Below are 72,089 nucleotides of genomic sequence, written 5' to 3' on the forward strand. Positions count from 1 at the left end.
ATAAATTATAATAAAGTCAACAAACAATCCAAATATATAACAAAGACAATACAAACTCAAGAAAGACATAATAAGAACAAACACATATAATTAACACTCAATTACTAGTTTCTTTGAGTGTTATAATCATTCCACATAGTTGATGCAATCATTTCTCTTTTTGTTATCCACTCCTTATTCTCTTCCCTCTCCTCCTGTTGGTTTAAGCTGATTGTTCTTCTAATTGGCTCACTTTTCGTACATATTTCTTCCATAAGAAAGTCATGAAGATCAACTCCTATTATGTGATTATGAATAATACAGCATGCAATCACAACATTCACTTGTGTTTCATAAGACCAAAAAGGTTTTCCATCAATTAATCTAAAACAACTCTTTAAAATACCAAACTCTCGCTCAATAGCGGTTCGTAATGAAGAGTGTCGAAGATTAAATAACTCCTTTTTATTTTCCGGTGAATGTTCTGTAAACTCATTCAAGTGGTATCGAACTCCACGAAAAGGAGTAATGATTCCTTTTCGAATACCATAACCAGCATCACTAAGATAATATTTCCCTACAAATAAAAAATAAAACCTATTATTATCATTATCTAATTAGACAATTTACATGTTTACAGCATATTTGAAATATTTAATTTATACCTTCTGGAATTTTTAGTCCATTTGGTCTTGATAGTGCATCACCTAAAACCCAAGAATCGTGTGCACTTCCTTCCCATCCAGCTAAAACATATATAAACTTCAAATCAAAAGTTATAGCTGCTCAAATATTTTGTGTTGTTCTCTTTTTTCGACTTCGAAACTTTCCTTGAATTTCAACAGGAACATGGGTACCATCAATTGCTCCCACACAATCCTATATAAACATGATAAAAATAATTTATAACCTTTTCTTCTAGATGTAATTAATTAATGTATAAAAATATTGATATTGTTCTCATACCTTAAAATAAGGATAGAATCTGCGATTGTTCATTATCTCCGCAGGAACTGTATCCCCTGGGTCTTTGATAAGGTGTTTGTATAACTTAAGAACTGCTTTTAATACAATTCTAAAGTAACGATGGATAGTTTCAACAGACCTATAGTATATACCACTAATAAAACGAAATCTTTGGTTTCGACCTATAATTTGTAAGAACACAATTACTTGCTCCCTAATAGACACATTTTGAGTTGATCGTAATAGGTTACGACTTGTGAGAACATCACACAAATTATATAGCACAATTGGTTTCATACGAATTTGGTCGACGCAATGTCTATCACCTCGATTCAAAATGCTATCAATATAGAATTCTCGTTGACCAATTGTATTTATACGTGGTTCTCTTTGTATATAAATTCTACTTCTTTCTCATTCAATAATAGCTACTCCTGCAGCTATGACAGTTACAGCTGCTCTCATACATGTTGCATGATCAATCTTACTATCCATGATAAGAAAGTGAAGTTTTCTGATAATGAAACCTAAAAAGTATGGAGAAATAAACATTCAAAAAGCATATCAAATAATTACACAATCAATATAAGAAATTATGATCAAACTGACACAATCAATATATTTGGATAGCTAGAAATACTTGTAATTCTAAATGTTATGTTCTGTTCAATTATGTAGTTCAGATGTCATTGAAAATAAAAGCAGAAACAATTACCAGATAACAAGTTTTGAATCAAAATCTAACAATCATCAATACATGCATTCGTACATATGAACTGCTGCTCAGATATAAGTTAGGTTGATTACTGCTTTTTCCATAACTCAAGCAATGAATAAAGAATTACAAGTATTAACAGCCTAGCTATATACCATAAAGAATTCACCTCTTCTCATTTGCCAATATCATCGAAACGCCGCTCAAGAAACAACTTATCAGTAGTGGAAAATATTGTATTTCGGCAGAAAGAAAGAATAAATTCTGTAAAAAAACAAAACAGAGAAATAAAGGTTGAAGGCTTTGAGGTAATAATTTTTGAAGGATTGAGAGCAGCCAGCCTCTGACTCCCTGATGAAAATATTTTTAAAGAATTGGTATACTTACAGTGCAATTATCGTCCTGATGTAGATCAAGGGGCGGAGGATAAAGATAAACTCTAACTCCCTACTTCCTGTCTGTCTGCTGTGCTTCTTCTTTTTTAAATACATAAATAAATAAATTATTCTCTTCTCACTCTGTCTTTTTCTCCCCTGTCTGAACCAAATCAACAACAAAAACTCTCTCAATAATATCTCCTCAAAGCCTGATCGGCGCCTTCTCTAGTGATTCTTTTTTCCCTTTTCCTTCTCTTCACGTTAGCTTCCTCTCAATCCTTTCTCTCCATAAAACATTGAAGCCCCATGTCATGTCTCGTGACTTCAACAACTCTCCTCCTCTCAATCCCTACCTCAATTTCTCTGTGTCTCCCTTACAATCAACCCCTGACAACAACCTTATTCACCCTTTTCCTCTCTCATAACTTCTCCCCCCTTTAAAATATTAATGGTTCTCTGAGTAAGAAAATAGGCGCCTAGACCTATAAGCAGAACTAGATTGGTCGACTTTCAGTCTGGGCAAGACCTGGTTCAGCCAGGTAGCGATTAGAAGGCAATGAAGGAAAGCGTTTCAATTCTTTCGGAGTCCCACTCAAGGCGAAAAAGACCGAGGGAAAGGGAATCAATTGTTTCATTCTAACCGTCTTCACCATTCTAACTGCCAAGGCAATGGGTTCCCTCCACGTCACAACAATTTTCCTTCTCTAGGCAATAGTCATAACTCCCTCTACTACCTAGACTATACATATTGTCAATCAAGACAGTCTTGGGGCATGGAACAGAGATAGAAGCCACGCTATCTCTTCTCAAACCAATACCCAGAAAGAATGATGTCCTAAGTTATTGAGTTTTGAATTCTATTGACAGAAAGCTAAAGATTGAAAAAGTGTGGTAGAGCAGAAATGTGGCGATGAGATGAAAAGCTAAAGATTATCAACATGCACATTAAACAAGCAAGATCTGAGATCCTATACAAAAAAGAGCATGAAATTGTTCTGATTTTTTCTCAAGAATTAACAAACTCACAAGATTTATACCACAATCACAAAAAATCCAAATAAAGAACATGAAACAAAAAGACAGATAATATAGAAATATTTGAGAAAAATAATTACCTGAAGAAATAAAGGCCCCGTTTGAGAAAGATGACTTTTTGTACCAATAATGAGATCTGAGAAAAGGAGATTTACAGCCACACAGTAATTTTTGAAGAGATCAGTTGCAAAGCTTTGGAGCAGATTTGTTTCATTCGTAAGTGAGAAAGGAAAGGAAAGTGTTTTCCAAAAATAAAAAGGGGAAAGCACTTTCCGGTTGTTAAAGTTAATATTTTCCTTTGACCAGAATTTAATTTCCTTTGACTAACTTTCCATATAGTTGCCAAACATGAGAAAGTGAGGAAAATGGTTTCCAGGAAAATGAATTCCTGGAAACAAACGAGGCCTTAGTTTTTCATTGAAATCTAAGTATAATTAAAATAATTCTTAATTTTTTTATTGTTTTAAATAATATTTTTAGTTTTATGATAATATTAACAATTGCTTTTCTAATTATTATATACATGATATGCAAAAAAAAAAAAAATGCTCATCAATATTCAATACAAATAATTTTTTACATTATTTTTAATAGATTTTTGATAATTTTATCACATTAATTATTTAGTTTCCTTCAATCATGAACAAGATATTGAGATATTATTTTTAATTTTTTAATTGAAACTTACACTTGAGATCATTATAAGTTTTTATTTGAAAAATTGATACTTTTGATTTTTTTTTTTGTTAAAACAATTAAGAAATTTATTAATAAGAAAATAAAGTTTATATTAGAGAGATATATATTTTCCTGGGTATTTCAAGTGATTGAAATTTTTTAAAACCATTATTTTTATTTTCATTTTTTTTTATTCAGAAACCTTGGTACTGATAAAAATATTTTATTAAAACAAGAAAAAGTAATAATAAAAAAAGAATATTTAACATAATAAAATATTTTTTTGTTCAAAATTTAAATCATTGTCAGATGCGCACATATCTATTTTCATTGTAAAATTTAAGTGTTGATATTTTTTTAAATTTCTTGCGAATTCAAGATGTTTAATGAATTTGCAAAATTTAAGATATAAAAAATAATTAAAAAAGGGACCAAATTAAAAACCAAATAGAACAAATGGGTCCATTTTCATCTTCACATGAAAAGGTTCGTTTGTTTCTTAAAAGTCTCCATTTATGCATACTTTCCTTCTATTTTAGGATCTTACTTTTATATCGTAAACGTCCTTTTCTTTTTCCTTTTTTTTTTTAAAAAAAACTTTTCAAATACTTGGTTTTGAGAACTAAGAGAGAAAATAATTAACAAAAAAAAAAAAGAGAAAGAGGTTTATATATTTTAGTTAAAAAAGAGAGAGTTAATATTGGTATTAATATAAGTGTATTTTATTGAAAGGTATCTTGTTAAGATATATATATTTTTTAATTTTATCATTCTAGGAAAAAAAAGATTGAGACTATAATTTTTTATTCAATTTAATTTTTAAAAATATATTTAATTAGGTTTTTAATATATTTATTTTGTGTTTTAAGGTAAAATAATAATTGAAAATATGTTTTGGGTTCTAAAAATACAAACTTGGACTTGCCAGCAATCTTTAATGGCTAGAATATGTGTTATATGCTTTAATTTTTTTTAAAAATAAAATAAATAATATTTTTTTTATTAAAATAATAAAAGAAGAAAGCCAAGCACGTGAGCATGGCCTTCCACACATGTTTGTGTTTAAGCTTTTTTATATTGAGCTAATCCTTTTGACTCATCCTTCAAGGCCTATAAGCTTGATATTTTTTTATATTGCCTTTTAGCTTCTTCTTTTTCTTGGATTTTAAATTTTAAATTTAATTTTTTATTATAAACTTTTTGCATAATTCTCTTAGATTAATTATTCTTTAATTCCCCTTCAATTTCATATAAAATATATAGAAATAATTTTTAATTTTTAATTGAAACTTGCTTTCATGTTTTTAATAAGTTTTTACATAAAAACCAATGCTTCTCATGAAAAAATACATGTTGTTTTGTAAAAATAAAAAATGTTCATGAATAAGAAAATTAAGTTTTTGATTAAAAATTTATATTATCTCTTCAAATCATAATAGTTTTTGTGAATTGTTTTCATGATTGCTATTACTTTTAGAATCACAATTCACAGAACTGACTTGTTTGCTGGGAAAAAAAAGAAAAAAAATGAAAAACTTCAATTAGTTCTATCGAAATTTTCTCATTAAATTCCAAAGAACAGTATGATCTTGAACTGTTTGCGCATCATCAATCTTATTCATGCCACGAAATAATAAGCAAAGGAAAAGGAGATCATAAGAGCGCTCCCCTCTAAACTCTTCCATGTCATTCCTGTAAATCCTTCATAATTGATGTCTTGCTCTTGCATCTTTTTACTTATTTTTCACACTGTCTGTCCTCGAGCGAGTTCAGAAAAAAAAGCTGCTGGGATTGAATCATGACCTTGTAGGCTGGCTGGATCTTCTCCGTATACAACTTCACTCCCTGGCAACATCATCTCCTTGCTCAAAAACGAAAACCTCGGCCTCATTATGTTGACTCAGAGGCACCTCCTCAGTTGGTAACCCTACTTCAGAAGCTTCATCGACAGTCTCTGAAAACAGAAGGTGTGGTAAGATGGTTTCCTGATCGAAATGAAATCTATCATAAGCTGCATTTCCAGATTCAACATCTTCCATGTTTCCAAAAACATCGGTCAGGCATGCTGTACCGTTATTAATAGGACAACCCTCGTCTTTCGAGAGATCTGGGGACTGTCCAGCATGGTTCAACTCTCCATTCAAATTCGCGTTTCCCTTGCCAATGGAGACTTCTGATGCGCCTGTGGTCGCTGCATTCTCCTCCAACATTAGAGAATCCTCTGAAAAATGTGTGCCATCATCATTTACAGTTTCACTTGCATGCTCAGAATGGTTTTCAGGTGGTTCCTGTACAGGGATCCCTACAAGCTCATCATCTGAAGGTGATTCTGTTTCCTCAATCTTCACCAGCCTTTCAATCGCTTCAATTGCCGCTTTCATAATCCATCCATCATCAGCATCTCTGCAGAACAGTTGTTTAATTTTATACTCAGGGAAGCTGACAAATTTCAAGTTGCAGAGATATATGTGGGCCTACTGGTAGTTGCCATTAACGAGAACTATGGTTACAAATTACTCCTCCACACGGTAAAGCTTCTTCCCATCATGCTAAACAAGTAATATGAAATTTGAAGATTTTTGAAAAAACTTGTAGCCAAGCATGTCCTTGTTTTAGGGTCTTTCAAACTGCTAGGACACATTTGTAAACACACATATGGTAGGATGCCTAATTGAATCATGATGTGACGTCTAGAATTGCCTGAGAGATACTAACCTTTTCATTTTATTTTTATGAATGACCTTACAGATGGAACTAACCTTCCTTTATGAACCAAAATCTAATAATTCTGCAATATTAAAAAAAATAGCAGGCCTGTTTTCTTCTTTCTTTCTTTCTTTTCATATCATTTGATAAAATGGGCCAAGAGATTTCTTGCTTCTATGAAACAGTAGACAGAAAAATTATCACTCTTTCAGATGCGGCCATTAGATTTTCTCCAGTATTTTTTCAATGCATCCTACACGGCAGCTTACTGTTTTGTTTTGTTTTTTAACACTTCTACCATTACTGTTATCACTTATTTTTCCGTGCAAGTGATGTGAAATGGCGATCAGAGCATCCATTCTTATAACATGGAATCTAGAAGAGGTAAATTCTTAAATTACTAGATGCAAGACCTGAGAGGCTTAGCTCATACATATCCAGAGCACAATATCATCGGACTTCTTTTTTTGGATAAACAGTATTGTAATGATTCTAGAACAAAACAAGGAGAAACTGTTGATTTAGTTTGTAAATAAGGAAAGAAATAAAAGATGTACATCCTACATGGAAAAGAAATACTCCCTCCTAATGTTTATAAGTATAGATTTCTATTGTGTAGTAAATTAAACCATAATGGAAGGATTTTTCTAGTGGGTATCCTAATGCTATTATATAGATATTTATAATATCAAAATATGGCACTTGACACTTGAAATTTAATATGTTAGTGAGATTAATTTGTGACTGTTGAGATAAAACTGAATAACAGTCATACTGTTTCATCAATAATCATATTAATTGATCAACAATTATATTGTTTCATTGTTATGTTTCAAGTCTATAAAAATATGTTACTACACAGAAAATTATACACAATAAAAAAACATATATTCTTTTCTTGGTCTTATCTTCTCATTTTTTTAGAGGTTTAAAGGGCTTAATTGTATCCTGGAGGTGTTGTTTTTGTGTGAGACAAATAAACACCTTAAAGATAGTGTTTTTACGCCTCCAAACCAACTCCATATTTGTTTCTATCCTAAATATTTCTAACAATTTTAAGGTCATGTTATTATGTCATCAATTTAAAGAAGCATAGGGTTTGTTTCCATTATAGAAATAAAAGGCACTACATAAAAAAGTGCAGATTCAATAATTTCAACAAGAAAGGTGGTTCTTTCAAAGTGAATATAGTTGAAAAAGATGAAGTCGGGGAGTTGGTTGCCATGATTTCAAACATTTAAATTGAAATGATTACCGAATTAAATATGACAACTAATGTTACAAAAACTTCGGATTGGTAGCTGGATTCTGGTGCAACAATTCATGTTTGCAACAACAAAACATGGTTCAAGACTTATGATGATTTGAAAAAACCTGAAGAGGTCTTGATGGACCATAATCCTGTCAAAGTTTTGAGAAAATGAACTATTAAGTTGTACTTTACTTCTGGATAAAAAAATGTCTTCAGTCAATGTGTTTCATGTTCCTGAGATTAGGAAAAACTTTGTATCTGCTAGTCTCTTGAGCAAGAAAGGGTTTAAGATTGTTTTGGAGTCTGAAAAGGTTATTGTAACTAAGAGTGATATGTTTGTAGGAAAGGGTTATTCTTGTTATGGCATATTTAAGTTCAATATTAATGAAATCAATGTTATTTCTGTTTATATGGTTGAATCTACTTCTCTTATTTGGCATGCCAAATTAGGACATCTAAATTATAGATATTTGAAATATATGTGTAAGCTTGATTATATTTCATTTCAGCATAATAATAATAACAAATGTGAAGTATGTATTCAAGTATGTATTCAAGTAAAGATGACAAAGAAGCATTTTCTTAAAGTAGAAAGGAATTCTCAATTACTTAAGTTGGTTTATTCTGATACATGTGAAATAAATGGTATGTTAATAAGGGGTGGGAAAGGATATTTCATAACTTTCATTGATGATTATTCTCGTTTTATCTATGTTTACTTGTTAAGAACTAAATATGAAGCCTTTGAAAAATTCAAGGAATTCAAGAAAATGATAAAAAAATAAAAAAGAAAGGCAAATTAAAATTCTTAGAAGTGATAGAGGTGGGGAATACTTTTCTAAGGAGTTTTCTATATTTTGTAAGGAAAATGGAATAATCCATCAAATGACAACACCTTATACACCACAACATAATGGACTTGTTGAAAGGTAAAATAGGACCTTAGTGGATATGGTTAATGTCATGCTTTTGAATGCTAATTTACCAAATAATTTATGGGGTGAAGCCTTACTTACCGCATGTCACATTCATAATAGAGTACTATCTAAAAAATCAAATGTTTCCCCCTATGAAGCATGGAATGATAGAAAACCAAATCTGAATTATTTTAAAGTGTAGGGGTGTGTAGCTTTTTATAAAGTTTCTGATCATCAAAGAATAAAATTAGGACCAAAAGGTCTTAAGAGTGTTTTAATTGGTTATGCATAAAATTCAAAGGCTTATAGACTTTTAGATTTATAAACTAAATGATTGTTGAATATTTACATGAATTTATCAAAAATAAATTCATAAGTGATTCAAATTTGCAAGAATCAAATCTAAAAGTAATGACTCATAGCTCAACATTAAGTGAAAAACATAAAAAACTAGAAGTAATAGGTTCAAGTGAACTTAGAAGAAATCAAAAAGTTAGAAAGGAAAAACATATAGATACAGATTTATTTCTACTGATTCTATTGCATTTTTAGTGGAAGGTGATGAAAATACAGTATTGAAAAGGACATCTATGATCCTTAATAAAGAAGATGATCCAAAGACATTGAGTCAAGCAATATCTTCTAGGGATGTTGCTTTTTAGAAAGAAGCGGTAAATGATGAAATGGATTCAATATTGTGTAACAATACTTAGGTCCTAGTAGATTTACCTTCAGGTTCTAAGCCAATAAGATGTAAATGAGTGTTTAAAAGAAAATACAATAGTGATGGTTTTATACAAACCTTCAAGGCAAGATTAGTTGCCAAAAGTTTTACTCAAAATGAGGGTGTTGATTATTTTAACACTTATTCTCTAGTGGCAAGAATTACATCAATTAGAGTTTTATTTGCATTAACATCAATTTATAAATTATATGTTCATCAAATGGATATAAAGATGACTTTCCTAAATGGAGATTTAAAGGAGAAAATATATATGGAGCAACCTGAGGGTTTTATATTTCCTAGAAATGAAAAAAAAGTTTGTAAACTGATAAAGTTTTTATATGGTTTAAAACAAACTCCGAAACAATGACATAAAAAGTTTGGCAAAGCAATTTTGTTAAATGGTTTTCGTCACAATGATGTTGATAAGTGTATGTATTCCACATTTACAAAAGATTTTAGTGTGATTATTTGTCTTTACATAGATGACATGTTAATATTTAGCACCAATATAATTGAAATAGTTGAAACCAAAAGGTATCTCACTTCTATATTTAAAATGAAAGATCTTGGTGAAGTAGATACAATTTTAGGTATCAAAGTTAAGAAACATAGTGACTATGCACTTAATCAATCACATTATATTGAGAAAATGTTTGATATGTTTAAGCATCTCAATATAAAGAAAGCTAATACCCCATTGGACTCTAGCATGAAGTTAAATGATTATTGTGAAAAAGCGATAACACAACTAGAATATACTAGTTCCATTGGAAGTCTTATGTATGTTATGCGTTGTACAAGATCAGATATAGCTTTTTCTATATATAAGTTATCAAGATATACAAGCAAGCCGAATACAGATCATTGGAAGGCTATTGCAAGAGTCTTTGGTTACATAAAAAGAACGATCGCTTTGGGCTTGTATTATTTTGATTTTCCAGCTGTGATGGAAGGATATAGTGATGTAAGTTGGATGACTAGTTCAAGTATTAATAAGTCCACATCAGGATGGATTTTCTCACTTGGAGGAGGTGAAATTTCTTGGGCATCTAAGAAACAAACATGCATCTCTCATTCTACTTAGAATCTGAATTTATTGTTATGACTGTTGCAGGTAAAGAAGCAGAATAACTAAGAAATATGTTGTTTGATATTAAGTTGTAGTCACAACCTATGTCAACTATTTCTTTATACTGCGATAGTGAAGCAACTATGTCTCGAGCTTATAGTAACATTTGCAATGATAAGTCAAGACATATAAGCATTCGACATGGATATATTCGAGAGTTGATTACAAATGGGGTAATCACCATTGTCTATATAAAGTCTATGAATAAATTAGTGAATCCACTCACAAAAGGATTATCTAGAGACATGGTACAAAAAAAAACTAATGGAATGGGATTGAAACCCGTTATTAAAGATACCGGTAATAGGAACCCAACTTCGGATCAACAATAAGCTTATCTCTAAGTTTAATGGGTAATAACAAGTTACTGTTTAGTATCTCTGGGACACTGATAGTTAATTTTAAACCTTATTCTGATAGTATTTTATGTGTTCTATTACGTAAAGGAGGATGAACATAGGCTCTTAATAGAATTTAAAGTTCGTGTTTAATATAATAGAGACATGTATAATTCCACCTATATGAATATAAAAATGGTGTTGCTTTTAAGAAGACTTGGGATTTTCTCTTGTGAATATTCATGAAAATAAAATATTAACATATGGCCATAATAGTGCTAAATAATTGTAAATCTCTTTAAGAGTTTGGATAGTATTATTTATGTAGTATCTTTTATTATATAACAAAAGTTTTGGTTTAATCTGCGAACACCAATAACTTTAGTATGATTCAAGTTCTAACACTAATTGAAGGTTTAAATTGCAAAATATTTTCTTGTAAGTATAATTCTATCAAGTGAAAAGACATTCATTACAAACTAGTAGGGGATTGTTGGTATAGTTTGTAAATGAGTAAAGAAAAAAAAATTATATATCCTACAATGAAAAGAAACACTCCCTCCTAATGTTTATAAGTGAGGGTTTCTATTGTACAGTAAATTAAGCCATGGTGGAAGGACTTTTCTAGTGAGCATCTTAATGTTATTTTATAAATATTTATAATATCAAAAGATGGCATTTGACACTTGAAACTTAATATGTCGATGAGATTAATTTATGACTGTTGAGATAAAACCGAATGATAATTATTCAGTTTAATTTAAAATATATTGTTTGATTAATAATTATATTATTTCATCAACAACTATATTAATTGATTAACATCATACTATATTCTTTTCTTGTTCTTATCTTCTCATTCTTATCTTCTCATTATTTTAGAAGTTTAAAAGACTTAGTTATATTCTGAAGGTGTTGTTTCTGTATAAAACAAATAAATAATTTAAAGATAATATTTTCACGCCTCTAAACTAACTTCCTATTTATTTTTTTCCTAAATATTTATAAAAGAAACATGGAAGCTAAAAATTGTTTTAGTACGTGCGCGTGTATTATAAACACAGTAATGATGGTTTTCCAGGATCGATAACTAGAATATCAACTCAAAGAATTACCTTGTAGGATCCAGTCCTGCTGAATCGAATACTGATTTCATGAGAGTTGCAGGAACCAAGGGATTGGTGGAGTAGTCTCCAAACCTTATGATTTCCGCCAGAAAATGCATGTCCAGAACGAACTGTTTCAGAGACATTGGACATAAATGGAAAGCATTGAGTTAATGCTTAAGAATCACAATAACAAATGACAGATTAACAAAGCTGTGTGTGCATGCACTAATAAATCACAATAACAAATCTGTTTTGCAGGAGTAAAGTGACAAGACAACTAAGTTAATAGGGGGTAGGAAAACCATAGAGGCAAAGGATACATTTTGAGACAAGATGATCAGCTGCAGCAAGGATTTATAGCTTTAATAGGGTTAAATGACCATAGAGGACTGTTTTGTTATGACAGACAATTGGGAACCATATCACAGGCAGAAATTAGTGAGTAGCATGAGATTTATCCGAGTAGATATGCAAAACGGACAGCAATAATGCAAGTTGATGAAGCTGGTCAGCAGTCTATAGAGAAAAGAAAGTCAGGTGGTCAACTCACAGCAAAACTCGATAATGAACAGCAAAATTTGAGCAGATACAAGAACAAACTAGCAATAAGCAGTTCTCCAAGCATAAAACAATAGCACATACCTGATTCCGAATGTCAGGATGTTCCAGATTCAAATTTTCTTCAATATTCCCCCATATCTCTTTGTTGTTTGAAATCCAAACAAATATGGCCTCAATCAATTCCCTCGTTAGCTCCATCAACCAATCCATTTCAAAAACATCCTCGTCTGTAAGTTTACCTAGTTTTCTCAGTTCAAGAAACAGCACCTGGTTGGTGCACACCAAAATGAGAACAGTATGAGTAGAATTTTGTCAACACACAACATAAAGAAATTGTCTGATGAATACAAGCCTTTAGACCTTTTTATTTCTTACCCTCTCCTACCTAATGCATAACAAAAAAACGGGGCCACCTATAACACAAGTTTCCCTCCTTTCTTTATTTTTCCTTCTTCCTCCCTTTCCCTTTCCCTTTTTCTCTTTTAACTGGGACTACAATGGCATTTAGTGAATGCTTTATAAATGCAAGGTCATCAAGTTCCTCTCTAAAGGAAGAAAATATACCTGAAAGGCAACAGAGGGCACCAAATCATGAACCAGGCCAGGATCAACCTCACTGTCCATGCACTTTCGGGGGGTCAGTTTACAGCCAATTTCAGGAGACATCATTCTGCATACAAATTGCTGGAAGAAATGAGCTTTTAGCCTAGCAGATGCATCTTGAACGAATAGTACACGACTTTCAAGTTCCTGCTGATGAAAACCAACTGACTGGTTTTTCATTAGCCTAGAATCAATTGGATTGTTGCTTCCAAAAACACTTAAAATAGTGCTAGAGAATAGATTTTCAAGTGTTGATAGATTTGCCAGAATAGAAACTTGTTGAGGCACTGTCTCTGATAAAATTATGCCTGAATCATTTGTTTTAGAGGTGATGGCTCTTTCAAGGATAGCTATGTACTCTGAGAAGAGGTTCATGAGTCCTCTGAGGATAGAATCTTCCAATTGAAGTGCAATCAAAGGGGTAACATCTCCAGTGATAGCCTGAACCAAAAACCAAAAAAAGATATTAGCAGAATTGCAAACACTATGAGCATGCTTCGTAATCTTTGTTTCTTTCCTACTTTTGTCAGTTCCGAAGAATAAAATTGTGTCATGACACCAAAAGGAGATAAAGAAAGGGTATTTGAGTTCTTAAATTTACTAAATCTGCCTCCAGAAATCCAACAGGTTCCCTGCTAATATTGGCTACTGTGCCTTGTGAGTTTTTCCAAAATAAAGACAGCAGAAAAAATGGATGTAACATTAGGAGCTCTCATTGTTGCCCGCAGTATACTGGTTTAATCAACGCGAACATGTTGGCATTTTCTAAGAATATATATATATATATATATATATATATATATATATATATGCTGTAAAATCCATGGCAGTCTCTAAGAGTTCCAAGAAGTTAGCTTAGATGAGATTTAAAGCTGCTGAATTGAAAAAAAAAAAAAACGTTTCTGTATATCCAGTTGATTAGTAAATTTAGCGCAGAAAACAATTCAATATGCAGCTGACATCTCACTTATGATACTTTTTACTGTAAATAAGCAAGCAAACCTGCAACACAGTTACGAACTTCCTGCCGCTACTGGTGAGAAGGCAATATTCTGGTCGTTCCCCAATAACATTAGAAGAGCAGCTTTCATTTAAAATTCCAGACCGAAGATATCTACCTAAAACCCAAGCATCAGTTGCAGTGAAGATGCCGATGACTTTCTTAAAATGGTCTACATGTATCAGAAGAACATCTTCCATACAAGGGCGAACATGCTCAATCAAACATGGCCTCAACACCAATCTCTGAGATTCTAACAAAGAGCAATATGATAACGCAAATTGCACAGATTCTACAGCTGTGGACAGTCTGCTGCTTACCTCTGAGACAGATATAACATATCGAGCAAAAGAAACAGCAAAGACTTCAATTTCTTCATAGACCCACTGAATAAATTCTGAAGAAAAAGGAGAAGTTTCTCCATACAGCTTCATAAAGCTCCTCGCAGCTTGAGAGATCATAGAAAAAACAAACCTCGAAAGTTCCCTGATGTACACCCCATGTAAAAACACTTTTGAATTCTGCAAATCATGTATTTCACGAGCAATACGCGAATGATAATACCTCAGCAATAACTGAGTTGCAAGATGACTTTCACCTAGTCTGCAGATTCCAACCAGCGCCTTTTGAAGTTCAGGGGCACTTATTCTTGAATTTTCAGCTACCAGAGTTGAATCCAACGTAAGCATTGCTTTCCTCTCAGAAATCACAGACTTGTATAGCATCAAAACATCCGATGGCACATCGCCTAATTCAACCTCCACTCTTTTAAAATTCTCTTCCTCCGTTTCTAAAATGGCTATTGCTTCATCTATCCTGTTTTCTGACAGCAGAGTGTCCAGAATTTCTAAAATGTCATCGATGTGAACCTCCAACTGATTTGAGGGAGGTGGCTCGTCCATTTCAGATTCTTCCATGATTGATTCTATTGTTTCCTCTGATAACAACTTCAAGTACACGCCGTCAATCAATTCTTTTACTAGCCCTTTTTGTGTAGAAACTTGCGTTTTAAGTTTTATCAGCTCCTTTTCCATGTCCTTTACTTCCTCAAATACTCTACAAATTCAGAAAATATATAGATAGATAAAGGATAGATCATTTTACACTAAAATGAGGAACAAGAAGATGAATTTTTACCCGAGAAACGCAGAATAATTAGAGAAGATGTTTCGATGAAAATCATCATCCGATAATGCCTGTATCTCCAATAATTCCGCACAAAGGCGCTTTATTCCCTACAAAATCAAAGAAGATAAAAACAAAAGAAAATCAAATTCTTTTTGTTATATATCAGTCCCAAACCTGTATACATGTACTCAATTGCATCCTTTCGTCAATTTCTTTTAATAGTTTAAGTTATATATTCTTTATGTGATAAGAATAAAATTTGAAAAAACAAAATATATACTTCAAACTTTATAATTACCTTTCCGGCCATGGAATGGAGATTGGAGCCGTGGTCGCCGTTGTCAGAGTAAATGGAAGAGCTGCTGGAGTCGGAGTCGTTTGAATTCTCGGATTCTCTGAATCGGAATCTAGTAGCCGTTGAAGATGATTCCATTGGAATCGATTTTCCATCAAGTAGCGAACAAAGGTAAAAATGGATTTTGATTCACGAATTCATAAGAAGAAGAAGAAGAAGGTATGCTTGAACTTTGGAGGTCTCTGGTGTCCTTTTCTGCAGCTTTGGTTCCTTCGTTTAAACAGGGCACCCTTTTGTCTTTCTCCATTCGTGAACTTCGAGCCTTCAGTCCTCCAATCTCGATTCTCTCCTCTTTTCATTGGTTACAAATTAAAATACTAATTAATTGGCGCCAATTAAGACGACGATGACCAAAACCGGTGCGTTTTATCTTCATGTCAAGCTGTTGGTTGCAAAAAAAAAAAAAAAAACCAAAAACCAAAAACAAATTAAGAATATTGATTTATAAAGTATTTGACATGAAGATGTATTTATTCGATTATTATAATTAATCTCTTCAACTTATTATTAGGGTTTTGATATTATGATAACTTTTTTAAAAAATCAAAATTAATTAATCATATATAAACCAAAACAAAATATATAAATCAAAATAAAATACGTAATAAAAACTAATTCAAAATATATTTCAAAAAAATATTGAGACAACAATATATTGAACTGATTTTTATTTCGTGACTTGACCTGCTAAACTCATGACTTGGATCATAGATTCCATTGGGTTATAAAATTTTATTTTTTTAATTTATTTTTTACCTAAATATATGATGAAAAATAGATATATGTTTTTTAAATTAAAAGATAAAATTGAAAGACAAAAAAAAAAGAAACAATAACATATTAGATTGACTCAGGTTTCCTGGTATAATCCGTCAAACCCGCTACCCGGGTCATGAATCTCATTGGATTTAATAATTTTATTTTAAAAAATTAATTTTTTAACTAAATATATGATAACAAAAATAGAAGAGTTTTTTTAAAAAAAAAGTTAAAGGAAGTAATTAAAAAAAAATTAAAAAACAAGAGAGACTATAGTTGCTCACTGTGACTTTTAAGAAAGTTAAATGAAAAAAATAAAACAAACAAAAAACTAAAAAGTGAAATTATATTTTTGAATTCTTGAACTAATATTGAAAAAATAAAAAGAGATAAAGTTGCATTTGAAATGTTAAAGATATTGTATGTGTTAAAATAAAATTTATCAAAACAAAGTTGAATGAAATTAAATAATACTCTAAAACATGTGAGGAAAAAGTACTTTAACTTTTCCTATATTTTTTTTGTTTTCTTTTTTTTTTTCATTTTTTGTTTTTTTTTGTTTTACATTTTTTTTCTTCTCCAAGATTGTTTTCTTCTTTCTTTCTTTTTTTCCCATATTCTTTTTTTTTCCTTTTTTTTGTTTTTACATGTTTTTTTTTCTCTTTTTTCCAAGATTGTCTTCTTCTTTTTTTCTTTTTTTTTGTTTTTTTTTAAATTATCTTTGTTGATTTTTTTTAAATATTGAACTGGTTGAGAATTTAATTTTATAGTTTTTTTTCTCTAAAACATTATGGATTGCTACAATGTTTCCCTACATGTTTTTCTTTTTTCTTTTTACGAATTTTTTTTTTCAAAATAGTCTTTGTCGATTTTATTTTTTTCATATTGAGCTGGTTAAGAATTTTGCTTCGTAATTTTTTTCTTTAAAACATTGTGGATTGCTACAATGTTTTCACACATAGTTTTGGTTTTGCTACAGTATTTCCCCACATGTTTTTTTTTTCAAAATTATCTTTATCGAAATTTTTTTTTTTAATATTGAATTTGTTGAAAATTTAGCTTTAACTTTCCCCCCATGTTTTTTTTTCATGTTTGTTTATGCTTTTTTTTCCCAAAATTATCTTTTTTTTTTCATTTTTTTGGAATTTTTTTTGTCGATTTTATTTTTTTAATATTAAACCGGTTGAGAATTTAGATTTGTAGTTTTTTCTTTAAAACACTGTGGATTATTACAGTGTTTTCCCACATAGTTTTTTTTATGATTTTTTTTTCAAAATTGTCTTTGTCGATTTTATTTTTTTCGTATTGAACTGGTTGAGAATTTAGCTTCGTAGTTTTTTTCTTTAAAACACTGTGGATTGCTACAGTGTTCCCCCATATAATATTTTTTTGTTATGATTTTTTTTGTTATTTTTAAAATTATCTTAATTTTTAATATTGGGTTCACAAGATGGTTGATGATGATATAATAATATTTGAAAGAGTATTTTAGGTATTTAAAGCTTCAATTCAGGGTTTTCAATCTTGTTTTACTCTCATAATAATTATTGATGACACTCACTTGTATAGGAAGTATAAGGCAAGAACCTTAACTGGAGTATGACGTGAATAACAAGATTTTTCTATTGTGTGATGCTTTGGTTGAATAAGAAATGAAAAGTAACTGGATATGGTTCTTAGATTTGCTTCGCTGACTTGTCATAGATGGACATACTAGATTATATATAATTTTAGTTAGACATGCAACAATTACGAATTTACTGGGATGGATATGGCCTAAGCCAAATAGGTATCTTCGTTATTGTTTGCAATACTTTGTAAATAATTTCAATAAAAGATTTGAAGATGTGCAAAGAACATGTGAGAAGGAATTTTGATAATAAATATGATGATATAATTGACAGGGATAATCAAATCAAATAATGGCTTGAAGTTTGATAATGGTGGTCATCATAGAAATATGACCACAAATTTGTCCAAGGTTTTCAACAATGTCTTGAAAGGTGTTTGTGGCTTGCTTGTAATGACTAAAATGTAAATGATCTTCTATAGGTCTAATAAATGTTTTATTGAGCAAAGAGTTAGAGTTAAGGATTTTATTAGAAGTGGTGTGTTGTGGCCGCTGCAAGTATTGACTGAACTACTTGTTGATACGACAAAATCAAAAGCATATTTCATGGGTATATTTAATCTTATAAATGACGTGTTTCAAGTTGAGACCTCCTAGAACAGGTAGTCAAAGAGAAATTTGACACACAATTTGCTTTACCTTTTAATAAATGAAAACTTTACCATCAATCATGCTCACACCTCATTATATGTTGTATATTACGAAACATTGACTTTGAATAATTTCTTGACCCTTTATTTTCTAACACCATTTACAGAGATTCATATCATTCTTATTTTGAACCCTTACTTGACCTATCATTGTGGCCTGATTATACTAAGCCGCTAGTTGAATATCCAACTAGATAGATGGTTGAAAAGGTCGATGTAGATCCACTTGTTTGTATAACAAGATGGATTATAGAGAGGGGCATACACGAAATAAATATGGATTTTGTAATGAAAGAGGTCATAATAGGAAAACATGTTAAAATGGACAACATAAGTAAAACTTTATAATTGATTTATCTATGAATACTGTGTATTTTTATCCTTTAATCACAATACAAACTAGAAGAGGTGGATCTTCTTTAGGACATCGCGGTTTACAAGAGAACAAGTTATCATTGATTTATCTAGGTCTTGATGATTTCTTGATATGGCAATTATAGTATAAGCATCATTTCGAGGATACATATAGGCTAGACAAGTAAGTTAACTTGTATTTCTTATATAACATATTTACATACAATGACATAATCATTTTAATAATTATGTGTAAGCTTGATTGAATAATTTTTAAGGTGGTCCAATTAAACCTCGACATCATGCATTGATGACTTAGATGAACACTTTCATCCTTATATAATTGAGGCTGGATTTTACAAAATCAATTTACTTAAAGGCATAAATATCGATCATAGTTTAATTACAACATTAGTAAAGAGGTTAAGGCACGATACTCATATGTTTCATTTTAATAATTATGTTTAAAATTGACTGGATAATTTTCAGGGTGGTCTAGTTAAACCTCGACATCATACTTTAATAGACTTAGATAAGCATTTTCGTTCTTATATCATCAAGGCTAGATTTTATGAAACAATTTACTCAAAGGCATAAATATCGATCTCAGTTTGATTGCAGCATTAGTAGAGAGGTGAAGGCACGATACTCACATGTTTCATTTTAATAATTATACTTAGACTTGATTGAATAGTTTTTAGGGTGGTCTAGTTAAACCTTGGCATAGACTTATATGAGTGTTTTTGTCCTTATATCTTGGGGTTGAATTTTATAAAATTAGTTTACTCAAAGGCATAAACATCGATCACGGTTTGATTTCAATAATAGTAGATAGGTAGAGGCGTGATACCCACACGTCCTTCAAAAATATTGGAAAAAAATCATTTTGCATGTTTTTGCATTGTACAAAAAAAAAAACTTTTATGTTTTTAGCATTTTATATATATATATATTTTCGTTGCATGCATTTTAGGGTTTCATAACAAGTTTATAAAACCCATTGGGATTTGGCTCAAATTAAAAAGCTCATTAGGCTTACATACCTGAAATTCTAAAAAAAGCCCAATTTGTTTTTCAATTTATTTGCTATTCACTTTTAATGTGTAAGGTAAATGAACTCATAAAGAGTCGTCACCTTGGGTATTAAGATTATTAGTATTTTTTTTTCTCTGAATAGGCCTAGACACTGCTCCTCCCTTCCTCATAAACTGGTTGAACTGTCCATTACCCTTTTTAGAAAGGGAAGGTCTACTTGAGGAAAAATCGATATCCTTCCTTTTACTCACCTCTGCCTGACTTTGTTACCCTTCAACTATACATGCCTCAAGATCTTGTGCTGCCTCTATAAGTTCTCTGGTTGTCCCAAATCTAAGTGTTATTAAGCAGTGTCTTAAATACTGGTGTAATTCATCCCGCAGTTTGTCAATCATGTATTATTCGGTAGGAATAAACTGTGGAGCAAACATGGAGAGAGATCATGAAATCTCCTTTCATACCCAAGTACTGTCATACCTTCCTGTCTCAAAGTTAGAAACTCCTGCTCCTTCATCTTTCGATGTTATGATGAGTAAAACTGGTTTTCAAACTGAACTCTAAATTTAGCCCATGTCCAAGACCCAGCGAGCCTTCTAGACCGCATTGTATCCTGCCAAGATCATGCCCTATCTAATAGTAAATGAGTGGCACATTTTACTCATAAATCCTCTGTCACTCGAATCTGCTCCATAATGTCCTCTACTGTACGTAGTCATCTACCTGCTATCTTAGCATCAGGCTTCCCTGAAAATGACTCACATCCCAACTCTCGCATACTCTTCATTATCCGAACCAGTGTAACCACATTGTCCATTGGTGTATGGGCAACTTGTGGTACCTATGTTGCTAGTGCCACTAGGGGTGTCGGTACTGGTACTTGAGGCATCATCTCTATTACAACTCTCACAATCTGAGCTATAAATACTGGATGAGAATATGGTGTAGGGGTTGTTGCTAGCACTGCTGTTGTTGGAGGAGGCGCTTCTCTTAGATGAGGTGTTGCAGGTATGTGAGAGGCTAAATCCTCCAAAGAATTCTCTCTCTCTCTCTCTCTCTCTCTCTCTCTCTCTCTCTATATATATATATATATATATATATATATATATATATATAATCTAGGATCTTGACCTCGTTCCCATGCAGGAGAACGATCCGCCATCTCACCTTGTCTTATGTGCACTACCTTGAACCAATTTAATACTTATCAGATTCCAATTCAATTCATGAACCCAAACCAGAGCTCTGATACCAACTATAATAACCCTAAAATTTGTGTTAAAAAACAAAGAGTAAGGAAATAATAATTTAGTTAAGATTAGGGTAATTTTTTTTTCCTTGCAATCAATCAAAAATCTGGCAGAGTTTCTTTGTATTTTAGGTACCAAGTTATCGACTCTTCTTCTATAATTCTCAATTATCAAATTTTCTACTCGTCCTATCATCCAGGACTTCCTCCTCTCATTACTTTACAATTTCTCAATAATCAAATTCACATATGTTTAAACAAATCAATATCACACATTTACATAGATGCAATTCAATGAATTATTCTACAAATTATAACTGAAGTACATTACATAATTTAAAAATTTACAAATAAGGACCATTAACGAAATTATAATAAAAATGAGTGCAAAATTAAAGAATAAATTCATAATTAAAATTATACTAAAAAAAAGCTTTTGATAAACTATTGACGCATTAAATTCTGAAATTTATATTACATAACAAAATAATAAACTCATTCATTACAAAATGGTACCCAACAAAATATAATGAAACTAATCTACTGTTCGGTCCGATAGGGGAATGTACCTAAAAGTTGATTTAATACAATAATTCGATTATACAGATAAAATAAAATATAAATAAATTATTTCCTACTTTCTTCCTTTCTTTTTGAAAATTTACTCATAAGATCATTAAATTAATTTGCTAATCTAGTATTATATATTTCAATTAAATTTAAGAATAATCTTTAATTTTGTTTTTTGAACATCAACCAAAAATATAATTATTCCTATCGCCTATTAACTCAGGCATTAATTCTACTAATAGGTGATTAATTTCTCACTTGTCCATTCAACAAGCACTAATTCCATCAATTAAGAAAATTAGTTCAATGATTCACCCATTCATCACGGTCTAATCCCATTAACCAAAGAATTAATTTCTCATCGCGTCCATTTGCCAGGGCACTAATTCCATTAAACTAGGAATAAGTTCAACTATTTGTCCATTTACCAGGGTACTAATCCCATTAATCAGGAAATTAATTCCTTAACACGCCCATTCATCAGGGTACTAATTCCATTAATCCAAGAATTAGTTCAACAATTTGCCCGTTCACTAGGATACTAATCCCATTAATCAGGAAATTAATTTCTTATTACGCCCATTCACTAGGGCACCTAATTCTATTAATTCAGAAATTAGTTCATCACATCACATATCTTATTTCCTCAAGTAAACAATATAACAATTACTAATCTATCAACCAAAATTAATCAGATAAAAATACACATTGACTAGTGATAAATTCGGGCACCATGTAATTACCTGACGACTGAGCTCGAGCTAAAGTTCTATGTTGCAGTGTTGGCCTGACAACTTTTGCTGGATTGACAAGTATATCACATCATTTCTTTTCACATCTACAAAATATATATATAACCAAAGAAAAACATAAAAATTTCATGTTCTATTCTCTCTTTAACATTAATTCCATCTATTTTCTATATAATCCCATCATCTTATCAAAATTCTTAAATTGTTATTATTATTATTTTATCAAAAATCCCTACTTCAAGAACACCTAAAATTTTGCTTCAATTACCGTAATTTCTTACTTTCTCTACTTACTTCAATAATCTTAACACAATTTTATAATCAATTGCAACTTTTTTCCAAAATTTATCAAGAACCCTTACTTTTAATTCCACAAAATTCAATCAATTTAAAGTATAAATTCTTTAAGAATCTTATTTAAAAGTGTTAAGGCAAGAAATATCCAAAGCTTTAACACTTTTAAATTGAGGACTTTCCCCTAGCTTTGATTTCTTCCCTCTCTTTGACCGAATGCTTCTCTTTCTCTTTTGAAAAGTAAGGTTTTTTTTTCCCTTCTGCGCGCGTGCGTACGCGCATATACATGCACACACACATATAACCTTTTTTTATAAATTTCTTCTATGTCCCTCGATAGTTACTTTTATGATTTTCGGGTAAAATTTCCCGAATCTTGATGCCTGTTTACACCAAATTTTACTTGAGTTATTTCGAATATCACTAAGTTACTCGTTGGTACTTTCAGTTCCGTGAAATTCACTTCCATAAAAATTTTATTCGCATTTCTTTGTTTATTTATTTATTTTTATAATAGATTAAATTATTTTAGATACTCGAATCTATTATCATTCTTATAATTTAATCTATCATTTTCCCTTATTTTTTGTAATCTTCACTTTTATTATTATTAATGATATTACCCGGGTTTTACAATTACAAAATGATGATACATTCTTTTGTTATATATTAGGTGAATTCTTTAATACGTGAGGGTCAAAGAGCTGCAACTGCGATTCGTGATGCTATTAACAATGTTGTGTATGACACATTCAATACTTGGTTCTCATCGTGCTATTTTTCACGTGACAAGGTTAAAGAGCATGATCGTTTGAACATTGCAATACAAGAGGATACGATTGTTTATTGTGCATCACAACGACATGCTTGTGGTTTTAATAGTGCGCAGACACATTGACGGGTTAATTTATTAGATGTTGTTACATGATGCAGATGAATTGAGATTGTTTATTGTAGTGAATTGTTTTATCTAAGAATTGAGCTTCTTTAATTATGAAATGATTTGATATGAAATTGTGATTTGTGTTGACGACAACTTGTTGGGTTAAGTTGCTGCCTTTGAAATTGTGTATTAATTGGCAAGGGGCTGAACAGGATGGGAAATCCAGGGGGGCCTGATTGGCGCTGGCTGCGGACATATATTACATGCGCGTGTAACAACCACATGCACTGCATGCGTCTATTGATAGGTTGTGCATATGGTATCTGCGTGACTTTTCCAAAAATCAAGAATATTATGATCGAAAAAAAAAATCAAGTTAATCCAAAAATGAAGTTTTCAAATCAGAGGCCGTCTGTCTTTCTGACGACGTCGTGACGAGTTCAAAAAGGCTTGCATGAGAAATCGATGGAGTGACGTGTCGTCTAGTGGTTTTGTCAAAACAGTCAGCAAACATCGTGTGAAATTGTGAATATTCGTTCGAGCCCCTACGTTTCCATTCCAAAAACCAATCAATCAAAACACCTGCAAATCTCTCAACTGCAAAGCCAAAAAAAATAAGGAAAGGAAAAAACGAGTGAGATGAAAGATGAGAGTAAACCTCCACATTGCCACCATTTTGGTGGTTCTACTTATACACGCAGCGCTGCATAGTACCCCCGTTGACGGCGGAGAGTTCATCGGAGACTACTCCAAGTTATCCGGAATTATAATTCCAGGATTCGCATCTACTCAGCTTAGAGCGTGGTCTTTCCTTGATTGTCCTTACTCTCCTCTCAACTTCAACCCTCTCGACTTGGTCTGGCTTGACACTACCAAAGTAAGTACAAATAATCATGCTCTTTTTTCTTTCAGCTAAAGGAATTTCTATATGAAGTTCTGTTTGATTTCAGTGAAAAATTAGGCCAATCTAGAAAATAATACAATGAATAGTATATTTTTTTGTTGAACACGAGAGATTTTATCCAATAATAGACGTCTTTTTATTGTCCTGGTTAAATCAGGAATTTATTCCAAACTTTTTGGCTTTTCGTTCTGTTTGATTTCCGTGAAAAATTAGGCCAATCTAGAAAATAATATAATGAATAATATTTTTTTTTGTTGAACACGAGAGATTTTATCCAATAATGGACGTCTTTTTATTGTCCTGGTTAAATCAGGAATTTATTCCAAACTCCCTGGCTTTTTTTTTACAAATAGTAGTTTTTTTTCCCGTATGTTAGCAGCTAGTGGCCGATGAATTATTGATTAATAGTGAAGGAGCTGATGTTGATTTGTAATGCAATATGCAGCTACTTTCTGCTGTGAACTGTTGGCTTAAGTGCATGTTACTTGACCCTTACAATCAAACAGACCATCCTGAATGCAAATCGCGCCCCGATAGTGGTCTTTCTGCTATTACGGAACTTGATCCTGGTTATATCACAGGTTTTTTTCCCTGTTTTTGTATTACATTTTATTTAATTATTTGAATTTAATGGCTTCTAGTATATTCAGTTTGCGCTGAAGGAATATATATGTTGATGGATTTATTGGGATATGATCTTCAGGTCCTCTTTCTTCAGTGTGGAAAGATTGGGTTAAGTGGTGCATAGAGTTTGGCATCGAGGCGAATTCAATCATTGCTGTGCCATATGACTGGAGATTGTCACCATCAATGCTTGAGGAGCGAGACCTTTATTTTCACAGGCTCAAGTTTGTACATTTCTTAATGGCATACTAACGTTAATACTTTAATAGCCAAAGTAATCATTTCTGATAGATCACTTGTTTCATATAATATCAACTTAGGATGCTTCTTCGCTACTCTGTACATCAGCTGAAAATAGCCACTATCACATTGTATGATGGGCTCAGTTTGACTACATTTTCTTCATCACAATCTATATGAGCATAGAACTTCACAAATAAGTAACAGCTAATTATATGTCGGTCAACTAAAAACAAACTACTGAGAATCAAGATTTTGGAAACTTGGGAAAGATTGTTTTTAATAGTACTCTTAATTTGAATCCAAGATTTCATGCATTTTGTTTTTATGGAAGTGCTTAACATGAATTTCTCAGGATGTGTAGTTGTTGGACCAATAAATAAATGCAAAGGGATTTGAAAATGCCTAATCATCTGAATTCTCTGTCCCAAAAGTGAAGTGTGAGAATGAAGTTCATCTTGTGATTGATCCAAAGGACCTTATATTTTTTTTTTCCTTATTTGCAGGTTAACATTTGAAACTGCCCTTAAACTTCGAGGAGGACCCTCAATAGTATTTGCCCATTCTTTGGGTAACAATGTCTTCCGCTACTTTCTGGAATGGTTAAAACTGGAAATTGCACCTAAACATTATAACCAGTGGCTTGATGAACACATTCATGCCTATTTTGCAGTTGGTATGGTTTTTTTGCATCATATCCATTTGCCTAGATGGTGGAGTCTCTTGAATTGGTTAAATTGCATTCATTTATCTTGACTTTGTTGCTTGGTTCCAGGAGCTCCTCTTCTTGGTGCAATTGAGACAGTGAAAGCAACATTTTTCGGGAACACATTTGGTCTTCCAGTTTCTGAGGTTACCCATTCATTTGTTGAAACGTTCTTTAGTTGACACTTATGTTTATCGATTAATATATCCTCATTTTTACAGTCATCTTTCTTGTTATAGAGCAGTCATTTGCCCCCTCAATATCTCTCACCTTTTTTCTTGCACTGATTACTTAAATCAGTTATATAGTAAACATACCTCAAAACTTTCCACGATTAGAATTAGTAAGTAGTGTTTGTAAAAGCATACGAGTTTGTATAGTCATCTGTTATGAGTTCACTCAAGTAAACTTTGAAATACTCTTTCACCTTTCTATACCTTGTCAGAACTGGTTTGACAGCCGTGACTTTCAGCAGTTTGTTAGAAGTTTTTGGACGTCTATCATATTATCTTGTGTTATTGGATCTGGATGCCTATTCTAACACATGCTTGTCATGTATTTTGGCAAGGTACCAGGGAACAGCTCGATTGATGTTCAATTCTTTTGCTTCTTCATTATGGATGATGCCATTTTCTAAGTATTGTAGAACCGATAATTCTTACTGTAGGCATTTTGCCGGGGGATTCAGGAAGGGCCATCACACATATCAATGTGAGGAGCAGGAATTTCACTTGAACTATTCTGGATGGCCAACAAATATAGTCAACATAGAAATTCCTTCTGTTCGTGGTAAGACTTTTCAGTTTCATCCCATGATGACATTATTATTATTTTGCTCCTATGCTTCACGCAAATTTAATTTGCAGGCTTTGATGCCTATCCGTCAGTTACCGAATTAGCTCAAACCAACTTGTCTAGCATGGAATGCGGGCTTCCTACTCAGTTATCCTTTTCGGCTCGTGAAATATCAGATGGGACCCTTTTCAAAGCAATAGAAGATTATGAACCAGATAGCAAGAGGCTTTTATACCAATTAAAGAAGTAGGCATCTTCTTAATAAATGCTGACACTGAACTTTAGCTGTTTTATGCTTGCTTTGAAAGGTTTTCCAAGTAAAATGCTAAAATTTCCCTTGTAGGTGTAACATTCATTGACTTGTTGTGGCAAACCTAATTGACCTTCTTGATCAACCCTATTTTTCTTCATCAATTGCTGTGATTTTTTGTGTCATTATACCCAGGCACCTTCTATTCATGTCGCCTGCTTTGTAATTCACTATTAACTGTGAATAATGCGTGTTGAAAAAACATACCTCATCTCACATGATGTGTGCATCTAATCTGAAATGATGTATTTTTTAGGTCATATCATGATGATCCTGTTTTGAATCCACTAACACCTTGGGACAGACCACCTATAAAAAATGTTTTCTGCATCTATGGAATAGATTCAAGGACTGAGGTATAATTTTCCTCTCAGAGTATATGAAATATCTGTTATTTGTCATGACAGCACCAGACAGAGAATATAATTGCTTTCTCCAATGAACTTTTTTTTCCTAATTGTGCCATTTAGATGCAAGGGGAATCCCTTTGTATCTACTGCGACATTGGTTATAAACTCTTTTTTTCATTGAGAAATACGGACTATTCTTATTCATGTGATGGCTATTATCTTTCCATGCATGGAAAATGTTGTGTAAAATCTAATATTGTATTTATATTCATAATCTTAAAGCATGTATCCAACCGGTTTCTTTTCTTTCTCAAACTGAAAGAGTCACCCGTTTTTTATTGCATGTGTAGTTCTCTATTAGTCTTAACTGTGATAATCAGTTAATTTCTCACCATCCTTTATTAAGGATATTTCCAATCCGTTTGTAGGATAGCTGATAGGTATTAGGTTATTTTCACTCTAAGATGGTTGCTTCTTAAGACTAGGGGATGATGGTTTTGATGTCTTGTAAATGAGAAAACAGGTTGGTTACTATTTTGCACCGAGTGGCAAGCCTTACCCTGATAATTGGATCACAACCGATGTCATTTATGAGCTTGAAGGGTCTCTGTACTCCAGGTAACTGTCATCCCCACTGCTGCTGTTATGTGTGTGTTCATGGAATATGGATATGTTGTTGGGTGTTTTTCAAGAAATATGTAATGCTATCTTTCATTGCTAAGATTATCAATTTGTCCACCCACTGCTGTCTGTGCTTTAAATGAAAAAAGAAAAAACTCAAGTTGTAGGCTAGCCAGTCGAGTCAGGAACAATATGCATTTGTACATGCCTATCTGTGTTTTTTGAGTGCCATAGGATGATTGTAAAACATATGGATGCTAAATGTTGTGCACATGGCTATTGTGAAATACTTCTTTCCCCTTTTTTCGGGATCTGTAACATATGATGATGTACTCTTATTGTTATTGTAGGTCAGGGAACTTGGTCGAAGGTAATCCTGGAGCTGCAAGTGGGGATGATACGGTAAGCTTACGAAATTAGATAGGCAATTGATTATTACAATCCTACAGCCTTTTCAGACTTCCAGGTTAATGTAATGCAATTCATAATTTACTATTATTTTCATATAATATAGGATATCTGATACAGGTACCATACAATTCTCTCTCCTTTTGTAAGAATTGGCTTGGACCAAAAGTGAACATAACAAGGGCTCCTCAGGTACTCGTAGTTTATGTGGTAAAATAGAGCGCGCGAGCGCGCGTCGTAGAAGTAGTTGCATGCTCAATATTAACAAAAGCTAATGAAGAAATGAATTATGCTCAATATTAACAAAAGTTAATTGAGAAGGGGAATTCACTGTTCCCCTCCTCACAGATCACACTCACTGGAATAGTGATATGTTTTTTCTTTTCTTTGTTTTTTTTTTTTATTTTTTTTTCAAATTTCAATTCATACTTTAACACGGTTTATTTAGGATTGAACTTTATAATTTATTTTGATTTGTATTTTATCAAGTTATCCAAGTATTAAGATCGGGTCACAGGTTTAATCGGTTAATCTGGTGAACTCAAGTTTTTTTTTGTTTTTTTTTTAATTTATTTTTTTCTCATTTCATCCTTCAATGTTGTTGATTGAGAATTGAGATTCATAATTTGTTTTAGTTTTCTTTTTATGAGTTAATTCCAGTCTTATAACTCGGATAACAGATTTGGTGAGTTAACCTGGTTAACTTGGGTAATTTTTAGGTCATTTTTTATCTGTTTTTTTTTGTATTTTTTAATCATTTTATTTATTAATTTCATCCTTCAATATTGAGTTAAGTGGGAATTAAGCTTTATAATTTGTTTTAATTTACTTTCTATGAGGTTATCCTGGTTTTATTACCTAGGTCAAAGGTTTGAATGGTTAACCCGAGTTGACTGAGACTGTTTTTTTTTGTATTTTTTAATCATTTTATTTATTAATTTCATCATTCAATATTGAGTTAAGTGGGAATTAAGCTTTATAATTTGTTTTAATTTACTTTCTATGAGGTTATCCTGGTCTTATTACCTAGGTCAAAGGTTTGAATGGTTAACCCGAGTTGACTGAGGCTGTTTTTTTTGTATTTTTTAATCATTTTTTTTTAAATTTCATCTATTAATATTGGGTTAATTGAGAATTGAAGTTCATAATTTGGTTCAATTCACTTTCTATAAGACTATTCTGGTTTCATGACCTGAGTTGCAGATTTGACAGGTTAATCCAGGTTACCCGGATCAATACAATAAGTTGTCAGTCTTCATATCTTTTAAAAAAGATATCTTCTTCAATTATTTTTAGTCAAACTACAATTTTATCAATCATCCAGATTGTTTTTTGATCCGCAAAGTTGATCGGGTCACATCGGATTAACCCCACACCATATTTTTTTTTTTTTAAATCTACTACAAAACACGTTAGCAATGCCTGAATATTTTTTTATGAAACAAATTCTGATCTGACCTGTAGTGTATTGTGAGTCATTAATCTAATAAAAAACTAAACAACAAGAAGCTATTAGAGTACTATGCTTGATGCAGAAACAATAAAAATTGCGGCAAGTATGCATCTACTGGTATAATTGTTCATTGTACTCTCTTATTGCTACAAGCAATCTTCTAGCTTAATTTGCATTGTTTAAGTGTAGTATTTATGTAGAATGATGGCTTTACTTATGATGGATAAGCACCGATTCATTTCTCTACATAGAGTTTGATATGTTTCCAAATTAAGTTGCACTGCAATTCTTGCCGATCAATCAAATCCAATCACTTGTTGGGATTTGTAGCTTTTGTAGTTATTGACCAAACAAAATGAAAGAAAAAAGATTTCAGACTTTAGATCAAACCTAGATCTTTGTTTAATGATTAAAAATAACTCTTCCATTAATCTTGAATAGTTAAGTATGCCCGAACCCTATGGTATATCTGGTATAGCTAGATGTCCTAGGAGCAGCTCCCACTGAGCTTCCTTACCAGTGAAGTGAACTTTTCTCTGAGAATTTGGCTTGCCTGGTTTGTTTTCATGAAAATTGCAGTCAGAGCATGATGGATCCGATGTTCAAGTGGATTTGAATGTAGAACATCAGCAAGAAGAGGATATAGTTCCCAACATGACAAGGTCTCCAAGAGTAAAGTACATCACCTATTATGAAGATTCTGAAAGTATTCCAGGAAGAAGAACAGCAGTTTGGGAGCTCGATAAAGGTGCAATACATTCTTTGTAGTACATATAACTGAAAAGTACAGTTACTAAAGAACTTCTACTTCAAATTACTGATGTACGTGACTGTAGCCAATCTGATATAGCTAAGGATCACGGGCTTTACAAATGATGTGATTGTGGATCGAATGCAACGAATGGTTTCTGTTGACTTAGTATGATCTTCAAGTAGATTATTTATTTTGGCTAGCTTTGAAATAATTTGGAACTTTTGAAAGGAATTCAATTTGAGAACATATCTTAGGCTACCACAAACTTTTAAAAAACAGAAACATAAGATCTTTATCTTGCTTTTTCCCCCCCTGGAATCTTGCTTTTACAAAAATCCTGGAAGTCCCATAATGGAGGTATTTTAAGTGATGCAACAGTAAGAAGGAATTTTCTCTCTTTTGCAACTTTATTTGCTGAGAAGTTGATGTTTAGGCTGCAAATTGGGGTTGCCTTACACTGAAATTATGTTTTTATCTCGTGTAATTAGAGCATTAGACAAATTTGGTTTCTTATAGATCAAATTTAACTGAAGCCATCTCTCCATGTAGCAAGTCACAGGAACATTGTTAGATCCCCAGCTCTAATGAGAGAGTTGTGGCTTCAGATGTGGCACGATATCCATCCCGGTGCAAAATCAAAATTTGTTACCAAAGGTGAATCTTGACTTGCACGTTCTCTCTGTTTTCAAGGCTTATGTTGAATATGTTCACTGATGTGTTTTTTATAATAGCTAAGCGTGGACCTTTAAGAGATGAAGATTGTTACTGGGACTATGGGAAAGCTCGATGTTCGTGGCCTGAGTACTGTGAATATAGGTTTTTTCATTCTCTACAAATCTTGTTTCTGATAACTATTCTGTTCTATATTTATTTTTTAAAATTATTTCTTTTCTATTTGATTAATGGTGAGCGCAGATATCTTTTTGGGGATGTTCACTTGGGACAGAGCTGTCGGTTGAAGAATTCTTCAGCTGATGCACTCTTGAATTACCTATAGAATAGAAGGTACCCGATTTCGTATCCTCTAGTGAAACAGTTTGAATCAGAAATTTGAACTGTCGTAGAATTAGAAAAAGGCGTAAAACGTCTGCTTTAGCACTTCATATGATTATGTATTTTTCGGCCAACTGTTCACCTGGGGAACTCTTAGAATACAATATGAAACCTTCAGTGAATTGCTCGCTCCCTTGACTACCCTTTGGTTTTCCATCTGTGGTTCCCTGTATCACTCACCTGCATACAATTTTCCGACTTCAATGCCCTGAAAGAGTTTGTTTTGTGCTCTCTTTTCCTTTTTCTTTTAAAGTAATCTTTCTTCTTCGTTTCCCCAGTTGCCTCCCACATTGCCTTGCTGGAATTTGTGCTGTTCAGATGCGCTTCATGCAGAGTAGAGTGGGGCGTGTAGTTCCAGAATTGCTAGCAGTCTTCATCTCTGCTGCATTCAAAGTGGGCATCTAAACAATGTTTCCTAACCCGAAGTAGATTCCTGTCTTCATCATGTGTTGGTGAGGTCATCGGATGCTAAACAAGGTGTGAACTTTCCACCATAATAATACAAGAGAGCAGCCTATCCTCTGCAGAGAACCATGGAGTTCAACCTTGGGCCCCACAAACCTTGATACACGGTCTGGTAGACTTATTACTAATGATGATAAACTGAACAAGGAGATAGATGCATTGATTGTCCGTACTAAAGCTTTCAGGTTCCAAGCATATTGGAGTGGATGTTTGATTTGACAACCGATGTATTGCTCAGAGACAAACATCTGTGCACTTTGTAAGCCAAAAAAAGAAAAAGAAAAAGAAAAAGAAAAACAGAAATAGTTGAGCTCTACATGGCATCTTCTGTCGTCATCTACAAACAGAAACCAAGAAAGTAAATAGAGTCTTTAAAGAAAAATCCCACAAAATGATTTCAGATGCTTTAAGCTCAATTTGACTCTCTTCTGAATCTTGAAACTTGTAGGTATTGATTAACCATGCATGCTCATGCAGTTGGATTTACCTCAAGCTTTGCAGAATAAATTCCCCTTGCCGGAACACACAGTGGAATTTGACTTCAGGAAGCAATCACTGTGCCTTCTCTCTCAAAGTAACACCACAGGGTTTATGTGCTAGGAATTGCTAATACTAGTATTTTTTTTTTTTAGATGGTTTTTTTAGATTGTTTCGATAACCATCCAAAATCGATAAAACATCCATTCAGCCTAAAAAAAAAAAAAACCTTTCAAAATCAAGAGAATATTCTTTGAGTATCAAAGAAAGTGAATTTTCAGCAGAAACTACTGGCTAAAACAGAAGGGCTCACTTGTGATGCGAGGAGGCGGCATTCCCTAGTTTCTTCGTCTGTCTTGAGCTGTTTAAGATTAAGAGTGAGGTGGGGGTTATAATTTAAAATATATTTTTATTAAAATAATATTTTTACTTTTTAAAATTTATTTTTAATAGAACAATATAAATAATAATTTAAAACTACAAAAAAATAAAAAATTTTAAAAACAAAGTTAATTCCCAATACCAAATGTAACGCAAGTTAAATTTTTCATCAAGATATCAGTTTTAAAATTAACCGTTGAGCCAATAAATTTGAGAAAAGAGAAGTTATTTTTTTAATTAAATGTGTGTGTGTGTGTGTGTGTATATATATATTAAATTTAACATCTTTTTTTTTCCTAGCATATTATACTATATTTTAAAATGCATGAGAAAATTATTGTGTAGATACTGTATACATAAAGTGTTTGCATTGTGAACCACATTATAGATGTTCAGAGGACTATGGAGGTGTTGGGTCTAGCTTGGTCACACTGTAGATATATAATGTTGTGTTTGTATTGTGGACCACACTATAGATATTCAAAGAACTATAGGGTACGTTGTCTTTTCTATTTTTTATTTCAAAAGATGTTGGTGCATGTTGGGTCTGGCATTGCCATCAAACGCAAGGCACTTAAAATATTTTTTATACTCATGGCCACCAGATTCAAAGCACTTAAAATATTCTTTGTACTCTTAATATGTTTTTTACATTAAAAAAAAACACAGAGGCAATATGATAGTATCATTGATGCACCGAGACTACTAATCTTTCAATTAGATCATTTGCATTATTTCTATATAATTGAGAATTTTTAAAAGTGAAAAATATTTACTGCATTTTACCAATTTGAAAGCATTTTTGGTAAAATTCAAATACTTATTAAATGACAATTGTACTTATATAATATTCTAGGGCAAATTGACCAATTAGCATACAAAATATAAATAAATAGTGAAATAACATAGTTTAGAGATGTTGCGGTTTAGAAACAAGATATTTAATACTTTATTATACTTGTTAAGCGTGACATTTATATATTTGTCGCGCTTCAAAAGCACAACATTTATATATACCTTGATGGCATTTGTTCAATTGTTCCTGACACAAAAAATTCTTATAGAAACACTTTTTTCTCTTACCAAATCAACTAGCTGGCAAAAAGAATCAATTCAACTAGATTGACCTTGTGAGAGGGGTCTCCTAAGCTATTTCAACTTTAGACTGATAGGGAATACTAGACAGGAGATAAAGTACAAGGGAGTGAGGGACAGTACATAACCATGCAACACCTAACAAATTTCATGATATAGCTCTTGACTTCTTATTTCCTAGTTTCTATACAATAAGATATGAAGCCATTTCAAAATCTAATTGATGTCGCAGTTGTGAATTGTGAAATCAGTTAAAATTTTACATGTCGCGGTTCACAACCGCGACATTTAAACAAATGTCACGTTTTGGAAATGCAACATCAATTAAATATCATGGTTCAGAACCTCCAACATCTAAAAGTCGTGTTTAAAAAGTATAACATTTAGTTTATGTTGCGTTTTAGATGAGTGACAAAATTAAACTATGTTATTTCATTAAATATTTTTTAAACACTATCTTTCCTTTAAATTTTTAAATTTACTATACTAATATGACAAAAACAACCCCCCCCCAATATAGTAACCCTCCTCTCTCTTATTTTTTTTTATTCAACAACTGATCCGAATCACTTTGAAATCAGTGAAGAGAAAAAAAAATGAAAAATATAAAAAGCGCAAAGTATGAGGACGTTTTAGAAAGAAAAAAACAATATGGCCATCTGACAAAGGCAGAAGCATCAGCCAACCCCGCCAAGATAGCTGGATGTTTGGCCTAGGGGTGTTCAAAAAACTGATTAACCGAGAAAACCGATGAAAAATTAATCGAGATGGAAAACTGATTTTTAAAACCATAAAATCTTGCCGGTTTGGTTTGGTTTCGGTTTTACAACAGAAACCGGTGAACCGAACCGAACCGAACCAAGTCACCAACCATAAAATAAAAGACCTATAAATACTACAGTCTACAGTTAACCTAACCCTAATAACATTATATGAAAAGTTGCCGCCCAGACTAGTCCTTTCTTCTATAACAGAAAAAAAACCCATATCTCCATCTCCTTGCTTCTCTCTTCACTTCACGTTTCGGTCTCTGTTCTTTCTCTTGCTCGCACGTCTGTCTTTACCATTTGCAAATTTATAGAGCCAAACAAGTAGGCTGGCATGAGCGATCACGATTCAAAGTATTTTTCATCAACCAAGAATGGTGAAATCCCTGAGCTGAAGAGCTCAATTCTTAGTACAAAGTCCATTCGTCGTCCTTCTCCTTTCCATTTTGATCGCGTTGTTAGATCTGTCTAATTTTAACTGATTGATTTCGTTGAACTTTCTTCTTCAACTAGAATTTCATTGGAGGATTGACTTTTTTATTAATTATGTTCATGTTGCTGAGCGCTAGGATTTCCTTAGGTTTGGTTTTTTTTGTTTATTATTATATATTGAGAATTGAAATGGAGCTATTAAGGATCATGTGATGCAAAATATCCTTTCGTGAAGGAAATCTATTATATAGTTTTCATGTTTGGCATTATAGATTTTAGGAATTCAGGTGATTAGGTTTCCTGATTTTAAAGCCAAAAAACCAAATTTAATCGAACCGAATCGGTCCGGTTTGAATTTTCAAAAATTTAAGTTACTCGAATTGGTTGGTTTTTGTGGTTCAAATCAAACTAAACCGAACCGAACCATGAACAGGCCTAGTTTGACAATACACTAATCGAATTCAAAGCCAACAAAGACAAAGCAGTGATTGACAAATTGGATAAAAACTTTAGAAAATAAATTGCACAACTCCAAAAATATTAGGTGGGAGAGCAAAGCCAAAACTATTTTATTATACACTAGATAATTACTCATGTTATGACGTACGTGGGTTGAATTAATTTTTTTATGATAAAAATATAGTTTAATTAAAAAAAAATTAAGATGATATAATTTTTAAAATATTGAAATGATAACATATTAGATTGAGTTTTGATCAACTTGGATAAACTTGTCATATTTGCTATCTATATCATAAGACCTTGATAACCATATAGAAAGAAAAAAAAACACAATTTTCAATCAATCCAATGTTGAAAGATAAAATCAAAAACAAATATGAACTAAATAAATAAGCCGAGTCAACTCAGGTTAAATTATCAGACTTAAGTTTTGAGACTAGAATAACCTTACAAAAAGCAAATCAAAATAAATTATAAAGTTCAATTCTCAATCAACTCAATGTTGAAAAATAAAATTAAAAAAATCAATTAAAAATATAAAATAAAAAACCATCTGAATCAACCAACCAAACTTGTGACCTAGGTTATGAGACCAGGTTAAACTTATAAAACATAAATCAAAATAACTTATGAAGTTTAATTCCTAATCAGCCCGATATTGAAGAATGAAATTGAAAAAAAAATCAACTAAAAAAAGACAAAAAAAACTTGACTTAACCGACCTAACTCATGATCCAGGTAATAAGACCATGATAACTTCATAGAAAATAAATAAATAAAATTACGAAGTTCAATTTCCAATCAACCTAATATTGAAGGATTAAATTGAAAAAAAATCAAATAAAGAAAAGGAAGAAAAATGACCCGTGTCAACCTGTCAAACCCGGGTCAGGAGATCAAGATAACTCCATGGAAAGAAAATTAAAAAAATCATAAATTCCAATTCTCAATCAACCCAATATTGAAGGATAAAATTGAAAAAAAATATATTCAATTAAAAAATGACAAAAAAACTGAGTCAGCCTATCTAACCCACAAAAGTTGTGACTTGAGTCATGAGACCGTGATAACCGCTTAGAAAACAAATCAATAAACAATTATGAAGCTCAATTACCAGTCAACCCAATGTTAAAGGATGAAGTAGAGAAAAAAAATCAGTTAAAAAAAAAAAGATAAGAAAGTAATTTGAGTCAACATGAGCCGAGATAACTCCATAAAAAATAAATCAAAACAAATTATAAAGTTTAATACCCAATAAATTCAATGTTAAAAAGATAAAATTAAAAAAAAATCTAAAATTAATAAAAAGTCCTCAAAACTTTTGAGGACCAAAGTGAAAAAGAGCTTGACATTTCACTATTCATTGTTATAGTGAACATCCAAGCCCTTTTAGTATATGTTAATTTGGCTTTGAAGATGAGCTTGCGGTACCGTTTTAAAACATGACTAAGGTCGATCTGAGACAAAACCCGAGTCACGAATAAAACAAGTGAACTTGGAAATCAAAACAACATTATTTTATATAAAAAAAAACTTTAAAAAAAGTGGTAATGGGTTGATGGTTGAGTTTTAACCAAGTCAGGTTCGGGTTTATCTAGTTAACGAGTCAATTAGGGTTTTTCTTTTTCTTTTTTGTTTTTCTTAAACCAAGACCAATTCATATCTCGGGTCAGCTAAGTCTGAAGTCAATTCGCTTGGCCTATCCGAGTTTTAAAATAATGGTTTGTAGAGTCAATTGAGATCTTCCTTTTTTTGAAAGAAAAAAAGAAGAGAAAAATCTTCATGTTTCTTAAATTTAAATTATTAAATTCAAATTATATGGATATTATTTGGTGTATAATAACAAATTTATTTTTTTATTTTTTTATTTTAAATTATTGAATTTAAAATCAATTATTAGATTTATAAAAAAACAAGAGAATTCAAATTCAAAATTGATTTTTTTTCTAAAAAGAAAACTCGTTTGATATTCCCAAGCATTCATGAAATCTAATTGAATTCCATATCTAAAAATCTAAAAGTTAAAAAAACTAGAAAAACTATAATTATATTTTTAAGCTTTTCTAATATGTTTCTCTATATTATTTACCACATATATTTTAATTTAATAACTTTTTTTTAACCAAATATTTTTTTCTACAATTGTAAAGACAATCACAATTAAATCACAACTATAGGCACAGCCCAATATCTAAAAGATCTTAGCTTAGTTTGTAGGTACATTAATTTTTCATGTTAACATTTAAGTAAGTCTTGGTGTGCAAAAAAATGACTAATAGATACTTCAACATATTTGGAATCAAATTATATGTTGAATTTAATTCAATTCATAAGCATATTTGAATTCCATTTATAATGTATTACAATTTGCAACACACACACAAAAATAATATATGTGGGAAGGGTAAAAAAAATCTGCCAAAAATATTTTGGTGTAGTGAGTGCCGAATCATTTGAAAGGCTCAATCGATGCTGTCTTTTTAAGAAAAGTTGTGGCCTCAAAACATTCAATAGATTCTAAGAAGGATGAGGTAGCTCCCTCAACTTTGTAATGCAAGCCATGATTATACCATACCAATGAGTTCATTCTATCAAGTTGCAAAACACCCATTAAAAAGCTTCTGGCTGCATTCAATGGCATATCAAGCCATTAAGAACCAGAGTTATGAATATTGATGATGTCCTGAAAATCCAAGTAGCCTAGAAATAGCGCTTTGGGGTTGGATAATCAGTTAATCAATCGGTCATTGTAATGTTATCCGTTTTTTTAGCAATGATGATTGATATCTTATCATTGGTGCTTGGGAGACTAAGATGACTTATAGTTAGTACCTGCAAAAGGTCCCATTTTATGGATGTAGGGACTCTTTGATGCTTAAATAAACATCTTTTTAAAGATATAATATATAGTAATATTCTAGAAAGAGATGCTCTAAAAATATATATGTAATAGAGAATGAAGATTATAAACCTTTTTTCTGAAGGTCTCATGATGTATTTATAGCCCACGAGTCTTGTCATTTCGTGGAGAGGAGAAACTGAAGTCTAATTTTACCTTTATGATATTTTGAGTTGTATTCCACTTATTTTATTTAGCTAAAAGAAGGAGACATGATGGGTCATGAAAGACTTTAACACATCTATAGGTGTAGGGAGAGTGAGGGGATGAGTCTATAGGGGTTGGGTTCATCCTCTAGATTGGGCTTGTCCCATAGGTTGGACTAATGCCTTACATTGGACTCGTCTCCTAGGTTGGGCTTGTCCTTTAGGTTGGCTTCGTTTCCTTGGTTGGGCTCATCCCCTAGGTTGGACTCGTCCTATAGATTGGACTCGTCTCCTAGGTTGGGCTCGTCCCATAAATTGGACTCGTCCCCTAGGCTGGACTTATCTCATGGTTAGGTTCGTCCCCTAGGTTGGTCTCATCCCCTAGGTTAGACCTGTCCCCTAGGTTGGGCTTGTCCTCTAGATTTGGCTTGTCCCGTAAATTGGACTAATCTCTTGGGTTGAGCCCAAGGGAGGTAGGCGCTTCCCTTGGATGAACTTAACTATATTAAGTCTAGCAACTTGCCAGAATCATGTTGCTTTAGGCCTAACATATGACTAAACCTAAGTGTACTGGGTCTTTTGTCCTTTAAATTTAGGTTTATCAGTAGCCCCCTCAATCTTTGCAATATAATAATATGCAAACACTTTAATTAATTCCCCAGTTGAGTAAAGCATTGAGTTTTGCTTGTATAAAAAAAAGGTGTAAGCTGGGATACATAGTTGAAAAAAGATGTAGAAAAAATGCATCTGAAGTGAAAGAAATTCTTTCAAACAAAACTATTAAAAATCCATACTTAAAATTTTTTTAAGAGATTGAGGATACCATGCCCATCATTTATATAAAAATTCCCAAATGACTATGGAACCCAAGGAGGGCGAGCCTTTATCTAAGAAATTTTTAAGTGATTATAGGTTCTCTAAAGCATGAGAGCCCGTGGCTTTCCCAGCATTATATTGAGCTTGAGAGCCCTCCAAAAAAAAAATAGTCATCATGATAATTTTTTTAAAAGGGACATGGAAAGGCCCCCACTGAAGATTGGTGATCGAAGAACGGGATTGTTGTCATAGGGAGATCAAGCCTATCCCTTGAAAAGTGGAGCTATTGTCCTGAAGTGACCAAGTCCACCCCTTGGTGAGCTGTATAAATAGCACTAGGAGAGCATGTTCATCCTTTACAAAGTGGTACATATAGCACTGAAGAGACCACATTCATCCCTCAGATAGTAGTGCATATAGTAGTAGGAGACCACGTTCATCCCTTGAAGAGTGGTGCATATATCACTAGTAAGACCATATCTATCCCTTGAAGTCCACCCCTTTCTTAGGAGAAGACACATTCCCAAGATTAATATTGAGGGGCCTTCAACTGTTACCTAGAAAGACTATAAATTCATTTTGAATAAATCATTAATATTCAAAAACTTATATTCTTATTAAAGATTATACATCGTGAGATGATCTGAGTAATAGGTATGAGAAGGTTCTTAGGAGGAACATGTCTTGGAGGTGACATTAAAATGTTTGCTTTGACTACTCTGATTACTTCACTTGGAAGGTCATTTATACTGGTTGTCTTTGTAAAAACAAAAAGGTGCATGTCATAGCAAATTGGCCTCTTCAACCTGTATGTGATTTTCCACGAATAGTCTAACTTTGGACAAGCTTCCATATGGTAAGACATAATTTTTTCTCTAAAGAGCATACTCCTTTACTCCTCATATGAAGGTTTTTAAGGCTACTAGCTAAATCAATTCTTTTACCTTGAGCATCTCCCCATTAAATCTCCTCAAATATGTACATGTAAACTCACCCTCTTGTTGGGCAACACTAAAAAGTTTATGGAATTTTTCTTATTGGGTATGCCAGTGCTAAAGCATGCCACTAGCCTGGTGCAGAGATCATGAAACCCTTCAATAAAGTTTAGTTCCAAGTTGTTATATCAAACACATATAAACCCTTTGAAGGTTGTAGGGAATGTCTTGCACATCGAGTCATGATTTTGGATGACCAACTCTAAGCTACTAAGCACATTTTGTACATGTTCCCTTTTGTTGGTCAAGCCATCATAATTGTCCAAACTCATTTACATGGAAATATAGTCCTTGGGGAGTCAAGTGTTCAACATATGTTTGGACAAAAAAATTTCCAAACTCATTTACATGGAAATAAAATCAAAATTTAGCATCGTATTTTCTAAACCTTATATCTTTAATACCTGAGAGTGTGTTCTATTGTGTAGTTTTACACCACACGGATATTAAAGTCTACATCTGGACCATAAAAAACAATTGGAAAAGGGTTTTTGATATTTTGGTCAAACACTAAAGGATAGTCATAAACTGGTTATGATATCCATTTTTTTAATTTTTTTTAAACATGAGAAAGATATAATTTTTTGTTTTTTTGTATTTTTTTAAAGATATGATTGAAAATTTGTTAGGATTTGACCGTATGCAACAAACTATTTATTGTTTTTTGTTTTTTTTTTTGTCTTTTGAATAGGGAAATTATTTTAAAAGTTTTGAGACTTTTTTTGAATTTCTTAGAAATATTTCGGAGAAAATTGGGTATTTTAATACTGGATATATATTTTATAGTGTAAATATACAACCCAATATTACGCAAAATTGGTAGGAAAACATTTGAGAAAATCATAATTTTTTTGAAAGGATTTTTGAGTTTTTTTTAATATATATATATATATTATATGAGCTGGGCCGAACTCAACCCAAGAATGATTGGGTTGTGCTGATCTCGACCCAAAAAGGTTGGGTCAATCTCGGCCCAATAGATTCATTTTTCTTTTTGGAGTGGGCCAGACCAGGCCCAACCATATGGGCTAGGCCAAATCAGGTCTGGCCCACCATATAAGTGAATTATTTGCCGAACATGAATAGTAATAGTTCACGTTTTGCATGCAATCAAAATGGTTGCAGAAGATGAGACGAGCGGAGGAGAAGACTACCGGAGGCAGTGGTCACGGTTGTGATTAGGAGGCTGAGCTGATGGTTTGGGCGGCGTCGCTATGAGGAACGGTGGAAGAGTTGGCCGTCAGTGGCAGAGGAAGGAAAAGAAGAAGAAGAAAATTTGCAGAGGGGAGAAGGAGGAGTTTGCGGCGGCTGTTCTGTCGTTGGTAAGGATATGGGTTCGTAGGGAGCCTAAGTCGCCGTTTGTTGGTGAAGGAGAAAGGTTTATGTGGGGTCTTCAGGGGCTGAAAACATGATGGAGAGAGAAGGAAGGGAGAACAAAGTTGGCTAGGAATAGGGGAATGACTGGTTTTTTGCAGATTTGGCCCAATTTTCTCCATCCTAAGTCATGAAATCCAAATCTATTTATAGAAGGTGCAAGAGGGTAATCTTGTCTACATCGGGGAAAACTTTCAGCCCTTGATTCGGTTTGGAAGAATCCCAACAGTTGGTTCAAAATAGGCACCATGAACTATCAAATCTGACATTTCAAGGTTAACTGAGTTGGCCTCTTTAGACCGACGCTGGGGCCGTTGTGTTGTCAATTAATCTAAACGAGCCATACCCGAAGATAGAGAGAGATGTCAGGTGATAATTTGTGTGCAAGTTTTGTCAAATTTGATGGAGATTAGAGGCATTAAATGCTCCTGCAAAGTAGCCTCAATAAGCAGTCATTTTAGAGAAAATGAAGAAGACAATGAATAGTGATAAAACGACGAGTCGTCTAGTCTTTTCTTGCAAAGCAATTTAGTCCTTTATCTATCAATGCTGCTCAATTGCACCCTTAATTGACCATAAACTTTTGATTTAATGCAATAAAGCCCCTGACAAACTTCAATTAGAACCCTAAATTTATCCACCCTTTTCAATATAGTCCATGGCATAGTTTTTAAACCCGACCTGGTGGTCGACCTGGTATAATGATCAGGTCACGTGTCAGATGGGTTGACCCGGGTCAACCCAAAAAAATCTAATGCAAGTTGCTGCTGCAACAACTACAGCAAATCCAGTATTCAATACTTCTAAACTTTCACTTCCATCCTTTAAAATGCCAACCACCATCTTCTGTCCATCACGACATCACTGGACCGAAACATTTCTAACACCAATGGCATCATTCCCAGATCCTTCAACACCAGTAAACAATCCAACCAACTCATCAAGCAACCCAACCATTTCATCCAAATCATCATCTGGGTTTAAAAAAGAATCGATGCCAGATCAACTGATTAAGAACTGCAAGTTCAAAAAAGAGGCAGAGAATAAAGAAGAGAGAGAGTGAAAGAAGGAGAGTCGTGAAGAGAAACAAACAACATCAACTTCATCTAACCTTATTTGCAGATTTGAACCGGTATGGCTTGCCTTGATGTCTTCTGCTCCTCTGTTCTTCTTCGTGAATCGCAACTGAAATGTCTTTGAAGATTTATGAGATTAGGTAATTTAGGTTTTCTCATTTCTGTCCTTTTATTGTCAAACCGCAGACATCCCATCTACTAGAAGACTATGAATGTTGGTTTGGACATTTTGTCACTGTGATCCATATTTCAACTTTGATGATCGTTGAAACAAAGTAACAACAATTCTGGAGAAATTGTCCAAGATGCAATTATTGGAAAAATTGAGAGATTTTATGAATTTCTCGGGAATTAATGAATAAGGCAAAAACGACGTTGTTTTACGTGTGTGTAAAAGTCGGGTCTCAGCTGGGTTTACCTGGGTCGACCGGGTTTTGCCGGACCAATTCCCAAGTGGGTTTTTACCTCCACCCAGACCGGTCCCAGGCCCGGGTCGACCCGCCGGGCCAGTCCGGGTTTTAAAACTCTGGTCCATGGTTTTGAATTTATACAATTTAACCCCTGATTGACCATTAAACTTTCAATTTCTTCAATTTCAGCCCCGGTTTCAATCAATTAAACCCACATAGTTTGCTGCCTTTTGTAAAGTGATCATTGGCTGTGAAATTTTTTAATTTGATTCCAAAACTTTAATTTTCTTGTAATTTTACCCCTAATTTTAATCAATTAACTTGGTAAAAATTAAATTTGGTCTCTTAAAATTGCAATCTTTTCAATTAAGCCCAAATTGGACTCCTAAATTTAATTTTTCACCAATTAAGCCCCGAATAAAATTATTTTGATCCATTTAAAGTATAATTAAGTTCTTGCACTTAATTAAATCCTTCAATTGGACCCAAATTAATTCTTAAACATAATTAGAATTCAATTTGGCCCATGAATTAATCAGTTGGCCTATTAAAAATTTAATTATATCCTTGGACTTAATTTTTATGCAAATTCATCCAATCATAATTTAATTTGACCTTTAATTTGCATTGCTTCTCCACTTTTTGGGCATAATGGGATACAATTAGGTCTTGAATTTCCTCTAAAATTGTAGCTTGATGTTTTTGTATTTTTGAAATCTTTCTTGGCTTGCTTTCTCTACATTGCCAGCCTTTATTTTATTTTTGTATTTTGAAAAAAAGTAAATTTTGGAAAATAAACCAGAATTGAGTTATGACAGTTTTCTCTCGTCCCTTCACCAAATAAGAGAAAAAAAATACATCACCCTCATGCCCTAACAATGTACTATATTTTCAACCTTATTCCCGCCAAATTATTACCTGAGAAATGCTGCAATAAACATCCAAAACCCTTAACCCAGCCAACCTTAACAACCTGGTTTTGGCAGTACTAGATTGTTGTCTTATGACTAATGGTTGGGACCCTTTCTAGACGAATCAAGGGCCATAATTCAAGCCTAGAAGGGACCCCAACACCTCATTCACCCTCTATAAATAGGGGTGAAGTTCAGGTGAAGAAGAAAAAAAGAAAACTAAAAGGGAAAGAAAGGAAACCAAAGAGAAAAGAGAGAGAGAGAGAGAAAAGAAACATCTCTCCTACCTTTTCCTTAGTCCAATTGAGACTCACAAGACCTTACACTACAGCCCCATTCATTCCAGCCAAAAACAACCACCAAAGACCACAACAAAAGCCATTATCACTCGTGTTTATCTTCTCTATAACAACCTCCCCCTCCAAACCACTATCGTTAGCCTTTACCGTGGACCATCGTGACTCTGGAAGCACCACCACTAGCCAAGTAACACTTTCTTCTTCCCTTGATCCCTCATTCATGGTGCTATATATGGATAACATGAAGAAATAACTCATGTTCTATTGCTGACATTTGCTAGAGAACAAGATCATTAGGGCGAACTAGTGGTAAAGAAATGGGGTTAGGCCTCTTGCCTCAACCTAGCCCATATGGCTGGGTTGGGTTAAAAAAATAATCCTTTGAGCCTTCTGTTGGCCTCATAAAAATCCAGTTGGGATGGCATGAGCTCAAACCGCACATGTGGGTTTGGGTCTTATGCCCAATAAACGAGCTCATATGGTTGAGCTAAGCCCAATTCAAACATAAATACATGCTTGGCATATCCTATTTTTGTCAAAGAAAAATTCATTTTTTGGTCCTTAAGGTATATTTGTCAAACACAGGTCTAAGGTATTTTTTCATGCCTCTATTTTCACGATAAGGGTGTGTTTGACAAAGACACCTTACTGCCCCCCTTTTAGCTTTAGTTTGTCAATTATTTTAGTATCTAGTCAAACAAGCACTAAATAATCTTAAAAAATTCAGGGACCATTTTAAAATTATTTATGGGTCACTCGTGTGTTTTTCCAACAGTTTCATTTAATATTTGGTTGTAGATCTGCACTGTAAGATATGGATTTGGTATTAAAAATACCTGCTTTTCTCTGAAATTTCAAAAATACAAAAATATGTTTTTGTTTATGTGTATATTGCCAAATCCTAAAAGGTTTTCATGCATATTTTATATTAAAAAATTGCAATTTTATCATGTTTTTTTAAAAAAATACAAAGAATAAATATCGTAACTAATTTATTATTATCCATTAGAATTTGGTCAAAATTTTAAAAATATCACAAAAATCAATTTGTTTAATTAATATTCGGGGTATGAATCTTACAACATAAGACATTTCGATATTAAATTAAATGAATTAATAGCAATAAATATTAAAAATTAGCTATGGACTTTATTATTTGAGAGTATAAAAATACATTGTAAAGTATATCCTCAGATATTAAAAGATACAAAATATAAATAAATACATTATTAAAATTTAGACTTTAGAATGGTTAGATTTTAGCTTGATAAAGACCTTCTTACTAAGAAAGATCTTTTTTGAACCTTAGATGAACCAACAAATAGAAATAAGACTTAGAGAAAAACAATTAATCAACAATGCAACTTACCATATGAAGGGTATATTGGGGGTGATGTTTCTTCCTCATACACAACTAGTCCTTTTACTCAAACTCTCGAAAACCATTAGATTTTCTAATGTTATCGATGGCGACTCCTAAACCTTTCAAATAATAATTATATGATTTATCCCAACACATCTAAAACTCCTCTCGAATCGGGAAAAAAATCCCATCATTCAACGCCATGCACGCTTAGCTTTGATACCAGTTGGTGCGAATTTCTAGGATAATAATCCTAAAACCAATAACAAAATAGATAAACAACCAAAGAAAGCTGAAATTCAGGTTTGGATAAAAAAAAACTTTGACATAGAGGTAACCCTGTATCTAAAAACTAAAGATCTTGAAAAAGAACTTGGACCTGTTGTTTACAACAAAATAAGAACCCGAAGTATGTGAAGACACTGCAAAGACAGTTATACCTTGGTAAAAGTCAGTTGTTAATCTTTGTCCCAGTAAAGAACATAATTTGCACCAAGAAAAAATCTAAATTATTCAATAAATAGATGTTGCTAAGATTTGACAAGTATGAAAAATATAGATAGTCCTTTTAAATAACCCTAATGGACCCTTATTAGGTTGTAAACCAATAAGCTGAAGCTAATAATCATCTAACACAAGCTTAATGTCTAAAACAGTCCTAAAACATTTATTTATTTTCAAGTTAATAATAAAAGGATCAATTATATTTTACTTTTTATAAAAAAATATTGAAATGATGATATATTAGATTGACTCAGAATAATTCAAATTAACCCGCCAAAACACTTATCTGGATAATAGACTCAAATGGATCCAATAACATTTTTTTTTTAATTTAGTTGCATGATAATAATATAAAGACCAATTGAAAAATGAAATTGAAAAAAAAATCAACAAAAATCCAATGTTGAAGGTTAAAATTATGGGAAAAAAGAAAACAAATATGTTAGGCTAGGAATATATTTATTAAATTTTAGAATATATTATACAAATAACAATTGGGAAAAGTTTTGATTTTTAAAATAATATGGACATATAAGTTTTTTATAATTTCTTGAAACTATTAAATGATGATAATTAAATTAATTAAAAGATACCCTAATCAATCTTTTACTTATCATTTCATGTGGTGAATATATTGATTAATATATTTTAACAATTGTTTTTTAAATAATTGTATTTTTTAAATTTGAATATATCTTTAATTATTAATATGATTGCACATTTATCTAAGGTTGTGTATTTTTTTATAAGAAATAAAAATAAATATTGATAGCAATATATTCACATTTTCTCTTATATATCATATTTATTTTGATGAAAATGTCCCTTGAAACATCAAAATAGTTTTTTTTTTAAAAAAACAACTTAAAACAATAATAAGAAAATTAAAAAACTTGAAAACCTTATAAGGAATTTAAAAAATAAAAATATATATAAAAAAATAAAGACAAAAAAGGCCTAAATGGCCCACTGTGTTTACACCTAAAAAAAAAAAAACAAAGCCCAAACAAGAGAACTTATTAATCCTGGCCCGTTGAGCCCGTATGCTCAGGCCAATTATTTTTTTCATTTACTAAAAGACAAACAACTTATAATCTATCATTTAAAAAATAATTTATAAACAACTTATCGTGTGCTCCCCAAATCTAAACCACTACAAAGATGGCTAAAAAAATAGAGAGAGACATTTTTGGGAAATTGTTTTATTTATTTTTTCAAGCTATTTTTACTTAAAAATATCTTAAAAACACAACAAAAACTTTTCTAAGCTACCTAATAATCCTAAAAGACAAAATAAAAAAAATACTTAAAAAACCAAAATGAACCAAATAAAAAACTAAGAAACCAAAAGGAACCAAATAAAAAAATTCTAAACTAAATTTGATATATATTTTTTTAATTTTAGATAAAAAAAATTATTATCAAACTCTTCTTATTAAATGATATAAGTCAATACAAAAACTAGAAATTTTTATCTCCAAAAAGTGACAAAAGCTAATAATTTCTCTTTTCTGATCATTTTCAACAGATTTTTTTCCTCCTTTTTATAATGCTAGGTTTAGAATATATAGTAACTGAATTTGTAAATCAAAATTAAAATTTAAAAATATATAAAAATTGTAGAGATTGAAAAAAAAAAGTATGTGGGCTAAAATGAACTTTAATAAAAATGTCTCTCCTTCAAACGAAAAAAAAAAATCCATTGCAAAATGGAGTCATAAAAACCATCGTGTGGTGCCTGGTCGGAAGGAAACGAGGGGTTTTAGGTTTCTGCTCACTGTCTCCGACATTATCCTTCCCATTCAATCTCTTCTGTCGGAGAAAAATGTCTCTCCTTCAAACGATGGCCGTGCCGAAGCCCGTTTCGCATCTTCGTTCAATAAACGATGAACCTAATTTTGCCCGCTTTCCGGCAATTTCTCATCAAAATGCTTTACACTATGAGCACAACTCAAGACGTTTTCCTTGCCTTTCTGTTTCAAAGAAATCTGACCCTGAATCCAGTTCTAACCCCAAAATGAATTCTAGAGGAAGAACTCGCCGACCGAAAAACGAAGATGGTGGAAAGGAAGGCGGGGAAATTTTCCCAACCACAATTCCAAGGAAGCCAAAACGTGGCCGAAGGAGTGAAGCAGTTGCGGTTGAGGACTTCGTGCGTGATTCGCTGGAACGAACATTTGCATCAATTAGGCAGCAGAACCCGGATGTTTTAGAGGAAATAATGAAGGATAAAGTTAATGAAAATATAGATTCTGAAACGAGTGATGATGATGATGAAGACGATGCGGAGGAGGAGGAAGGTGGTGGTGAGGATGGTAAAGGGAAAGGAAAGAAAAAGAAGATGGTGGTTGAGGAGGAAAGTCGAGATTGGCCATTGGATGCTGATGTGGGGTGGGGAGTTAGGGCGTCTGAATATTTTGAGAAGCATCCAATAAAGAATGTTGTAGGAGAAGATGGGTTTGAGATTGACTGGGAAGGAGAGATGGAGGATAACTGGGTGAATGAGATTAACTGCCTAGACTGGGAGAGATTTGCCTTCCATCCAAGTCCATTGATTGTTCTTGTATTTGAGAGATACAGCAGGTATGTTTGATATTTTTTTCTTCATGCCAGCAGATTTTGCAACCATACTTTAAAGAGTTCTTCTACACACGCTTGGCAATATGTTTAGAGACAAAAGAGCAAGATTTCGTGTTTTCTATGCAACTCGTAGATATTCCTTTAAAATATCAAATCACTTCATTATTTTTATGGTGCGTGTGAATGTTTTACTGGTAGAGTATTGTTTGCAAGTAATCATCTTGAACTGCAGTTGCTAATTAATGGCATAAGAATTAAATAAGCATGTCAGTGTAGTTACGGATTTCTCAAGAAAGAATTGCTTGAGAGTTGAGATGTGCGTAGGCTGCTTCTTTTTTATATTTTTGATGTACTATGCTTTCATTACGTACAAGAGGATTGATCTAGCAATTGGAAACATGCATAAAGTAGCTTCTATGAAAATCAGAGTAGTTCAAACTTCAACGGTGAATTTTGGATATTCATAGTTCTGGCATTTTCTTTAGTAGGCCTGTAAGCATTTTTCATGTATCATCGTAACCACTTAAGCATTCTTTAGTAGGCCTGTACTGCTAGCAAGTTTGCATCCTAACCACTTAATATAATTTACTGGGAAAACCAAGAATAGGATGTTCATGTTTGATATGTGAAATTGCTTTCCTTCTTCTTTAATTGTTAATATTTCGAATTGCATTGGTCTATGTGCACTGTGAAAATTGTATATGTGGATTGAGTATTGTTACTTGCACTAAAAAAAGTATGCTTAATCTCCTTTTTATCCACAGGGCAACTGATAATTGGAAGACTTTGAAAGAGCTAGAAAAGGCAGCCAAGGTGTATAGGGGTGCCAAGGATCGATTGCCTCCTCGGGTAAAATGAGCACTATGTTGTTTCCATTTGAACTGAATCAAATTTCCTAATGTTTTGACTTTGCTCTTTGTTACACTTAAACTTCTACGGACAAGTTTCAAATGTAAATTCACTGCACCTCTGGTTTACGAGAAAAATGTATGTTTTCTGTTTTTTCTACATCTCCAAACTAAATTTAAACTTGCGAGAATATAAAGTGGTTTTTTAGGTTCATTTGATGGATCGCAATGTTACTTATGGACTGTTTAGGGTGACGCTGTTCAATTCAATTCAGTTTGTAGTCTGTTTCTTGTCCCTAGAAGTTGTTTCCTTGGATTTTATCAAATTTTGTTTCGTTTGGATTGCTAATTTTGTTGACCTTGAAATTCTCTGGTATCAGACAGTGAAGATAGACATCAATATTGAGAGAGATTTGGCATATGCTCTTAAAGTTAAAGATTGCCCTCAGATTTTGTTTTTACGTGGAAACAAGATCTTGTATAGGGAGAAAGGTAAGGCATATTGCTTTCATAACAGAATTACAAGTAGACATATTCAAGCTCCTATCTTTCCATCTTCTTATGAAAATAATGGTCTTTGCAGAGTTTCGAACTGCAAATGAGTTGGTCCAGATGATCGCACATTTCTACTACAATGCTAAGAAACCTTCATGTGTTAACAATGCAAATTTATGCCCTTAAATTTTGGCTATAATTCTCAAGGTACTCAAGTATGTGAATATCTACTTCTAGCACATCCATTTTTTATCACCTAGCTCTGCTCAATACTATGCCTTTGACATGCAGATAAAACATGAAGAAGGAAGCAGTAGAATGACTCACCTTATATGTTTCTTGCCGGTACCTGTCACTTTTGCTCTGGAATCCCAGCAACCTGACCTGACTATGGTTTAATCAGGTTGGATCCTAACCTCAGTGTCCTTGATATGCTGTATTTGATGATTGGATGAGGGAATTGTGATTGAATCATGGATAAACTATAAAATTATAAGGGAAAGTAAGTGTATTTGTCATCAAGACACATTCTTATAATGGCTAATCAGGTATTAAACAATTATTGTTAATAGAACACATTACATATTTTGCAATTTTATTTAAATGCTTCTTCTTGTCAAAGCAGAAATTCTTCTGGTTTCTCACCAGAAAAGGCTAGATATATTCCAAATGTGGCAGATTTGTCAAAGAATTAGAGACAACTGAACCATACATGTTGGAACAAGTCAGATTGTCGAGTTTGATATTCAAGAATCTGAAGCCATACTGTAATGCTGTTGTGATAAGCTTTGTATCTATGGATTGGGTTTACGTGGAGAGTATTTTTGGAGTATTAATTAATTCTAACTCTGCTTCTAGTTCTTCTTCTATTTTTGAGTACTTCTGCCGAGTATTGATGTAATCTGAACTTTCTTTTCAACCGAAAGATGGCATGCTTTTTTGTTGACAACTTTGCTTGTTCTAAGACACAGGGTCATCACCTGTCATGCATGATTTTCAGTTTAGTGCTGCGTTCTGCTGTCCTTGAATCATTCCTTGATTAGAAAGAACTGTTCTTTATGATGCTTAATGTGTGTCCGGACCAGTTGTATGACTCTAGTTTTCTCAAGCCTTGTGACATCTTGTTACTGAAAAATCCAGGAATGATCAAATAATGTATCCGAGAGAATCTGTTAACATTTATGTCCCATGATAGCATAGTTATCAAACCCAGCCCGGGGTTGGCCGGGTTCCAGGTTTTATGGGTTAACTCGGAAAAATAATAATAAAAAATATTTAAAGTTTTAATATTTCATATGAAAAATTAAAAAAAAATTTATATGAATATAGGCTATACATGTTGTAGATAATGAAGTTGAAAAGAATATTTTAAAAAGTTTTTTATTCTACATTAAAAAGATATTATGTTATGCTTTTAAGTTGAAGTATTTAAACCAAAAAAGTTTTTTATCCTATATTGAAAAAACATAAGTTTTTTTTTATGAACTTGGAGTATATATGCTAAAATGTTTTAAATCTCACGTCGAAAAGATATTATGTTATCTTTTTAAGTTGAAGTATTTAAACCAAAAAGTTTTTTATCTTACATTGAAAAAACATAAATTTTTTTTCTTATGAACGTAGATTATATATATGAAAGAACTTTAAATTTCACATTGAAAAAATAATTTTTTTCTTGGAAATAAAGAGTGTATATATTAAAGGGTTTCAAATCTCACATTGAAAAAACTTAAATTTTTTCTTGGAAACATAGAATATATATACTAAAGGGTTTCAAATCCTACATTGAAAAAATAAAACACTTTTCTAATATTTATATAGCGAGCTTTAAAAAGTGTTAATAACCACCTAAAAAAATATAAAAAAAAGAGGGGTGCAGGAGAAATTTGAAAAAAAAAAACCACTGGGTCTTGCCCGGGTCGCCCGAGTCATGGGTTGACTTGCCAGGTCGACCGGGTTTGGCCGGGTCGTTGCACCGGCTAGTCTTTTGGCAAACTCGGACCGATCCAGCCACTAGGTTGATCGGGTTCTGTATCGACCCGTTGGGCCGGTCCGGATTTATTATCTATGGATAATAGGCATGAATATTGAATAGTCATTGACAACTGTTGTAAAGTTTTTTTGAATTTCTTAAATTAAATTATGTAACAATTAAAATAAATATTTAGAAATTCAACAATTTAAATTAAGGAGAAAAAATATTTTCTTAGTTAAAATTCTCATTTTTTATTCAAGCATTTATTTTTTTTTAAATTTTTTGTAAGTGTAATTTTTATCAACATAATGTTCATTTAATAAAAAATTAGGATAATTAAAATAAATATTCATAGTTATATTAAAACAGCCTCCAGCGGTAGCCCGAACACAGCGGCACCTACAGATCAACAACAATCCTTCCTCCTTCTGCCAGATACTCGAAGTGGAAGGGAAGATGAAAAACCCATAAAAGAACAGATTTGCAGTGAAGAAAATCTAAAAGAGAAGAGAGAGAGGCAGATCCAAAAACAGTGAAAGAAGATTAAAACAGTTTGCCTATTGTGTTCTTTGGTGTTTTGTAGGTCACCGCCGGCGAGGAGGGGAAGAAGAGAGGAAGTCATGACTGACCTTCCTACTTTGCCTGAGTTTTCTTGCGGCAGCGCGTGAACCCACGCGCCACTAGTGGTGGTGGCGCGTGGAGGAGACGCGTCGCCACTGTTCCGGTGGTGCAGAAGGCCTTCCCTGCAATTCCTAGAGTTTTTGGGATTCATTTTGTAAATTTAAAATTGTTAATGTACTTTTTGTTTAGTTTTGAATTTTTATAATTTATAGTGTGCAAATGTGGATGTAAGAAAGGAAAACAAAAAAAGTACAAATATAGTGAAAGTGAATATGTGTTTGTATTTTTTTTTGGATTTTTTATGATAAGATTGCAAAGAATAAAGAAGAATTTAATATTTTGATTTGCTTACGGTTAAGAATTATAAACTTACACGTAAATCGTATTTCTAATATCTGATGAAAAGATAAAATTTTTAAAACTTCTTTATCACATCAAATCACGAAGCAGCTTACCTTAGGTAGAGTGCGTTAAGGGTGCTAATACCTTCCCTAACCACAACCAGTCCCTCACCTATGAATCTCTAACAAGACCAGTACATTCGGTTTTCCTAGTAACTCTCAATTAAATACTAGGTGGAGATTCCTAAGAACCAATCAAGCATAACGAAATGAAAAATCGTCAACCGACGCTACGCGGGTGACGTGCGATAGAATGACGACTCCGCTGGGGACGATACTGTTTTCAACATTGTTGGACTAAGCTTTGTGTTTCTGATGTGTTTAAGTTTTTTTATTTTTTTCTTATTTGATTTTTTGTTTTATCTATGCATTGTATAAAATTGTCCCATGCATCACATATTGTAATTTTTTAAAGCACACATGCTTCAGGTTAGGTGGGGGACTAGCAGCTTACCTTATGATTTTTAGTCAAGGTTTAAGTTTGTGTAAACCAAAACTCTTCGTTGAGTGCTTAGACTGGTAACAGTTGGTACATGTGTCATCTCATTGCGTATTCGGTCCTTATATTGCCTTCAAGAGGGTGATCACTTGGATAATGAGAGACCTGATGCAGCCATATTATTCAATAGTTTCACCCACATTTAACTAGTGTTTTGCCTATGTTTTATATATAAATGCCTTGATATTCTTTATTTTATGTTTTGAAGGCACTTTTGGATGAAAGATGCAAAAAGGAGTAAATTGGAGATAATTGGCAGATTTGACCTTCAGTCGATGTTTTGTGCAGAGCGTGAGCTCTAGAGGTTGAAATGAAGTGATTCTAGTGGAATTAAAAAGCTAACATCCATGAATTTCTGGAAATCTAAGGCAAGAAAATAAAATAAGGAAGAGCATGGAAATCACAGCCTTTAAAGTCAAATCTCGTAATCTGCCAGTGTTGACCTTCAGCCATTCCAACTTGAATATCTGGAGCTACAGAGATCCAATTGATGTAAACTTAATTTTTTTGGATTCATGACTCAAATTTCTATAAACGCTCCAAATTTAAGCCAAAAAAGATGTCATATGAGGGAGATATGATTTTTCAAAGATGACATCTGAATTCTGCCAGCAAACAGGTTTCGTGAAGAAACGAGTCCAGATTACGTTCCGAAGCATCTAAATCGATATCCAAGTTTTTATTTCAGCAATTTATCTCCTCTAAGTCAAAGCTTGAAGATTTCATGCAAGGCTATTTCTCTTTTTTTAGAAAAATAGTTATTGAAGTACTTAAATGTAAACAGTCTACTTAATGGAGGATTATTTTGTAAAATAGAGACCTAGGGTTTCCTAAGATATAAAAAGAATGAGAGAAGAGAAGGGGGGCAGCCAGCCAAGAAGAAAAAAAGCCCCCTTCCTCTAAGAAACCCTAAATTATTCATTCTTCATTCTTTTTGATTAGTTGTTCAACAAACATGCAAGGCTAAACACTTTTTCTTGGTTGCAAGGACATGGAAACCTTCAGATTTCAAGAACTGTGAGATTTATTTTACCTTTTCTTTTCAGTTTATATGATGAATATGTTTGTTCTCCTATGCTTATTTTTCCTATGATTGTTTATTTTAATTGCTAGAGCGGACTCTAACTTATTATTGTAGACAATCTATTGCTAAGTTTGATATCAAAACCAGAGTTGTGGTATATGAACTTGTGAAGCAAAAGAGTTTAATAATTGTGGCGGATCTACGTTATTAATCTTAGAGAGAACATTCAATCAAATCAAACATAGACTGTGGACAGTTATGTTTTCTTGATTAATCAACTTATCTACTTCTTAAGGCTGCCATTGAATTAAATTACTAGTGCGGATACTGTGGTTGTTTAGTGGTTAGAGTTAGTTATACGGCGGATCCATTAACTAACTAATGTTAAGAAGAGATAAATAATCAGAATATAAATTGATGTTTCGTTTCCATGATCAGTTCTGATTTCTGTAGGTGGATGTGTGCTTGTGACCAAGGTTGTTAAAATCACGATTTAACTCGTAAAATCATACGATTTGACGAGTTAATATATACTTAACGTGTCGAATCGTCTTAAAAACTCAAAAATTAATAAAATCGGGTTGAAATCGAGTAAAATCGGTAAAATCACAAAAAATAAAATCGCAAAAAATCACAAAAAATCCCGATTTTACTACCGATTTTACTATTTCAACAAAATCATATACTACATTGCAATATTTCTCTACACCAATAGCAGCATGCCATTTACACAAAAAAATTGCTTCCAGCTACACCCCGAAGAGGATGACATGGCAAACTTTCTTGTCAGGATCGATTCCCAATATATCCCCTTTTGCCTCCACTTCAACGGCACAATTAACCTCTTTTGATTAACTCCTCTTTAATTGCTTATTAACTTAACTTTTTTAATATCTCAACTACGTCATCTACCAATAGTGTCCCTCATCACTAATGTTATAAACAAAAGCTATTTCTAGCCCAGTCAGGTAGTGTTTATCATGTTCTTAAATTTTTTTTTTAATTTTTTTAAAGTTATAAATTAATATTTTTTTATATTTTTGAATTGTTTTGATGTATTAATATTAAAAATAAAAAAATATATTATGTATAACACATGTATTATTTAACTTTATTTTTTAACAAAAGTTTAATTAGAATCATATTATGTTTGGATTGATTACAAAGCTAATTTAAGATGATTTTTGAATTGTTAAACTTATGATATCTAGAAAAAATTCTTCTGGTAATAGATTTGATGTAGGAAGGGAACATGGTATAGATATTGAATTGTTGAACCATGTATTTTAAGATGCTTGAATTATACATGAATTTTTATTTGAACTATGAATTTTTATTTGAACCATGTATTTTAAGGTGCTTGAACCATGTATGAAAAAAAAAATTCCTTATGATTTTACAATCCGTTTTTACGATCCGAGTTTATTTTATATTTTCCATGCCGTGTTAAAAATGCGTTTTTGACAACCTTGCTTGTGACCAAGGTTTGTTCTCTTGATAATTTTCTGATTTTATTAAATTTTGTTTGATAGTTTTCTGTTTTCTTTTACTTTAGCCTAGATAACGTCCAAACCCCCCCAAATTGCATATCATTTAGCATAAAAATCTGACTTGAATCTTCCTCGTGGGATCAACCTCTTGCTTGCTTTATACTATCTTGTGTGTTGTGATTGAAGCTAGGGTAATTAATTTGTGCGACCGCGACATCGCAAAAAATTTTGGCGCCGTTAATGGGGAGGTAATTTTAGTTGATTCTTATGCTTGTACTGTTATTTTTATTTGCTGTGATTCAAAAAAAAAAGAGAAACAAAATTTTGCTTGCGGCGGTACTGTTCACTTGCGGCAGCGGTACTGTTCAAAACAGAATGTTTGGTGGAATTAGGTTTTGACCTTTTGTTTCCTGAAGGGAAACGACGTTCTGAACAGGACTAGTGAAAGTTACTAGCCCCACCCTATTGAGGCCAAATTCCACTGTTTTCTAGGGTTTTTAGGTAGTTTTTGTTTTCTAGCGTAGGATTTTCGTACAATTTGCATTGTTTTCGATCTCTTGTGTGGTTGGTTTCTTTTGAGTTTTCTTGATGATTTATGCTAGTAACCCGTTCTATTAATCAAAGTCAAGTGCAGTTGGATCTCGAAATAGAAAAAACTTTACGCAGGTTACGAAAGGAAGCTCGCCTTAACACCATGGCTGTTGCACGACAACAAACATTCAAGGAGCTTGCTGCTCCTAACATGGAAAATCAGTCATTGTGCATAAACATCAACAATAATGTAAACTTTGAGCTCAAATTTGGTTTTATACATTTGCTACCAACATTCAATGGTCTTGCAGGTGAAGATCCTCATACTCATCTCAAGGAGTTCCATATGGTTTGTGTTGGCATAAAACCGAATGGAGTTGACGAAGAACAGGTTAAGTTGAAAGCTTTCCCTTTCTCTTTAAAAGGGGCAGCAAAGGCATGGTTTTTCTCTATTCTCCCAGGTTCCATTGGAACTTGGAATGCCATGAAGAAGATTTTCCTTGAAAAGTATTTCCCAGCATCTCGAGTTGCCAACATAAGGAAAGAAATATGTGGGATTCGACAATCTCATGGAGAGACACTTTTTGAGTATTGGGAAAGATTTGAGCAACTGTGCATTCAATGCCCTCATCATCAAATACCTGATCAGCTGCTCATTCAATATTTCTATGAAGGATTGATGCCTACTAACCGTAGTATCATTGATGCTGCAAGTGGAGGGGCATTGGTAGATAAGACACCCGAGGCTGCACGCCAATTGATCTCAAACATGGCAGCCAACTCGAAACAGTTTGGCACTCGTGGAGACTTCGTAAATAAATGAGTAAATGAGGTAAGTATTTCTAACCTTGAGAATAAAGTTAATGATCTTACTTCTCTTGTGCGTTCTTTGGCTTGTGGAAATGTGCAGCAGGTGAAAGTTTGTAGCATATGCTCCTTACAAGGACATGCTTCGGATATGTGCCCAACAATGCAAGAAGATTACATTGAACAAGCTAATGCAGTTGATGGAGCATTTAACGGATAGCCCCAGCGTAAATATGATCCATTTTCCAACACGTACAATCCTGGATGGAGAGATCATCCCAACCTACAGTATGGGAACTAGCCTCAACAAGGCAATCAAGGCCAACAATTCCATCCCCATGGATTTCAGCCCCAACAGAATTATCAAGCAAGACAACCCCGTCAATTCACAAACTCCAATGTTATGGGGTCGTCATCCAATGATGATCTTCGTGAGATGATGAAAACTTTGGCTTCTAATATTGTTACCTTGCAACAAAATGTCATGTCTTTTCAACATGAAACAAGGTCAAGTATTCACAACTTAGAGAAGCAAATGGGGCAAGTAGCTTCAAGTGTGGGGAAATTGGAAGCACAAATGAATGGAAAATTGCCCTCCCAAGCATTGAATCCAATAGAGAATGTTAGTGCGATCATGCTGTGAAGTAGAAAAGAACTTGAAGAGAAAAGGTCGAAACAAATTGAGATGGAGGAAGAAGAAGAGATAGAAATCGAATTGAGTACAAATAAGGAACAACCACCTCCTCCACAAACTGAAACATCGACCAACAATCCAAAGGTAACTCCTCACTCAATGAATTCCAGTTTTAAAATAATTCCACCCTTTCCTGTAAGTTCGTCTAGGTCAAAGAAAGAGGACAAAGAAAAAGAGATTTTAGAGGTTTTCAAGAAAGTAGAACTCAACATTCCTTTGCTTGATGCTATCAAGCAAATTCCCCAGTATGCCAAATTTTAAAAGGAGTTGTGTACTACCAAGAGAGCTTTCAAACTGAAAGGTCATGAAATGGTAAGTATGGGTGAAGTTGTATTTGCTGTTGTTCAAAAGAATATGCCTTTGAAGCAAAAAGACCCAGGTGCGTTTACTATCCCATGTGTTATTGGTAATGCTAGTTTTAAAAGGGCCTTGTGCGATTTAGGTGCATCCATTAGTGTTATGCCTAAATGTGTTTATGATTCTCTTAGTCTTGAGCCTTTGAATAAAACTAGCATTGTAATACAACTTGCGAATCGTAGTTTTGTTTACCCACTTGGTGTGATAGAAGATGTCCTAGTCAAGATTGATAGTTTGGTCATTCCATGCGACTTTTATATTCTTGATATGGAATATGATTCTTGTGATTCATCAAACAACACTCCTATATTGTTTGGGAGACCATTCTTGAAAACTACCAATACAAAAATTGATTGTGGTAAGGATACTTTGTCTATGGAGGTAGGAGATGAAAAAATTGAATTTAATTTTCATGATGCAATGACATATCCTTATAGCAATGTTTATTCTATCACATGTTATGACCAAGTTGATAAGTGTGTGCAGCAAGTTTTTGATTTTGATAGTGAGGTTAGATTAAGCGTTGCTTTGAGCTATGACTATGATTTTACCAAGATAGAAGAGATGGAGAGGCATATATGTGTTCCCCAAAACATGCATGAATCAACATCGGCTTTGAAAGCTTTGCAAACTGTTCCTCATGATGCAGGAGTCATTCACCCCATCATAGACAGTGAATGGGTGGCGCTTATCCTTTTAGTGCCTAAAAAGATTGGAATTACGTTGGAAGAGATTCAAAATGATGCTTACGAGAATGCAAGGATTTATAAAGAAAAGACTAAAAGTCTCAATGACCAAATGATTACAAGAAAAGAGTTTAATGTTGGAGATAAAGTCCTTTATCATTCGTGTTTGAAACTTTTTCCTGGAAAGTTACATTCTTATTGGATTGGACCCTTTGTTGTTTCTAATGTTTTTCCTTATGGTGCAGTTGAAATTACAAGTTTAGAAACCAACAAAGTACTCAAGGTCAATGGGCATCGCTTGAAACCTTTCTATGAAGGTTGGACGACAGAACTCACCGCTTCTGTGGAGTTAGCTGAACCAATCTATGAAGAATGAGCATGCAACATGTCGAGCCAATGACATAAAACAAAAGCGCTTACTGGGAGGCAACCCAGCACAAAAAAAAATAGATTTGCTTTCTTTTTCCCTTATCTTTTATTTTTCGCATTTTACTTTATGTTTTTCATTCTCCAATATTCCTTTTCTTTTATTTCAACATTGAGGACAATGTTGTGTTTTAAGTGTGGGGGTATTGGGAAAATGTTGGTTTTCTTTGTTATTTTTCAAAAATAAATAAATTATGTTTGATCTTTTGAACTCTCATTGATTTTTAAGAATATGAGTATTATGTATGAGAATTAGTTGAGATAGATGAAGATATAAATCAAATGAATGAGTGTGCAAGCAAGTTTTAATGTTTAATTGGTTTAGGGATTGACTTTGAGAATATGTCATGTTGACTTTATAGTGTTATACCAATGCAAGCTTTTGAGCCTTCAACATTATATTCTTTGATTCTGTCTTCTTTCAATGATATGTATCTCTAGAACTTGCTTCATATCTTGTTGAGATTACATTCACATTACATATATACATGAAGATGATAAAGGCATTAGAAATTTTAACCACTTGAGCCAAAAAGCCAACCTAAAACAAATTATCCTTAGTAAACCCCTTTTGAGCTTGTTTATCTTTTCTTTGCTTTATCCATGTATAAGCCTTAACTTTATATATGTTTTTCTTTTCCCTTGGCCAAGGATTAGTAGAGCATATACTAGTGATATTTCATAGAATTATGGTTGGAAATTATGTGAAAAGAAAGAAGAAGAAGTGATGCTTGATGAAAAGATGGGCAAAGTTACTAAAGGTAAAAGAAAAAGAAAAAGAAAAAGAAAAGGCAAAAAGAAAAAAAAAAGTGTTCCTTTATGTTCTTAAGATTTTATATTGAAAAAGCTTGAAATCAAAAGAAGTTAAGCATTGGTGATTAAAGATGGAAAATTTATGTGCTTTGATGGAATATCTTGTTTGAAATATCATTTTTCAGAATGCTCTACTTTCTTTGGTTTGAACCTTTTCTTTTACTCTCTTTTACCTCACCTTAACCTTAGCCTTATTACAACCAGAAAATAAGACCTTTTGATTCATGCATTGTTTGTAATATGTTATTAATGGAGATGAGATTGAAGAGCAAGCTTATGGTAGAACATATTCATTGATTGAATTTGAGAGATTTAAACACATAAGCCTTAAACACGTGAGTGTTGGAGTGTATATCAATGAGAGGACCTATCACTTTGGCATGGCATAGATTTCATTTAAATCCCGACGATTAATTGAATTTTGAAGTTTGCATGTAAATAAATTCATGAAAATTTATACTCTTTATCCTTCTTAATTGTGTTCTTGTTTATAATGCATATATTCTTGGATATTGATGGGAGATTAGAAGATCAGTCATAGTGATTTCATTTAATTTAACTTCAATTTGATTTTACCTATCCTTTCTTGAGGACGAGCAAAAGCTAAGTGTGGGGGTATTTGATGCAACCATACTATTCAATAGTTTCACCCACATTTAACTAGTGTTTTGCCTATTTTTTATATATAAAATGCCTTGATATTCTTTATTTTATGTTTTGAAGGCACTTTTGGATGAAAGATACAAAAAGGAGTAAATTGGAGATAATTGGCAGATTTGACCTTCAGTCGATGTTTTGTGCAGAGCGTGAGCTCTAGAGGTTGAAATGAAGTGATTCCAGTGGCATTAAAAATCTAACATCCATGCCTTTCTGGAAATCTAAGGCAAGAAAATAAAATAAGGAAGAGCATGGAAATCACAGCCTTCAAAGTCAAATCTCGTAATCTGCCAATGTTGACCTTCAGCCATTCCAACTTGAATATCTTGAGCTACAGAGATCCAATTGATGCAAACTTAATTGTTTTGGATTCATGACTCAAATTTCTATAAACTCTCCAAATTTAAGCCAAAAAAGATATCATATGAGGGAGATATGATTTTTCAAAGATGACATCTGAATTCTGCCAACAAACAGGTTTCGTGAAGAAACGAGTCCAGATTACGTTCCGAAGCATCTAAATCGATATCCAAGTTTTTATTTCAGCAATTTAGCTCCTCTAAGTCAAAGCTTGAAGATTTCATGCAAGGTTATTTCTTCTTTTTTAGGAAAATAGTTATTGAAGTACTTAAATGTAAACATTCTACTTAATGGAGGACTATTTTGTAAAATAGTGACCTAGGGTTTCCTAAGATATAAAAAGAATGAGAGAAGAGAAGGGGGGCAGCCAGCCAAGAAGAAAAAAAGCCCCCTTCCTCTAAGAAACCCTAAATTATTCATTCTTCCTTCTTTTTGATTAGTTGTTCAACAAACATGCAAGGCTAAACACTTTTTCTTGGTTGCAAGGACATGGAAACCTTCAGATTTCAAGAACTGTGAGATTTATTTTACCTTTTCTTTTCAGTTTATATGATGAATATGTTTGTTCTCCTATGCTTATTTTTCCTATGATTGTTTATTTTAATTGCTAGAGCGGACTCTAACTTATTATTGTAGACAATCTATTGCTAAGTTTGATATCAAAACCGGAGTTGTGGTATATGAACTTGTGAAGCAACTGAGTTTAATAATTGTTGTGGATCTACGTTATTAATCTTAGAGAGAACATTCAATCAAATCAAACATAGACTGTGGACAGTTATGTTTTCTTGATTAATCAACTTATCTAGTTCTTAAGGTTGCCATTGAATTAAATTACTAGTGCGGAAACTGTGGTTGTTTGATGGTTAGGGTTAGTTATACGGCGAATCCGTTAACTAACTAATGTTAAGAAGAGATAAATATTCAGAATATAAATTGATGTTTCGTTTCCATGATCAGTTCTGATTTCTGTAGGTGGATGTGTGCTTGTGACCAAGGTTTGTTCTCTTGATAATTTTATGATTTTATTAAATTTCGTTTGATAGTTTTCTGTTTTCTTTTGCTTTAGCCTAGATAACGTCCAAACCCCCCCCAAATTGTATATCATCTAGTATAAAAATCTAACTTGAATCTTCCTCTTGGGATCGAACGCTTGCTTGCTCTATACTATCTTGTGTGTTGTGATTGAAGCTAGGGTAATTAATTTGTGCGACCGTGACATCGCAACAAGACCCTTTTTAGAGACCAAGTAGTAAACCTACCCTTTGTCTCATTTAAAAAGATTAGAACCAGCCTTTAGGATGTATGTTCTGTACACATTGTTTTGTATCTGAGCAAACCCTTCTTGAAGCATCTTGAATTTAGGACTTTTGGGGATATAATGGTTGTCACTCAAGAAATTTCTATTGTAGAGTTTGAGTAAGAATAAAAAATTTTGTTTCATTATACAAGAGTTACGACCATACGTCACCTCTCGAAAGGCGAGTTCATCATATAGATTACATGTTCATACATTTATCATACATGTACCGGGAGGAAAAATAGGTTCCCCCATCCGAGGTTTACCACACTGGACGGAAAAATATGGATAATAAAGAAAGGGGTCAGAGAGAGGCTTATTGTCAAAATGAAGTTGAGAGCATCAAAGGTGAAGTAGCTAGACTCAGATCTGCATGAATAAGAGTTGATCATTAAATGGAAAGGGAATGTTTGCACAGTCTTCTGTGGGAACACTACTTGTCCACGTCCAATTGAAGCTGCACCTCTCTTTTTAAGTCATGAAAAATAGCAGCAATGCCTTTAGTCATCAACTAAATGACAACTTTTATTTTTGTTCACTTGCACTGTTAATTGTTCATCGCCTCCATATCTTCTAATGGCACCAAATAATTGCTAGCCTTTTATGCATGATGCATTAGTCTTCTTTGAAGTTACCCCAACTGTGAGCTCAATTCCAGTTGAGCAGCACAAGATGTTGGTAAAAAAAAACATGATTAGACACTGAACTTCTATATGGCAGAGCTCTCTCTGTAGAGGTTTGTTTGTGGATCTGCCAGTGGGGAATGCAAGAGGGGATGTAGCAGTTTCATACGCTATAAAACGCTCTCTCATCAGTTTCAACATCGAAGCATTGCAGTAGGCAAATGAGTCAAACCTGGTTTGAAAACATGAGTAGTCATCGAACTTTAACGTTGCAGAGCTCTCTTTGTAAAGATTTGTTTATGGATTTGCCAGTGGGGAATGCAAGAGGGGATGTAGTGATTTTATATGCTTTGAAGCTTTCTCCCATCAGTGGCACCAACAAAACACTGTAGTAGGCAGAAGAGTCAAACCTGGTCTGAAAATATGAGCAATCGTTGAACTTCAACGTGGCAGAGCTCTCTTTATAAAAATCCATTTATGGCTCTGTAAGTTGGGAACGCAAGAGGGGATTTATTAGTTGCATATGCTACAAGCATTTCTCTCATCAGTTTCAACATGAAGACACTGTAGTAGGTTGAAGAGCCAGACCTGGTCTGAAAAACATGAGCAGACATCAAACTTCTATGTGGCGGAGCTCTCTATATAAAGATTTGTTTGTGGATCTGCAAGTGAAGAATCCAAGAGGGGATGTAGTAGTTTCAGATCATCTATAATTTTCTCCCACCAATGTCAGCATTAAAATACAAAAGTAGGGAGAAAAGACAAACCTGGACTAAACAACATGAAGAAGACTGAAACTTCAACAAAATAAAACTCCCTCTACAGGTAGCTGTTTGCTACACCGTCAGTGAGGAATCAAAGAGGAAATAAAAGAGTTTTAGATTCGTCAGGTTCTTTTCCAGTTTTGACAATGGGCGATTCCACACGTTTTTGTTTTTGTGCGCTGCCAGGATTACCTAGCTATTGAGAGGTTTCCAACAATCCTAAAACAACAACAACAACAACAACAACAACAACAACATTGGAAGATTGACATGAAGTTGTATGGATTGCTAAAAAAATTGAACAAGCTATCAAGATGGGAAAGATTGCAGGTTCTGCCAAGGATTCCAGAACAATGATGAAAGATGAATCAAAAGAAGACTTTGATGGTAGGAAACCTTAATTATGTGGTCTAGCCAAGTCTCATTGTATCATCAACTACTCCAATGTCTTTGCTGAAGTAGACATTCCTTTGTCGTATGAGTTTATTTACCAGCATCTGCCAGATTCAAGACTTTTTCCTGACATCGACAAATCCCATGCAACCACCATTTTCTAGGTGGTATAATCCAGACAAAAGATGTGATGTCATGGTGGGGTCCTTGGCCATTTCAATTGAACAGTTGCAAGAATTTCAAGAATTGAGTCTGGAAGTTGGTGAGTAAGAGACGGGTGGAGTTCGTGAAGAATGGTGTCATTGGCTATTTGTTCACGGAGCATCCTTAGAATGAAAAGTGATCAAAATTGCTTGTAAAAACACAGATATTGCCAGAAAAGTTGATTCAAGAATGGCGATGAATTGTCAATCAAATTGTTATGGAATTTTGCCATTTTGGCTAATGTTTTGGGATCACATCCCATCCTTTAATGAAACATGTCTTGTTTTTTTTTTCTCTTTGTTGTTTTGAAATCAATAGATGTTTAACATTTCATTCTAACAGAATATTTTGATCAAACTCCAACATGCGATAAAGGTTAATCAATCCTAAAGATTAAAAGTGTTTTTATTACAGAAATGACTCGATGATTGTTGAAATGACATGATAAACAACAAGAGGTGACCGAACAAATTTTAAGCTCACACATAAAATTGAACCACACACCATATAACTAGGTTTTAACAGTATGCATAATGACGTGTAATGGATTTTAGTAGTTATAGACTCGTGAATCATGATGCTTTTAAGTCCTAACCTTTACACTAGACGAGGTCAAAATCTATCGGTTCTAACCGACCTTGCTTGAAATGAGAAAAGGTCATCTTTGATATCCCTTCACTTTCTAAAGATTATATCCCTTGTAGTCCCATTTTGAGCTGGATATAATATTCTTTTCATAAAAACCCTGACTATGATCACACCCCACACCGGGGGCAAATGAGAGATATTTTGAAGACATTGATATAGTTAATGGATAAAAGGGAAGGCTTAGAACAAAAGTCCAATGATTGAGAGAGGGCTAAAGAAAACACATAGATTGGGTGCATATAAGAAAATTTTGAGGAAGGCTATGAGAAAGCAAAAAAAAAAAAAAATTGAATAAAAAGAAGTTGAAATTGCCTTCACTTAAAGGCAAGTCAAAGATAAAGGAAGGAGAACGCCTATCAAGTCTAGGAAGAGCAAAAGAAATTTCAATCAAGGAAAGGCACAACAAAAGTCAATACCAGAAAAAAAGACTAAGCGATAAACGTGACTTTTGGTATTTATTATAAAGCCTCTGATGTTATCAGATGATTGAGGTTGGTTATTCATCAAGGAAAGGTGGATTTGCATTATGACTTATGTTAAGAGAAGTCTGATCTTTGAGGTTAACAAGGTTATATGTCGTTTCCTCTACAAAGACAACAATAGAAAAAGAGTTGATGAATAGTTGATGTTGATCCTAGGTCTTTGAAACCCTCAAACACCTTTTGAGCTTGTAAAATTCCTTTCTTTCATAGTTATGAACTATAGCCTGCATTACGTGTTTTTAAAAGCCCTTTTTAATTAAGCAAACAATTTGAACCGATAAATGACGCTCTCAAAACTTGAAGAGCTTTTCCATAAGGGTCGTGACTTCATGAATTAAGTTATTGATTATTATGCATGCTGATAAAATAAGTGCTAAGAAGAGAAACAATTGTTCTTGATAAATCCTAGGTTTTGACTTGAGCATCTTGTTTTTTGAAATTCACAAAAAAGGTCACCTCATCACAGACCATCAAAAGATATACCCAAAATCAGAGTCTAAAATGGATACAAAGAACCATGAAAAAAAAAGAAAAAAAAAGCCATTTTAGTCTTACAACGGGTCAATTTTTGTTTTCAAAATACATGACAATTAAAGGACTGTATATTTCGAATACCGTGTGTTGGATATTTGATAAAAAAAGCTTGATTTTCAAAAGGTCTTTTCAAAAAAAAAACATCTCTGATTTCATTTCAACAAACTAGACTTTGAACAAACATGATCTTTGAAATATGAGAGTTGATTCCAAAATAAGGAAGATTATCGAACATAGAAGAACATTGATTGGGTATGCGAAATCCTTGATAGAAATGACATTGACGCTCATCGACGCTCCTTGAAAAGTTGAGCAGCTAGGGGCAATACAGTGGACCCTGAGAAGGAAAAACGAGCAATATTCAAATCAGTTGTGAGGCAATGAAAGATGATTAAGTAATGAATCAGGGAATCGAAGACAATGGTGTTCAAAGAAAGATAATCAATGAACGAGCACATCCAGATCATACCGGGGGCAATGTTGTTCAAAGATAGTCCATGATCTAGTGAACCCTGACAATAATCGAGAAAACAAAGATGTACCAGAAGGACATTTTTATATCATCATCTTTTGAAACATGGCTATCGATCGATGAGGATGCACGAATGAATGTATTGAATGGCGAAAAGATGCACACCACCAAGACTAGATTGTGGAACAATGCTATACTTAAAGGATAATTTCATATTATCATCTTTTGAAACATGGTTATCGACATATGTTATCACACAATTGCATTGAATGAATGTCAGAAAGGCACCCACCCCGAAGACTGACCGTAGGACAATTTGTTTTGAAGCTAAATGCGCACTTCACCGCATAAGTATGGGTGATAAAAGCAACATCATTGATGAGGTCGAGACATTTCTTTTCACACTCTGATTAGAAGAGTTGAGAGGAATCTATTGAGAAGAACACTGAGTATACAACCATAAGCCTTTGTACTGCAAGCTATGAGATGCATGTTTGGATGATTGGCTAGTTTCCAAGAAGATTGATGATAACATATACTTGAAGAGTATTGTTTCAACTGGGGGCAAGTCCATAACTGATTGACAATCTAAAATGAGGTTAAACACTAGAAAACCTTTTGATGGGTGTAAACAAAACACACATAACCAATCAAAAGGACAATTCTTGAGAGAATTTAGGAGATGGATGATTTGTTCAACTCCATGATGAATCGAGCAACACCACACTTGAAAGCATGGTCAAACTGGAGAAGCAACGAGAGCAGTAATCGTCATGGACAACCCACGATTGGCACTGCACTTACATTTAAGTGGAAGGCTAGCACACGAATGAGCCAGTACATTGAAAGAATAAAGAAAGCTTTGAATAACAAACAAAGGCACCATGTGATGATGGAACATTAAAAAGGGGGACCTATATTTCAAATTAAGTAAGGATGCATGCATGTCATCTAATGTCAAAGTATTGCATATATTTTTGATTTGTTGAAGGAAAAATCCTCAATGTAGTCTAGCAAAATTAGGGACAAAGAAAGAAACATTGAGTTGATGAACAACAAAGAATCATGGTTTTGACCTTGGAACGAGAGGAAGATGAGATAAACCCTAACATTAGGGAAATCTTAAAGAATTAAGAAGATCAACGAAGAAGAGTCTTCCATTCGAACCCTATCATCTTGAAGAAGAAACATACTTTTTGGTTAAAGGAGATTGCCAAAAGGAATCTTAGGTTAACCAACACATATATTTTGGTTCTGGTTAAAGGGGATCGGTGAAAGGGATCTCAGTTTAGCCTAACCACTCACAGACTTTGGTTCTTGTTAAAGGGGATCGGCAAAAGAGATCTCAGTTTAGCCGAACCGCGCACAGACTTTGGTTCTAGTTAAAGGGGATCAGCGAAAGGGATCTCAATTTAGCCGGACCGCACATATATTTTAGTTCTAGTTAAAGGGGATCGACGAAGGGATCTCAGTTTAGCCCAACCACACACATGATTTTGGTTCTGGTTAAAGGGGATCGGCGGAAGGGATCTCAGTTTAACCTAACCACGCAGAATTTAGCTTTGGTTAAAGGGAATTGCTAGATAGGATTTCAGGTTGACCGAGCTACATATCAATTTTGGTTCTTGTTAGATCGCCAAATGGGATCTTAGGTAAACCCAATCAAAAGGGCAAGTCGCCCTTGAAAATAGACTAGAATGAACATGTGTCGGCAGGTCGCCCGTGAAAATAGACCACTGTGAGCGTATGAGCTAGTCGCCCTTGAAAATAAACCATTATGAGCGTGTGTGGGCAGGTCACCCATGAAAATAAACCACTTTAAGTATGTGTGGGTTGGTCGCTTGTGAAAATAGACCATTGTGAGTATGTGTGGGCAGGTCGCCCATGAAAATAGACCCGTGTGAATGTGTGGGCCAGTCACCCCTGAAAATAAACCAGGATGAACATGTGTCGATAAGTCACTCGTGAAAATAGACCAATGTGAGTGTGCGGGCAGGTTGCCCGTGAAAATAGATCACTTTGAGTATGTGTGGGCAGGTCACCCATGAAAATAGACCAGGATAAGTGTGAGTGTGTGGGCTAGTCGCTCATGAAAATAGACCACTTTGAGTATGTGTGGGTAGGTCGCCCATGAAAATAGACTAGGGTAAGCGTGAGTGTGGGGGTTGATCGCCCCTGAAAGTAGACCACTTTGATTATGTGTGGGCAGGTCGCCCATGAAAATAGACCAGGGTAAGCGTTAGTGTGTAGGCTGGTCGCCCATGAAAATAGACTACTTTGAGTATGTGTGTGCAGGTCGCCCATAAAAATAGACTAGCGTAAGTGTGTAGGCAGGTCACCTGTGAAAGTAAACCAATTTTATTCAAAAGGGGGCAGGTCGCCCAAGATAATGAGATCATTTTCTTTTTGTTTTCTTTACAAAGCTTACTATGCAAATCATTGAGGAGTTTTGCTTCGTAAGCATTGTAAAGAGGAGGTATTTGTTGCTACCTAATTTTTGACCCATCTTTTTGTTAAGTTTTTGAAAATAATCCAAAAATAGCGAAAAACAAAGAAAATAAAAAAATATATATGTTTTTAATATATCTGCATCGTTTTTAGCATTTTCAACATCGTCTCAAAAGAATTTAAATTTTCAAAGGTCTTTTGAACGCGATCGAATTTTCACACGTTGTTTTTGAAATAATTGATTTTTCTCAATGAGTTGATGTTGATATTGCTCATTTTCAAAAAATACAAAAAAAAAATTTAAAAATCAAAGTTTACAAAAAAAAAAAGAAAATTGAGAGATCAATTTTGAGGACCAAGCAATATTTTAGCTATAAATATAAGTAAAAAAAAAATTTCCAATGGGGAGGAAATTCATAAAGGGGAGGGGGGCTAGTTTGGAGAGTAAAAAAAAGAAAAAGAAAGGAAATCCTAAATCTATCTCTTCTCCAAGCCGCCCCCTCCAGCTTGGACCTCGTGGGTTTCTTCTCCTTCACCCATCTCCTGCAGCCGCTCAAGCCCCCCTTCCCCCGAGCTTTTGCCCCATCTTCTTCTCCTCTCTCAGCCAACAACACAGACGCCTCCACCCGAACCAGCCGTCCCTATCTTCCCTTCCTTTCAACGCCGTCCCTCTCCTCTCAACAGCAGCGTCTCCGCCTCAACACAACCCAGACAACCGCTGCACCTCCATCTCCCACACCAGACAAGCTCCCCTCCACAAGCCGCTCGCCACAGACACCTAGCCAAGACCTTCCCTCTGCACACCACAAACCTGCCCGCCTTCTCCCTCCGATAGCGCCCGCAGACCCAACAGCCTCCAGTGGTAGCCCGAACACAGCGGCACCTACAGATCAGCAGCAATCCTTCCTCCTTCTGCCAGCTACCCGAAGCGGAGGGGAAGATGAAAAACCCATAAAAGAATAGATTTGCAGTGAAGCAAATCTAAAGGAGAAGAGAGAGAGGCAGATCCAAAAACAGTGAAAGAAGATTAAAACAGTTTGCCTGTTGCGTTTTTTGGTGTTTTGTAGGTCACCGCCGGCGAGGAGGGGAAGAAGAGAGGAAGTCATGACTGACCCTCCTGTTTTTCCTGGGTTTTCTTGCGGCGGTGCGTGAACCCACACGCCGCTAGTGGGGCGTAGAGGAGACGTGCCGCCATTATTTCGATGGTGCAGAAGGCCTTCCCTGCAATTCCTACAGTTTTTGGGGTTTATTTTGTAAATTTAAAATTGTTAATGTACTTTTTGTTTAGTTTTGAATTTTTATAATTTATAATGTGCAAATATGGATGTAAGAAAGGAAAAAAAAAAAAGGAAAAATATAGTGAAAGTGAATATGTGTTTGTATATTTTTTTATGGATTTTTTTATGATAAAATTGCAAAGAATAAAGGAGAATTTAATATTTTTATTTGTTCATGGTTAAGAATTATTAACTTACACGTAAGTCGTATTTCTAATATCTGATGAAAAGATAAAATTTTTAAAACTTCTTTATCACATCAAATCACGAAGCAGCTTACCTCAGGTAGAGTGCGTTAAGAGTGCTAATACCTTCCCTAACCACAACCAGTCCCTTACCCATGAATCTCTGACAAGACTAGTACATTCGGGTTTCCTAGTAACCCTCAATTAAATACTAGGTGGTGACTCCCAAGAACCAATCAAGAATAACGAAATGAAAAATTGCCAACCGACGCCGCGTGGGTGACGTGCGATAATAATGATGATGATGATGATGATAATGGTGATGAGTTAAAGAGGACTTTGAGATGTAAGATTAATGTGAAGATTAAACAATGATAAAAATAGTTGTCAAGGTTAGAGGATCCACTAACGGTATTTCAAATAAGTATAATATAAACTTTTTTTATTACTCAATTGGAAACCACACACAAAGGGGGTTCCAATCGAATGATTTGTAATTAATAACTCATAATAAATTATTAACATGATCATATTAATTATCTTATTTTAGTAACACCATACTTTTAAATATTGTCAAGAATTCATGATGCTAACTTATATTGACAAAAAATCAAGTTCCTTTCATAACACATGTATAGGTTATACCATACGGTTGGC

At 33.4% G+C, this 72,089-nt stretch overlaps 3 protein-coding genes and 1 non-coding gene across 7 annotated transcripts; 2 read left to right on the plus strand and 2 right to left on the minus strand.

The window, feature by feature from the left end:
- Positions 1-5,588: 5,588 nt before the first annotated feature.
- LOC133682904 (exocyst complex component EXO84B-like) lies at positions 5,589-15,653 on the minus strand. Its single transcript, XM_062106447.1, has 7 exons — positions 15,519-15,653; positions 15,230-15,327; positions 14,095-15,148; positions 13,054-13,533; positions 12,571-12,756; positions 11,935-12,056; positions 5,589-6,153 (listed from the first exon to the last, which is right to left on the minus strand). Exons 1-7 carry the CDS (start codon positions 15,651-15,653, stop codon positions 5,589-5,591), a joined length of 2,640 nt encoding a protein of 879 aa, XP_061962431.1.
- Positions 15,654-24,153: 8,500 nt separating this feature from the next.
- Positions 24,154-32,847, plus strand: LOC133682863 (phospholipid--sterol O-acyltransferase). 3 transcript variants are annotated; one of them, XM_062106404.1, is made up of 16 exons: positions 24,155-24,625; positions 25,098-25,233; positions 25,356-25,500; positions 26,023-26,192; positions 26,292-26,368; positions 26,798-27,011; positions 27,110-27,263; positions 27,584-27,683; positions 28,201-28,295; positions 28,649-28,700; positions 28,827-28,898; positions 30,739-30,907; positions 31,463-31,567; positions 31,645-31,729; positions 31,829-31,918; positions 32,245-32,847. In XM_062106404.1, exons 1-15 carry the CDS (start codon positions 24,395-24,397, stop codon positions 31,908-31,910), a joined length of 1,887 nt encoding a protein of 628 aa, XP_061962388.1. In that variant the 5' UTR covers positions 24,155-24,394; the 3' UTR covers positions 31,911-31,918; positions 32,245-32,847. The 3 variants fall into 3 exon arrangements, 2 of the variants coding, with proteins under 2 accessions (XP_061962388.1, XP_061962387.1); XM_062106403.1 differs by having other exon boundaries at positions 24,157-24,625; positions 27,089-27,263; XR_009836732.1 differs by lacking the exons at positions 31,829-31,918; positions 32,245-32,847 and having other exon boundaries at positions 24,154-24,625; positions 27,089-27,263; positions 31,467-31,567.
- Positions 32,848-48,543: 15,696 nt separating this feature from the next.
- Positions 48,544-51,710, plus strand: LOC133681762 (thioredoxin-like fold domain-containing protein MRL7, chloroplastic). Of its 2 annotated transcripts, XR_009836554.1 has the most exons (6): positions 48,544-49,421; positions 50,183-50,267; positions 50,647-50,758; positions 50,850-50,968; positions 51,053-51,164; positions 51,387-51,710. XR_009836554.1 is itself a non-coding variant. In XM_062104891.1 (5 exons), exons 1-4 carry the CDS (start codon positions 48,664-48,666, stop codon positions 50,945-50,947), a joined length of 1,053 nt encoding a protein of 350 aa, XP_061960875.1. In that variant the 5' UTR covers positions 48,544-48,663; the 3' UTR covers positions 50,948-50,968; positions 51,053-51,710. The 2 variants fall into 2 exon arrangements, 1 of the variants encoding a protein (XP_061960875.1); XM_062104891.1 differs by having other exon boundaries at positions 51,053-51,710.
- A 6,124-nt stretch (positions 51,711-57,834) lies between these two features.
- Positions 57,835-57,941, minus strand: LOC133684374 (small nucleolar RNA R71). Its single transcript, XR_009837879.1, has one exon. It is a non-coding gene; the product is annotated as a small nucleolar RNA R71 (small nucleolar RNA).
- Between the last annotated feature and the right edge of the window lie 14,148 nt (positions 57,942-72,089).

The sequence above is a fragment of the Populus nigra genome, chromosome 2 (genome assembly GCF_951802175.1).
Source record: "Populus nigra chromosome 2, ddPopNigr1.1, whole genome shotgun sequence".
In the NCBI taxonomy this organism is placed as follows: domain Eukaryota; kingdom Viridiplantae; phylum Streptophyta; class Magnoliopsida; order Malpighiales; family Salicaceae; genus Populus; species Populus nigra.

What these genes read in the sequence shown, in the direction of transcription:
- LOC133682904 (XM_062106447.1), bottom strand. Translation starts at nt 15,653, where the DNA reads ATGGAATCATCTTCAACGGCTACTAGATTCCGATTCAGAGAATCCGAG. An exon ending in TCCATTCCATGGCCGGAAAG is followed by an intron (nt 15,328 to 15,518) that starts GTAATTATAAAG and finishes TTGATTTTGTAG; the next exon opens with GGAATAAAGCGCCTTTGTGC. An exon ending in AATTATTCTGCGTTTCTCGG is followed by an intron (nt 15,149 to 15,229) that starts GTAAAAATTCAT and finishes CTGAATTTGTAG; the next exon opens with AGTATTTGAGGAAGTAAAGG.
- LOC133682863 (XM_062106403.1), top strand. Translation starts at nt 24,395, where the DNA reads ATGAGAGTAAACCTCCACATTGCCACCATTTTGGTGGTTCTACTTATA. An exon ending in GAAGGGTCTCTGTACTCCAG is followed by an intron (nt 28,296 to 28,648) that starts GTAACTGTCATC and finishes TTGTTATTGTAG; the next exon opens with GTCAGGGAACTTGGTCGAAG. An exon ending in ACATAACAAGGGCTCCTCAG is followed by an intron (nt 28,899 to 30,738) that starts GTACTCGTAGTT and finishes TGAAAATTGCAG; the next exon opens with TCAGAGCATGATGGATCCGA.
- LOC133681762 (XM_062104891.1), top strand. Translation starts at nt 48,664, where the DNA reads ATGTCTCTCCTTCAAACGATGGCCGTGCCGAAGCCCGTTTCGCATCTT. An exon ending in GTATTTGAGAGATACAGCAG is followed by an intron (nt 49,422 to 50,182) that starts GTATGTTTGATA and finishes TTTTATCCACAG; the next exon opens with GGCAACTGATAATTGGAAGA. An exon ending in GATCTTGTATAGGGAGAAAG is followed by an intron (nt 50,759 to 50,849) that starts GTAAGGCATATT and finishes TGGTCTTTGCAG; the next exon opens with AGTTTCGAACTGCAAATGAG.